Source organism: Tauraco erythrolophus, chromosome 8, assembly GCF_009769465.1.
Source record: "Tauraco erythrolophus isolate bTauEry1 chromosome 8, bTauEry1.pri, whole genome shotgun sequence".
NCBI classification, from domain to species: Eukaryota; Metazoa; Chordata; class Aves; order Musophagiformes; family Musophagidae; genus Tauraco; species Tauraco erythrolophus.
Genome location: NC_141472.1, coordinates 23630333 through 23702421, shown reverse-complemented (window position 1 = coordinate 23702421; position 72089 = coordinate 23630333). Strand labels below are relative to the sequence as shown.

The 72089-nt window shown below is 36.5% G+C and overlaps 1 protein-coding gene across 20 annotated transcripts; it reads right to left on the bottom strand.

The window, feature by feature from the left end:
- Positions 1-14269: 14269 nt before the first annotated feature.
- LOC104382913 (sodium channel protein type 2 subunit alpha) lies at positions 14270-69820 on the bottom strand. Of its 20 annotated transcripts, XM_086615949.1 has the most exons (27): positions 69560-69820; positions 63635-63753; positions 63170-63259; positions 62166-62294; positions 61655-61746; positions 60365-60601; positions 56544-56607; positions 55102-55243; positions 54027-54233; positions 53266-53271; positions 52868-53158; positions 51863-52210; positions 49438-49570; positions 48245-48483; positions 46242-46415; positions 44748-45104; positions 42381-42833; positions 33885-34002; positions 31825-31979; positions 30472-30645; positions 25042-25164; positions 24495-24776; positions 22064-22117; positions 20719-20856; positions 16474-16578; positions 15798-16068; positions 14270-15453 (listed from the first exon to the last, which is right to left on the bottom strand). In XM_086615949.1, exons 1-27 carry the CDS (start codon positions 69818-69820, stop codon positions 14270-14272), a joined length of 5946 nt encoding a protein of 1981 aa, XP_086472075.1. The 20 variants fall into 20 exon arrangements, with proteins under 20 accessions (XP_086472075.1, XP_086472066.1, XP_086472069.1 ...); XM_086615940.1 differs by lacking the exons at positions 53266-53271; positions 61655-61746 and adding an exon at positions 61464-61555 and having other exon boundaries at positions 51830-52210; positions 63170-63264; positions 63619-63753; XM_086615943.1 differs by lacking the exon at positions 53266-53271 and having other exon boundaries at positions 52856-53158; positions 60353-60601; positions 63170-63264; positions 63622-63753.
- Between the last annotated feature and the right edge of the window lie 2269 nt (positions 69821-72089).

The following is a 72089-nucleotide window of genomic DNA, read 5'->3' as shown; positions in this document are numbered from 1 at the left end:
GGAACTTCTTCATGATATGCAGAATAGAAGAAGAAAAAAAAAAGATTTAATCTGAAATTATTTCTCTGTGTCTACATCATTCCACAGAACAACAGGATCACCTTTGCATCAGTTGCTTTGTAATCAGTAAATTAGCAGTAAATCAGACTTATCTCTATTACAGTCATCAAAATCAAAACACTGTCTGTCTCATTATCCAAATAATGGAAAAAATGGGAGCCATAGGGTAGTATTCTGTAAAGGTACCCATCTGCTTTTGCATTGAGTGCAGGACAGGGCTGGTGTTGAGGCAGGGTAAATAACATCAACCTGACTGAAATGAACTCCTGCAGACCTACTCCCACATGTCTGTGCACTCCAAGTGTAATGGTTTCCAGGCACAGAATGGCATAAATGCATTTAGGTCTAACTATGTCACCAAACCTTGAAGGCACTTGGCTTGTCTAGACACTGGCTTTTGGGAAAAGACGTTGCACTGCTTGCAACCAATAGCTATCACTTCTAGAGAAGAAGCCCTTTTTTATAACATAGAAGTCTTTGGCTCTTAGGCTCTAAAAAACTCTCTTTTGGCTCTAAACTCTGCATGCCTCCCTCCCCATATGGAAGGTAGAAACGAACTGTCCTACAGTTGATTTGCTATGTTGTTTTTAATTATCAATAAAATAAGGGTCAAAATAAGGTTTAATTATGAAAATAATGTCTTTCTGCTTTGTTTACACACTGATAACTTCACACTTGGCTCAATAATCACGTAGTAACCACAGTAGTGAATAACTTCACCCACTACACGAGCCATCAGTCTGCAGTGTTTTTGCTACTGTTGGTTATTCCTCAAGTTACCATGCACTAGCATTTCATTTGACGGTACATGTAACCAGTCCTCTAATTTTGTCCTGAAAAAAAAATCATCAAAATGCAACTAATAGGTACATAATTTCATCTTGAAATAATGAATTCATAGGCAACTATTCTGTTTTTTTTGTGTTCCCCTTTACTCCCAAAAATATTGTGACAGTGAATATCAGGGCTTTTTTTTTTTTATTATTATTTTGACATTCATTATTCGATCAGTTTACATTCTGCACTTGGAACAAAACCCACAAAAGCTGAAGAGTCACTACCAATCTCTGTTCCTACAGATGTAGTCAATGCCACTAGCAGGATTTTTATTATTTGTTAAAATAACATAGACATTTTCCTGAATCTGTATAGTGAAGACGACATCGTTTTAGCTAGTTCATACCTCTGGACTTTATAGTGTTAATTTACACTCATAAGACTCTAAGGAACCAGGTGTTTACTGAATTTTCCAATATTCTTTTAAAAGGCATCAGCAAAATCAATGGATTTCTGAGACCACAAACTGCAAATGGCTGCTATGCTAACACCACCTGCAAACTGCTGCAGAGAGTGCTGCCTGCCTGCTTCAGAACTTACCCCCCTGCTCAGCAAGCATGCTGCAGAAGTAATCCAGTTTCTCTTCATTTTAGCCCCCAAAATCTATCTACAGTTACTGAGCCTGGTTTCCAAGTGAGTTATTTTTTCCATTTTATTAACATTTGTAGAGGGAGAGGTGAGATCTAATTTTAAAGCCTTCAGTCTAATTTTTTTTTGCCATACTCAGGTATCTTGGCAGAGAGCCCAAAGATGAGGGAGGATGATTCTATTCACTCATAGAGGAGTACAGCTTTGATTAAATCCTTCAAAGCTAACAAACTATATTTTCATTTTCTTACTAGTTTTAATTACTAGATATATGTATGAATCAGATTAATCAATTCTTTTCAGACGCATGTCTTAGATATTCATATCGGAAATAACGACTATTCAAAGAAGTGACTTTATGCATGTTCTTTATCAAAAGGTTTATTGCTGCTAAAAACTGAATTTCTTAAATTTAACAATTGATAAGGATTTTGAGGGTAGGAGAATTTCCTCACAGTTGCTCACAAATGTGAGATAACTCTATCAGTTTGACTTAAAAAATTGCCATCTGTAAATCCTTGCATTCATCAAAGGTACAACCTGCTTTCTGATGGCATGACTCAGGTTGGTAAGCTGAGGCGGCCAAAAGTGATAAAAAGCCATTAGAGGTGGGGTGGCAAGATGCTAAAAAGAAAAACACCTCATGGGATATTATGTCTTAATATTATTATCTGTCTTATCAGAAGTTAGTTATAAGAAGTGATTAAAAAAATCCCTAATTTTGACTCTAAACAACTTAAGGACAATTAGTGTAGAAATTTAAAAAAAATCAAAACAACTGCATGGTAATAAATGTGTACACATTTGTCTCTTTAATGGAGACACCTCTATACAAAAATGTCTCTCTAATGGAGACATTTTGCTTCATAAAAAGATCTCGGAATTCAGAGACTTACCTTTAATTGAATAAAAACTCCTTAAAAAAAAAAAATCTCTTATGATCCCTGGAAAACATGGCTATGGCAAAGATATTTATGCATGACACACTTCCAAGTTATGGAAATCTTGAAGAGGAAATCATATTAATCCCCAGAGTCTATGCGTTCTTCACTAATCATTTCTTATGCACGCTCAAAATCCAGAAAGAAACCCAACCTAAAATTTATTTTTTTATGAGTCTAAAATTTCACAGATCTTCATGGAATAAATAATACAGGGAGACGTGACCAAAAGATGAAAGTCAACTTGAAAGTGAAGGTAACTTCACTGACTAGCTGACATCTTATCCCTTACCTTGGATTTTATACAACTGCCACATACCAGAGGTAACACATCAGGTGTCTATGGTTGATTTTCCCAGACATTTTGTAGCTGAGCTGCAATGATGGGTTCTCCTCCTACCTCACTAGGTCACTGCCTCTGCCTTAACCTGCCCACCCTTCTGCCATCTCACTGTCCTCCTGCCAAGGTACCTTTACACGTCAGACAAAAATAGAGTTGTATACACTACAACTGAGTAATAGATGAAATTCCTCTGCTTGGAAGTGCAATTCCTCTTCTTCTACAATGGAAGTAGGCTATATTGGCGCTCTCTACCTCTACGCCCCTCTAAACAGTCACTGTCAAAACTCAGTGATTTTGGAAACTGGAAAAACAGAATGAGCACATCTTAAGAGGTGGACACATGCAGTAGTCTACTTCGGAGGTGGTGAATATAGAGACTATTGTGACGAAGATGCTGAAAGAAGAAAGCAGTTTTCTGGCTAGACAAAACTTTGAAAAAAATAATTCCTGTGCTGAAAGCAAAACGGTTGAAAGATACAATTAAGAAATTTTGCATCACATATTTGAGGCTATAATCCTAGCTGCAGCAGAAGGCATGGAAAATAAAGCTATGTAAGCAAAAGCTACTCCTGAGTATATTTTAATTATTGTGATTAAACTTAGAGAAGAACATAAGAGTTGCTATGAGGGGGCACATCTATGCTGCCGACATAGCTTATAGCAGTACAGTACCAGACAATGGTGTTTTTAAAACAATCTTCTTAAAAACTCAGAAATTTAAATAATAAACTGAAATTTGAAATATTGCGGGTCCACAGACAAGTTGTTTATGAGTCATAAAGCATGAAAGTTCTAATACAATGGTGTTGAGTTTCTGTAAATATCTTGGGGTTTTGTTTGGTTGTTTTTTGTGGTTTATTTTTGGTTTTGTTTTTGGGTTAGGTTTTAGAATATATTAGAATTTATGGTAGAGATAAATAATCCAGAAAAATATAACAACACACTATGTTGTTATTTAATCTACAAGTCAGCAAGCATTTGCATAAAGGCAAAGGTAGCATGGGGCTTGATTTTAAGCAGTATGCAGCAGTCATGCTCCTGGGGATCACAGGATCATCAGAGGATGGTGAGGCAGCTGAATTAGTGATACTTAGCGTCTGGCCTCTGCTGAGCTGTGGACTCAGTGGGAGCTCCTGCTTCACATCTTGGCAAAATCTTGCTGATGAGCAGCCCCTCATTGCTTTAAGAGGAATCACCTTCTAGAGCCCATGGAGTTTCTCGTAGTGTATTTAACTGGCAACTGGGTACCACTTTAAATAAAAGAGCTCCAAATAAACTAATTGTATACTAATTTCAAACCAAATAGCATTTTGAGAATTTTGATTAATATTATCTTTGTTGATATGAAAATCTTCTATTTTGGCAAAATGAATTTAATACACAAAGTGAATTTCAATGAAGATAAAAATAGATTTTTCATCCATATCAGAAAAGTGAAAAGCTACCAATTTTAGCTAACAAATTTCTTGCTTTTAAGAACAGATTATGCCAAGGGTATCGAGTATTGTAAACTGACGGTACACAGATTTAGGTTTGATTACATTGCCATTTCTGCATAGGATACCATGGGGTCTGAATCCTGATTTTTAATTCTCATGATATATTTGCTTTCTTGTTTACTTCATAATTTTCTTTCTCTTCTGGGAGGGAAGGACAACATCAAGGCTTTAGTTTGAAGAACCTCTGATAGACATCCAAAGCCATAGTTTCACAAATAACAAATTAGTACAAAAGGGCATTGATGGCTGCTGTCCACCTCCCTTCTGTCTACCACAGGCATTTCTGAGGCCGTATAGTGAATTGAATAGGAAAATTATCTAGGTTAAAGATAAACTTGTTTTGTTCTCACTGCGTTTTTAGTTCTCCAATCCAGTCTGTTGTAGGGCAACACAAACAGCTGTGCTAACATAGGGAAAAGGGAAGGGCACGGCTGTTTCTTTCACTTACATTGCCAGCTTATGGCAGTTAACTATGTTCGTGAAACTATGGCCTAATTTAGACCTTCTACTTGACAATTAGTAAGGACAAGACACTTTCAGATATGTCAGCTGTCACAAGTGCTACTGAAACAAAAATCACAGTGAGTCATCAGCACCAGATCTTACCCACCAAAGAGTCCTCAAGAATTTTGAGGAAAAGAGAAACCATAGATATATAAAATATACCCACTTAAATGCAATGATGATTGTATGCTAATCAGCTTTATAAAAGTTATGGCTGTCAGTATTACTTATACTATATTCACTCTGAATGAGGATATTCAAGATTAACACATATTTCAAGGAAGTAAACTGGAATACTGACTTGATGTAAGTCTATAGAATAAGAGAATGATTTTGCATTGATAATATGCAAGGAATGACATTTTCTTCCTAAACCACTCAACTTCAAGAAAATTCATGTCTTTGTAAGATTTGACTGTAACTTCTCTGTGTTCCATTCACTGTCTAGTAGCTGTGTTAACAAGTATCTTATATAAACCCTAAACATTAGAAGTACCTAACAGAATTATAACAAATTCTTTTCGAAAACAAGGCTTTCCCAGAATGCCTTTCACAACTGCACTGTGACAGAACTGCTACATCGACAACGTATCCTAGCAAGTTTCTCAAGCCACTTACAATATTCTTCAGTTATATTGGAATATAAGTGTCCCCATGTTTTTAATCTGCTTTGAAAGGCCAGAACGATTGTGGAGTTTGTAAAAGTATTAGAGGACAGTGCTGATAAAACCAACGAGGTGGCCCAACTCCTCTGCTAGCTAAGAACAACTCAGGTTAGGAAAGGACAGTGATATGGAATGCTAACTGAAATACACTGCACTAGTGTGTTAGTAATAATTATTATGATAGTGGATTGCCTAAAACACTAGTCATAAACCAGTTCAGCTAATTCAGTATTTGGCAGTCTGGAACAGAAGTTACTGTCCAGTTTCATTTTGTTCCTTTCTTTTGTGTTTATCCCTACTCTGACCACCTCCTTGTGAGCTTTCTGAACTGAGTCACTTCTCTTCCTTTCCATCTCTTCCCTTATTTCCCTCACCTCAGAAGCTGGTAAAGAGCAGAAAACTGTGATGGGCAAACAATGCCTCATCCACAACAGAGTTTGCCAGTTCTGCTCTCAAGGCTTTCACCACAGTGAGCAGGGTGGAGGAATGAGTTGCTAACTCATGTGCTTTCACAAACAGACATACTGAAGGATTAAAATGCTGTGCTCTTGTTTGTCATATGCTGAAAAGACAGAATTTTCTTCCTGCTCAGTAACTACCATGACTTGTATCCAGTGCATCTACAATGAACAGACTGAAAAATTAGAAAGCAATAGATTGGTCAGTTTCTCACCCAGGGAATCAGCTAAACCTTAGTTTAGCTTGGTAACGCATTTCGTAGCATTTTGGCATTAAAGGTGCTTCAAGGTTTCTCATTACCAGAATGGCCAGCAGCTGGTGATCTCCAAGGAAGGTTTTCCAGACAAATATCTCAGCTGTGCTCAGAAGACTAGAAATTTAGATCAGGCTCTGCCAGCTTCTACTTAATTTTTAAAATATACTTAGTGCTGTATAGATTAGCAAGACTTTAGAAAAGTCATTAGGCACCATGAGAAAACTTCTGAAGTGTTAGAGAAGTTTGTACCTGAAATTGCCCTAACATTTAACTATACTCTTGAAACTTTGAAGAAAATACAGTCAAACCTAAAGAAACTCTCACAAGTTTATGAATAAACCAGATATTTTTCCATAGTCCTTATCACTTTGATCAGAGGAGACATGTTTTAAAAGGACAGAACTACCTTATCTATACGAAAAAATAAGTACAAGCAAGAAGTACGCTGGTTATCAGTCTCTAAGTATGAACTATTAACTGCTTACAGTTAAAGAGGACATGTTATGAAGTTTTTTTAAAATCACTTCTAGAGTGTCTTCTGTTCCCATGAAGGAGGGTGGCATACTGTGTATCTGCTTTTCAAAGAATACATACACAAAGCTATAGTTTTATGTGGAGTACAATCACCTATAAAACCTAAAAGACTTCAATTTGTCTCTAATTTATGTTTCTAAGTAACAATGTCGTCTTTCTCAATTCTTTAACATTTATTCTAATCTCTGCTGAAGTCTATTTGCTAATGAGGTTACCCACCACCATTTGGTGGTGCTGCCACATGCAAAACAACCGCTACAGCTGATGCAATTACTCTTCAGCTTTACTGTTTGAACCATCTGCTGCAATAAGTTGATTTCTTGTCTTCCTGCTTGAAAGGCAACTCTTTTCTCTTACAGACTAAGAAGAGAGCAGGATGGAGAAGGAAAAGAGAGGGAGACTGCATTATACTCTACTAGAGCTTCCTTAAAGTCAGAAGGGAAAAGAACCTATGTCTAGAGGAACAGCTGTAGGCTCTCAGATGTGGCATTAAAGGTAAATGTATTGACCCCTTCATATCAAATGGCTGCTATATGAAATTGGAAACTGTTCAATTTTTCTTCAACTGTTAGACATGCATCTCAAAAATTCAGTACTTCTTTCCTTGTGGAGAGGAGTACTATCAGAATGAAGAAAGATTGAGAACTTACATTAAATTATTTAATATTTTGTTTAGTTCAGTTACAGTTGGCCTTCTAATATATCTTTTCACTGGATTTAATATCCTAAAACCAAAATGTGTGGACTAAAAGATTTTTACACCCTAGAATGATTAAATAAGTTTGTATAATAATAGACATAAATAAATAGGGTACATACACATAGATACATTTTGGATATTAACAGACGTGCAAAGTATTTTTTGATCCTAGGTTTTAGTGTGAAGTTTCCTCTCTGGTCACAAAAGCAAAATAGATTCACTTGTGCCAAGACAACCATTTCTAACAGTACTCTGCTGCAGATTTTTCGCACTGCCATGTTCTTTGGTGCAATCTTTTAGTTTTAGAGTGCATCAGCTTCCAATTAACTTCTGCAAAAGATTTTACATTAACCACCTTTCAGTAACATATGCACTGTAATTTCCTTTCCTGTCATCAGTTCTTTTATGTACCTTTTGAAATTTCCTTTGTTTGAAGCTCCTTATATGGCGTAGATTTTAATTGTGAAATAAAGGTTTTAATCCTAAAACACAAGTAGAAAAATCATGTTAACATTTGATTATGTTTTCTCCACATCTGCCATTGGTTACCATCCTCTCAACACAAACATTCTCACTTCCTTGTTCTTTTAATTTTCATACAAAAGCAACGTAATTCTAAAAGATTGTTGCAGCATGCCAGATAAACGAAATTTCAAGTAAATGCTTTTCAAATAAATGAGAAAGCAAGAGCAGTAAAACTGATGAGTTCACAGTGCTCTTGAGCATCACTCCCAAAATAGTTTTGTTTCTTGGATGTACATTCAGCTTCAGATAGAGGCTATCAGGGGCCTACATTTATCTGCTCACCTATTCATCATCACATAAATCACATCCAATTTCCACTCTTATGCAGTTAGAGCACGAACAGCTGCTTTCCGTCTACATAAATAAATACACTAGTATTTGCAGCAATGCTGCATGAACCTTTATATATCACATTTGACAGCCATCGAGGCCATCCAGAAGTTAAGACAAGAGAAAAGTTATAGGGATTCACAATACTTATTACTGGAGAGAGCATTTTAACTTTTTGCCAGCCTGAGAGCGTGAACATGATCATCCCTGGCATAGTCCAGTTTGCCTTACGTGGTACATGCACATGCAGTATTTACTAAACATTATATACAGATATTAATGCAAGTATCGCTGCAGAATATGGGCATAAAGCTACTGTATGTTTTGCAATCAAAAAGTACCACATGACAGAGGTTGCTATGGCATCTGCAAGCAGGAAATTTTTATAAAGCAATACTGCAAATAGCAATACAACATTTAATTCATAAGTGTTACAGATACTTAATACTTCGAAAAGGAAAACAGCTTATTACATTGCTTCAGATACACATTTTCTGAAAAACATTGTGCTTTTTTTTTTTAATCAGCTGTCAGATTCTACAAAGATTATTATCAAGATTGCTGTTAAAGAGACAATAGAAAATGCAAGTGCAGAGCACAGTCTGGCACTGCTGGTTTTGATTGTTATAAATTGTTTATGAAGTGTCATTCTTTATTTTCATCAAAAGCTTTTCTTGCAGCAGAGATCACGTCTACTTCAGCATGCAATTTTCCCTCTCCAAAGAGATGAGAATGTGCCGCAGTTTGCTTGGGTCACACTGCAGTATGATTTTTTTATTTACTTTTTTTTTAAGGCAAGTATTAGGACATGTCTGTTTCACTGTGCAACAGCTCCCACTGATCAGCAAGGAAAAATAAAATATGCTAAGTAATAGAGACTGCATGCTGTATCGCATAGAGAAAACCTTGCTGTGCTCAGAGAATGAGATCTGTACCATCCCCCACTGAAAACAATGTTCCTAATGCAGAGGTTTGTGAGCCATTAAATATTCCTACACTGCAGATATTTCAGATTATTTCTCCTAATCCATTACAAAGCTAGATAAGCCTTTCTGAATATATACTATAGAATGAGTACCGTAAGAATTTTCTATGTCAAAAAAAACACATTGTATTTTTTGAATAATACTTCATGTTATTTATGACTGTTTGCCATGAAAATGAGACAGATACTTTCATACGTGATTCTTTTAGTAGGTTGAGGCTGTCTCATAGATGCACTGTGGAATTAGATGAATAATGCCTATTAATAAAAGTAAAGCTAAAGCTAGCCATGGAATTCCTCAGCGCATCAGCACCCTTCAGCTATGTTTTAGTAAGCTCAGATCCGTGTGGCAGTTCTTAACCAATGTGGTGTCACCTCTGGATACAGGGCCACATGCCCTATAGGCTACGGAACTTAAGTCCAAAAACTGCTGGTCCAGTCACAAAAGCATTACCAACAAAGCTCTCTTTACACAACAAGCCGAATTACCATGTTGCAGCTTCATTAGTTCACTGGAACAGAACGCAAATACAAAATCTGTAAATTCTCTGGAAAGCTATAAACTCACCCCTATGACTGCACTTTGTCTTGATGCTTTCTGCAGCCGGGGACCACAGCTATCAGCAGGCGTTCCTGCCCTCTCCTGGATGCACTCAGGCTCAGCTACTCATTATAAATCCTCTGCTGCTAATGGCTGGAGGAGAGAGAGATCCTCTTTTACTGAATCTGATGTATTTAAGGTACTTTGCAACATACATTTCTGCTTGAAAAGAATACAAACAACCCCTGAACAGGACTCTTCCAAAAAAGCCAATGAGCAATACCCTTTTTCCCTACTGTATTTATCTTTTACATTCTTACAATACAAGTAATTTTGTATGCTGGATGCTGGAGAAGTCTTGTCCTTAGAAGAGAAACAGAGTTTTGTTACGAAGTTGAGTAAGGCCAAGATTGGAAAAAGCTAAATAAACTCTTGATGTTTCCCCTTTTCTGTCCTAGTATAGGATTTTTTTTGTGGTGTGGGTTTTGTTTGTTTGTTTGGATTTTTTTGTGGTGTGGGTTTTTTTTTGTTTGTTTGTTTTGTCAGGGGTGGGGGGGGTATGATGTAAGAAGAGTAAAGAAAGCTCATTTCTGAGAAAATTTTCAGGGAGCCTGTCTTATTAATTTTTCATTCTCTGTGAACTAGGACAGTAAGAGAGTGCACAGTCCTCCTGTTCTAGGAATTTTAACTTAATGCTTTGTATATTGATATAGGAATGACCCATTACGCTAAAACATCTATCTTATATCAACATTAAAACATGAATATATTTTATACCTTCAGTTTAAGGAGGAAGACTGCAAGTCAACTTTCCATAAAGACAAGTAACTTCCAGGTATACTGGAATAATTTCAAAGAAATATAAAAGGATACAAGTTTATTCAAATATATACACTTGAAATCTGCAAATATATTACCCTCTTTGCAAAGGAGCAAAAAGTTTAGAATTTGAGTCAACAAAAATGGAGAGTGACTTCAGCTGGATTATGGTTTCAATAAACCTAACTTTAACAATAATAAAAATGTTATAGGGTAAAATGACTTTACAAATTACCTCATCTACTTCTGCACATTATCAAATTCGTGGAAAAAATATTACATACACATTTCACGCTTATTCCACACAGAATTTTGAAGTTACCTACATACCTATCCAGCACTAATTTAAAACAATTTTGTTCATTAAACAGCAATACAATTTAAAGCATTTACACTACTGCTTTTTGTAACTATTGTTAGCAACTAAATTATTAAAATAATAACTATTCTGGATTAACAAAAAAAGTTTTAATTCAAATCAGATACAGTTACTAAAAACATACACTATTCTTCAAAGCACAGCATACTTGAGATTTTTTTCCTGTTAGCTACATTGGCCCAAGTATACAGCAGCTATTCTTCACAACAGAAATCAGAATGGAAAAAATATATTAATTTCTCCATGCACAGGTCCACCTGCCCACACCCTGCCCCATGTCCTGCCACCTGTGTGTAGTAACCTCTCGCCAGGGACTATGTCTGTTAGGTTCTGTAAAGGCATCAGTTGCCTGAAGCCAGCTGTGGGATGGCCATTAACACCTCTAACATCTTTTCTTCCTTCTCTTGGCAACACATTTCTCCCACTCAATGGGTTTCTTGAGTGGGAATGGGATTAAAGTGACTCTTATTGCCCTGTGGGGCTGTTTCAGTGACAGATCCCAGATCACCCACCCCAGAGTGAGCAGTGTCTGCTGGATCCACTGCTCAGCAAGAATGTGGAGACATCTCCCATTGGACTTGGCCACCAGAGGACACCACTGGAGCTTTTCCTGTGCAACTTCTAAAGATCTGACAGAAAACCACACAGTTGGAATGTGATTATTTTCTGAGTTCTAGAAAAATTTCTCTGGTCGGGACGACACAAGCATTTAATTTCATCTAGATGGTGACAGGCTGATATTGATCTACGTCATAAAGCAATACGTGATCTACCTGTCTAAACCACATTGCCTCATTGAGAAAGTGGTTCCCTCTGAATTTTATCAACCCATACTTGTTAATATGTATAAACTTCATACAATAAAAACACAAAGACTAAATCAAGTACATAAAAAGGTTATCTTTATTCTTTTGGGTTGTCAGCAATGTAGTTACTTTTGATAAAACAACTTCCTGCATGCAGTTCATCAGTAAACCGTGAGCGAACAGTTTCTATAAAAGCAGGAGCCCATCTATATCCTAGTTCTTTTGAAAGAAATGCAAGGTATTCCACTGCCCGTTGCACAAGCTCATTATTCATTCTCATGAAGAAAGATTTTCAATAAAAAATTATATTTAAACCACCACTACTGCAGTATGAATCAACAAGAAAAGTGGATAATGTGAGACTTAACACTGGGGAAGGGCAATGTTTCTATGACTAAGATTACTCCGAACATTGACAGACAGGATTATAACTTCGAAAGAAACCATTGTGTCTTGTTTCACATACAAGGACCTACCTACTGATCAGAAAAAGAACTGTACTGTCCATTTATTTTAAAATTATTCCTTATTAAAATATGTTTAATATAATTAGCGGAAACTTGCAATTACCAATTCACATTGTTTCCCATTCACTTAGGTTTCTCAACAATAAAGTGTCACAGATAGACAGCAATAAAAATTACTAACAACATGAAGATACGTGTAGTTTCTCATAATAAGTACAAAATGTTATAAAATAAAACCATTTTCAAAATAACAAGAATAGATCAATAGATATATATTATAAAAGTTTCTTTCTAGCCCAACATTTTAAGCAATATATTTGTCCTGTGTAGTCTGGTTATTTACTGCACATTTGCTGATTACAAAACTCAAACAAATAAAATCTATAATAGCAACAAACTATTTCTTACTGGTATGCAGAATGATGGGTCTTGCCAAACGTGTTTTTTTTCCTTTATACCACTCACATGTCCTCCCGTCTTAGACTTTAACAGCTGTAGGATAATAGCAGCAAGCATGCATCAGTTAAAGCTTCCCAATTGTTTGGAGTATTACAGAATATATTGTATTATCTATTGACACATTATAAGCTACACTTACCAGGGTACATATTTGATGCAATAAATATAGTACTTAGGTCATTGTCTCTTTGTTCAAACAGGTACCACTGCATAAAACAACTGATTAAATAACAGAGGATATTTCACTAATACATAGAGTGTCAGCCTTGATGATAAAAAGTCATCTAAACCACGATGCAGGACAAAGCTGATTTAAGTACGTCCAGAAGATTGCACTACATACAGTAGTGACTTAAGTGCCACTAGGGTTCAAAACCACCTCTGATGTACATATTTCGTGCCTCTGGCATGACCCATCCCTTCCCAAGCACGGAAATTTAAGCCTGAGGTATACGTTAAGGTAGTATCTGTCCTAAAAAGTACTTTGCTATCAATTTATACACGCTTTGATTATTTTCCTAAGTGGGATATATTAATGAGAAGTAAGAAGTGTAGAAACAGACTTTGGAATGACGTATTGAAGCAACTCAAGAAATCTCAGGGTCTACAGCTAAAAAAAGAAAACATATTACAGTTTTTGTATTTTCGTAATTCCCTGTAGGCACAATTTGGTGTTCGTAGCTTTTCTGCTAAAAGAACTATTTAAATCTCTCAGGAACTAAGAGATATCTTGGACTCTGAAAGTAACTATGTTTTTTTTCATAGTTTCACGTTTTTCAAAATGGGAGTTGTATGTCTAGGATCATTTACTTAAATCACTGTATCTGAAGTGGACTATATAATAAATTAAGAATCACTGAAAAGTATTGAACATAAGTATATTAAAACCAAGAAACTAAACTACTAATGTCTTTCTGTGAAAATTATTATTTTGTTTTCTGATAAATTCTCTATCTATACTCTGTTTTTTTTTATTATTTGCTGTTGATTTGAATTAGATCCTGAGGGTCAATAATCTGGAATCTTGGTTCTCTGCTTTTAAAAGTGGTTTGAAGAGAACTATGTTCACATTATGATGCCATAATTATGTATTCCTGACATTTGTGTTCCTCTGCAAGAGTATTTAGGTTTTTTTCTCAGCACAGCAGAATTACAAATAGCACTATGTGAATTAAAGCAAATTGAGATTGTGAAAAAAAAATTGACACACATATACATAGGAGATGAAATGTACACAGTGGATACACGTATTCCACAAAAACACAGACTAAGTAGGACTGGTAAATGTGCACTCCATTAAGGATTCCTACAGTCCAAGTAGAAATTTTGTGTCTCCTCTCCATGGTAGTACCATCTAATAACAAAAACTATTCTTCTGGCAAAGTTGTTTCCCTGTTACAGTCAGAGTTTGCTAGTGAAGAGTCATTGTCTTGGTACAGGCAGTGAGTGTATCAGTGGGTAAATATATAAAAACTTGTAATTTTGGCATAATCCTCCAATAAGAGTGCTGTTGAAAAAATGTCATCTTCTCAGGCTTGTGAACATTCATCACAGACAACTTCTTTATGTGTTTTACTTTTTATTTCCTTTTCTGTCTTTCCCCTTATCTTCTTTTTCTGATTTATCATCTTCATATTTTTCTTTTTCTGGTTTTGTTACACTTTCATAAGAAGGTGGAGATGTGGTGGCTGCAGACATATCCATTTTCTCTGGAGTTGAGTTTTCACTTAGCTTATCAATAACCGTATCTTTTTTGATAAGGAGATCAACTCCATCTTTGCGATACATAAATGAAAGTTTCTTTACTGACTGTCTTAAAAGATAACGTCTATACGCACGCTGAATGATAGTAGCAGACACTTCCTCCTGTTTTCGTTTTAATGTAGTTGTAATTGGTTCATAGGAGACTTTAGAAGGATTGGCTGCCATAAACCGATCTTCCATCTGTATTCTGAGGGTATCCATCTCATCACTTTCCCCCAAAACACGCTTTGTGAAAGCAAACAAGATGTCAAGGCAGTGAATTCTGTCACCACTTACCATGGGCAGATCCATTGCAATAAGGTGAATTGTGTTTGGTTTTGGTATATTAAGGGGAGGATCCAGAGAAGCTGCAAAGTCAGATAATTTGCTATATTCTATGAATTGTGTTGCATCGGGATCAAACTTCTCCCAGACTTCATAGAACATCTCAAAGTCATCCTCGCTCAAGGGTTCAGCGCTTTCTTCAGTGGCAACACTGAAGTTCTCCAGAATCACTGCAATGTACATGTTCACCACTACCAGAAATGATATGATAATGTAGCTGACAAAGAAGAAAATCCCAACGGAAGGGTTGCCACAGTCACCTTTCACAGAACTCCCTGGATGAGGTTTGTTAGGGTTACAGTCTGGCTCCCCACTGTTAAGAATTGGGGCGAGCAAACCATCCCAGCCAGCAGACGTGGTAATCTGAAACAGGCAGATCATGCTGTTGCCAAACGTTTCAAAGTTGAACATGTCATCTATACCAGCTTCCTTCTTAACATAGGCGAAGTTGGACATGCCAAATATCGCATAGATAAACATGACCAGGAACAGCAGCAGGCCGATGTTGAACAAAGCGGGAAGAGACATCATCAGAGCAAAAAGCAGAGTGCGGATTCCCTTAGCGCCTTTAATGAGGCGCAGGATTCGGCCGATTCTGGCAAGTCGTACAACTCTGAACAAAGTAGGGGACACAAAGTACTTTTCAATCACCTGTGCTAGAAATATACCTGTGAAACATAAAAATAAAATTAAAAGGGTAACATTTTATCACAGATTAAATTTTCCACAACGGAGTATGTATAAAGAACAATTCTATCTGTGGAATTAGTGAAAATTATTATTGGAGATAAATTTTATCTGCTATGGGTAATTTTAGCTTTTTTCCCAGAACTCTTAGGGGGAAAAAAAAGGAGTATTAAGATTGATGAAGAATTATTAAGAAAGTTACTACTCTAAAGTATGCTTTTCAGGAGAAATTAAAATTCTTTCCTCTAATCTGCAAAACTTGACAGAGTTAGAGCGCTTAATACATATCTTACTATACTTCATTTTGAATATAAGATTTTCTTACCTACTATTGAAAGAATAACAACCACGAAATCAAAAATATTCCAGCCAATGGTGAAGTAATAATAACGGAGTGAGAACAGTTTGAAGACACATTCCCCAGTGAAAAGGACGACAAAGACCAAGTTAATCCAGTACAAAATATTTTGCATCAGTTCACCCTGGTCATCAGTTTCTATCATCATGGTGACCATGTTAAGACAGATGAGAACCATAATGGTGATGTCAAATGCTTGCTTTGTTACAATATCAAACACCAGACCTTGCAATTTGTTCTGAGGGAAGAAAAAAGAAAAGATGATGCTATATTGCACATAATGAACACCCTGTTCCTCCATCTCATATCCTTCTTCCTTCCCCAAAATATAGAACCAAGCAAAAGGCTGAAGAAAAAAAAAAAAAATCTAAGGAAAGCACTTTTCAGTAACTTCTTTATTTGCCAGCTCTAAGTTTTCCCCTCAAAACCCAATAGGCTTCTATTCAGAATCTTTGATTATCTACTTCCTCAGGCACAACAAACATGAGAGATTTTTCCTGCAGAACAGAAATCAATTCATGTTTCAATTCAGATTGAAGGGCTAACTTGAATTAGGCCTAAGCCATTTTAGAGTTAAGGGAGAAATTTACTGCTATGATTTATTCCCAAACGTAGATGATACAAGAATAGCACGCATTCCTACCGCTGGCCTAGGTATAGGTTTTTGTGGTTTCTTGGATCCCAGCTTCTTCATTGCATTGTAGTATTTCTTTTGTTCTTCTGTCATGAAAATGTCTTGACCTCCAAGGTAAAAATAATAAAAAATAGAGCTGATTACAGTCACGTCTTTAAATTCATTAATTCATAGCATTGCAGAACATAGTTTTATGAACCATGTATTCATTCTTATAGATTGCTACCAAAACCAAAGTATAGTAATTATATCAAAGGTTGTTAAAATATCTGACAAGCCTTAATGGAAAAATAAAACAAATTAAGGAACAGAGAAAACCCCCAGAACTTCTATTTGCTATTAAAAAAAAAAAATCACATACCTGATTAGTTCAATTAAATTAAATGTAAAAATATACATTGCATAGATACTTATAAATCTAAATACCACACTGTAAATCAATCAACCAGAAATAAAAAAGTTTCAAAGGTAGAAAGATTCACTAAGAGATGATATGCCTTCAGGGAAACCATATGAGGAAAAAGAAATTACTGATGTTACTTTTCAGGACGCATGGTTTTATCATTTGAGTATAGGTATCTCAGTTCAGATGTTCTTTTTCCACAATAATACTTCTACTACGTATACGAGGTTTGATTGTCCCCCTACATTGTACAGAGATCATCACAAGCACGGGCTTACTCTGAGGTTTCTTGCCTGAATAAAAGGACAGCAGCCTGAGTAAAACGGTGTCTAGGCTGATATGTGTAATACACATATGGAAACGCCTGTCAGAAATACAATTTATGTTGACAAGTAACTTGTTTCTTTCAATTTTTCTTTCATGCATTTGTCTCTAAGTACATTTCAGGTACACATCATGCCAAAGCAGTGGCATTTGGAAACGAATTTCAGAGTCGCAGGTGATTCTGTGACTCTGTCACACTGACTTTGTCAAATGTAGTGTCAATCTTATTGAGAAAGTAATGATGAATCTGGATAAAGATGTGTTTGAGACTTTCAGCTGTAGCTACATACAGACATGAATATCTAGAAGTCAAAAGAGATCTTGTTTAGCATGCTCTCTTCATACGCCAAATACTCAAGTAAAATTTAGTTCTTTGAGAGTAAGGGGTTTGGAAGAAAAACAAGAAATTAATTTACTCATTATGGTGGAAATGTGATGTGACTCTCTCAGGAGATTTTACCCAGTTGGAAATTAAAAACCAAAACCATAAAGGAACTAGAATTGAACTTGCGATTTCTTCTGCTGCCTTATTGATGTAATGGCTATCAAGCGTGAACAAGTCATCACTGTCTCAGTGTGCTGTCCATAGCGGGAACAGCAGTCTCAAGATGAGATATATCTTATATGTCTTTGAGGACCCTAACTATTAGGAATCTGACAGCTAGTGGAACATTTTTTTTTTCTCCATGGGAACTAATGTAATAAAAGTAGGATGCACACAGGAACCAAAGAAATGCACACGGTTTAACTACGTGTCATGGTTTGATGTGGAGGGGGTGGGGGTTCTGGTGGCAGGAGAGGGGTTTTGCTCCCTGAGACCTCCCCGGTTTTGGAACCGGGTTAGGCTTGGTTCTGGCCACCAGATCAGACTGCCATCCCCCTCGGGGTTGAGCCAATAGGGCGCCTCTGCAAATTGCCCTATTTAAGTCGGGACAAAGGAACCGGAAAAGGTGCTTTGCCCAGGAGTGAGAAGGGAGGAGGGCACTGCCCCCACTCCCTGGCTCCCGGCCGGGCAGCTGCCTGCGTCGGGCTGGAGCCGCCCACGGAGAATGGCGGCGGCGGAGCCAGCTGGGGAACTCGGGGGCACCCCACTCCCGGGGTGCCCACTGGGCTGAGTTCACCTGGAGAGGACTGAGATCTGAGAGAAACAGCCGCATCGACACCAGGTCAGTGAGGATGGAGCGGGAGGAGGTGCCGGAGCTGAGTTTCCCCTGCGGCTGATGGTGAGATAGCAGGCGGCCCCCCTGCAACCAGGACGGCCTTGGTGGAGTAGAGACCCACTCGCAGCCCGTGGGGAGAAGATGCCTGAGCCTGAGGATGGTCATGTTGGGGTGCACGACAAGGCAGAGAGGCATCTGGAGTCTGCGTGACGACCCACGCCGGAGCGAGTGACTACAACTCCCTAAGTATCCAAGATTGTGGTAAAGTCCACACTGGAGCAATCTGTGGGGAAGGATTGTTTCCAGTGGGCTGGACTCACGCTGGAGAAGTTTGTGGATTTTTCCTCGTGGGTAGGGGATCCACTGGAGCAGGGGAAAAGGGTGTAAGGACTCCTTCTCCTTTAAGAAAGAAGCAGCAGTAACAGCACGGAATGAACTGACCTGCACTCCCCCAGTCCCTGCCCCCTGTGCTGCTGGGGGGAGGAGGTAGAGCCAGGAGGAAAAGGAAAAGGGGGGGGGAAGGTGTCGGTTTTAAGATCTGGTTTTGTTTCTTTCTGTCCTCTCGAGTAACCGGTTTTGTTTCCCTTTGTCCTTCTAAGTAACCATTAATAAACTGTTTTGCTTTGAGAAAGCCCTGCCTGTTTTGCCCAGGACCATGGTTGGTGGGTGCTCCCTCTGTTCTTGTCTCAACTCTCAGTCCCTTTATTTTTTTTTTCTCTCCTCTCTACTTTACTGGAGAAGGAGAGACTGTGTGAGTTTTAGTTGCTGGATCCGCCTAAAAGCACGACACTACGCAGGGACAGTATAATGCAACATGAGGTGTTTCCCATTCGTATCCCAACAACATTGCCCAAAATGGAGAGATCTCAGTGATGGGAAGGCAGAACAAAGACAAGAAAAATACTGCTGGGTAGCCACGCACTGCGTGATCTGCGTATTTCTATGAGCACAGGTTCATCTATAAATTCAAAAGACAGGTGACTAATGTTTGCTAATTTGCTACATGAAACTGAAAAATAGCATGTAGATAGATTTTTTCCCAGCCTAATTGTTGTCCTTTGTGATACCTGAAGTATTTTACTTTCTTGGTGACACTTACAACAGCTGCAAAGATACAAGGGGTGTATACCATTCTGCCAGAAACAAACCTTTAGCAGGAACCCTTCTCTGCCTTCTGAGTCATAATGATTACAGTAGACAGGGTCTGCCAAGTGAACTTAATAGAATTTACGATCACCTCATTACTGAGTAAGGTCACCTTGTTACATACAGACTGTCAAACATGCCAATAGCATCTATACAACCTTAGTCTTCTTCTCCAAGGATAAGAAACTGAACCACCTTCCTCTTAAGTACTGGAAGCCCCTGATGTTTATTCCAAGGGAATTGCATACACCTTGAAGCATGAATTCATTGGGTTTGGAACCACAAACTCAGGCTTTCTATTATGTGGGTCTGCAGATAAGAGACTCAAAGGATCTGAAGAAGCAACATATGAAGCTGCATACTCCAATTGCAAGCAGATTTACTGGAAGTTTCTATTGCAGTAACTCTAGCCATATCTTTTTTCAGTACAATGAATCAAACTTGACTAGCCATCCAGAAACTCAAATGAAGAAATTATGTACTGCCTTTCTACTACTTAGCTCACTTGAAAAAAAAAAAAAAAATTCAGTATGCTTCTGCTCGGAACGTGCACAGAAAAATAAGACTACTGTAGATCTTAGAGAGAATTTATAGTTTAAATAGCAAGCAGAATGTAATTCGCCATCATTTGCCATTTAATCTGTTTTAATGCTCCTGGAGTTCTTGACGCAATCCTGTGTTCATTTGAACAATAGAAACAATTTCAGTTGAAAATAAAAACTACAATTTTCTTTTTCTCACAAATTGACTAACTCATGAGACAGTTTCTTAACTCTTCTGATCTTACAACACAGAGCAGTAGTTCCAGCATTTAGCTTGTCTGTACTAGTTTCTTTGTAACGGAGAAGGCCTCTACAGTACTCCTATACATTCTCTGTTTATCAATTTTGGTATTTGCAGTTTTTTCATATTCTCGTCTTCCCTGTCATTTATTTGCTTCAATTAAGCCATCTGCATTTTCCATATAGCTTTGTCACAGCACTGTAAGGGTAAGTGCATAACTTTCTGATGTACAACGTATCATTGGGCTGTACAGGGATGTGGAGAACACTCAGACACTCAATGTAAGTTTACACTACTTTAAATGCCCTAAAAAGCAAAGAATATTATTTCATTATTTTGAATAGAATAAAAGGAAATCATAGTAGCTGATTTTTTTTTTCTTACTATGAGAAATTTCAGACACTGAAGCATTGTGAAAATGAAACATGTGATACTTATCTTCTTTTTTTGTTGGTTGAAGTTATCTATGATGACACCGATGAATAAGTTTAGGGTGAAAAATGACCCAAAGATGATAAAGGCAACAAAGTAAATATACATGTATAGGTTCTCCTCATACTTGGGCTGTTTCTCTACCTATGTAACATGGAAAAATAGCATCACAAATAACAGTTAAGACAAACTACAGAATACCGAGTAGAAATACAAGTTCCATCCAGCTTGACAGCAACTCCTTGACAAGGGGGGAAAACCAGCTGTTTTGGAGAATACCATAAACTTGCCTTATCTTTGAACTTGAAAAATATATTTAATACAGGTGTCTGTAGTTGCACACGCAGATTTGCCATTCCTCCCCCTTCTGTCTGCCAGTTCCTCTCTAATGACATTTGGTATTTCATGTAATTCATAGATTTCTAGGTTGGAAAAGACCTTAGAGATCATCGAGTCCAACCATCCCTAATCCCCATTAAACCATATCCTCAAGTAGCTCATCCACCCTATTCTTAAACACATCCAGGGATGGGGACTCAACCACCCCCCTGGGCAGCTTATTCCAGTGGCTGACAACCCTTTCAGAGAAGAAATACTTCCTAACATCCAACCTGAATCTCCCCTGACTAAGCTTATGCCCATTTCCTCTTGTTCTATCACCCATCACTAATGTAAAGAGCCCTTCCCCTAACTCCCCACCATCTTTTCTCAAGTATTTATAGGCCGTAACTTTTTTTAAAAAGTGCTACTTTTTAATGAAAGAAATTCGAGATGCACAGTCAGGCTCAAGTTGTGCAGTTCACAAGCATGGGGGAAAGAAACTAAAATTCCTACTAAATTTGACAGAAGTGTGTAAATCTCAAAAGCAGTTCAGTTCCTATGGACTTTATGTAAATCAGAAGCTGGATAGAGGACCATTGCAAACAAATAACAGTATTAACAGAAAAACAGGTAATATTCAGCCATTTTATCTTTTGAGATCATCAGAATTTGCAGCTCTGGATTAGCTATTGCAGGTAATGTCATTTGATTATTTGGGTTATTTTTGGAGACATAGGAAAAAAATGTTTCCTCATCTGTATGATCTCAGTGACACAAATTAACATTAGTTTTCTTATTTACAGATGACTTATTAAATTAGTAATACTTTGTGGAGATCTACTGCTATAATTTTTTTACCTATTAAAAGTATATGCACTTAACTACTTTATAGTGCATAGATTTATACAGAAAATTTATCAAGGTTTTACATTTTTATTCTTTATACTTTACTTTATTTCAACTGCCATTCAAGAAGCATTACATCAATCTTATATTTATTTTCACTCAGCAAACTTTATATTGTACTCACTTCTGTAGAATCAACTGCAGCGTACATGATCTCCATCCATCCTTTAAATGTTGCCTAAAACCAAAGTTTATTAATATTTTCTAAAAGCTTGAATTTTGTAAACATTCTAAATAAAACACTTTCTTCTGCAATATATTTGCACCCACAAAAATAAAACAGAATATTAAAAGTCTGGTAAGACACGAGTGAAGCATTCACAGGAACTAATTTACTGTGGAATACTTCTCCCTTATTCTTAAACACCAAATAAATTCTAATCTTCATGAAAATTAATATAAATTCTATGTGGGATCAGTTGCAATCAATGTCTGAGCATAACAGAAAGACTGCAATTTATAACAAGGCTCTCAGCTCTAACTCTCTGACTACAAAAAAACTGGAAGAGCACTCCAAAAAATGAGCCACCATGGGTTGGCATTTTTCAGAGAGAATATGCAAACAGTCCTAGAAGAAACTCCAAAAGATAAGCAGTCCCAAGAAATATTAAGAAAATAATAGAATCATAGAACGGTTTGGCTTGGAAGAGACCTTTAGAGATTATCTAGTCCAACCTCTCTGCCATGGGCAGGGACACTTTTCACTACCTCGTGCACTTCCAATCATGGGGCATCCACAACTTCTCTGGGCAACCTGTTTCAGTGTCTCACCACCTTACCATTAAAAAAAATTCTTCCTTATATCCAATCTAAATCTACTCTCTTTCAGTTTAAAACTGTTGCCCTGGGAAAAATTTTCTCTCCATCTTTCTTATCACCTCCCTTTATATATTAAGGAGCCTTCTCTTCTTCAGGCTGAACAACCCCTACTCTCAGTCGTTCTTCATAGCAGAAGTATTTCTCTGACCTTTTTCTTAGTCCTCCTCTGGACCTGCTCTAAGAGGTCCATGTCTGTCTTGTACTGGTGGGGTCTCACGAGTGGAGTGGATGTGGAGCATCATGTCCATTGATCTGTTGGCCACACTTCTTTTATGCAGCCCAGGAAATGACTGGCTTTCTGGGCTGCAAGCAAACATTTCTGGCTCATGTCCAACATTTTGTTCACCAGTATCCCCAAGTCCTTCTCTGCGGGACTGCTCTCAATCTATTCATCCACCAGTCTGTACTGATAGAGAAGATTGCCCTGACCCAGGTGCAGGACCTTGCACATGCCCTTGTTGAACTTCATGAGGTGCACATAAGCCCATTCCTCAAGCTTGCCAAGGCCCCTCAGGACAGCATCCCATCTCTATAAGTGTATCAGCTGCACAACTCAGCTTGATGTCATCCACAAACTGCCGAGGGTGCACTCAATCCCACTATCTATGTAATTGGTGAAGCTACTAAATATTGGTTCCAGTGTAGACCCTTGAGAGACCCCACTTATTACTGGCTTCCACTTGGACATTAAGCTGCTGACTTTAAGTCTTTGGACATAGTCATCCATTCAATTCCTTATTCATCTAGTGGGCCTTCCATTAAACTTACTCCTGTGAGCTATGATATTAAATAAAAACAAGATATGACTGATATGTTTACTGGAAACATTACATAGCTGAACCATTCAATACAAAGTATGTTACAAAGCTAAAAGTCCTGCAGTCATCTATACTAATTTATGCAATTGCCTAGTGCTATTTAGCAATAACTACTGTTACTCCCTGGAGTAATCGGATGGTAGCCTACTAGCACAATATTAACTATTAAATACCACCAGTTGGAAATTTTTAAAGAGAGAATAATTACAATTGCTTATGAGCAGAAATATTTTCCCAGCAGCAGTTTGTCAAGTTAACCTGATCAGGAATACATGTTTCTGTCCTATTGGCTTCAATTTACAAATGCTGCCTCTAAAAAAGGCTTGTGCTTAGAAATCTAGCATTAGTAAATTCTGCAACTGCTTATCTAGAGTTTAAAAACAAGCTAAAAATCTATCTCCAAAAAACCCACATGAAATAATAGACAATGAGTGGAAGGGGACTAGTAAAAATAATAAACAGGGAAAGAAGAGAAAAGAAAAAGTCAATTTAAAAACTTTTTCTAGATCAGTAGTTGGCACTCTTGTTGTTTGAAGATCAGATGAGCCCTAGAACATGTCTGATTTGAGTACCATGGTCAAAATCTAAGATAGCATGCCTTAACAGGTCAAGCAAATAAAGAAAACTAATCCTAGCTTCCTAGCTGCATTTTTTTTTTTTTTTTGGCCAGATATTGTATTTCTGTAGAACTTGAAAAAGTACTAGCAGTTGGGTGCAAAGGAACTTGGTATATATTGCCATAGAATGTATCAGATCTTTACCATAAACAACAGTAATTAGCTTCATAGAACACAATTATAAAATCAAATCCCATATCCATTCATATATTGTAAAATAACACTGAAAATTATGGAATTAAATGTTACTGCTACCAAACTTAAAGCTGGAAAATCAATTTATCAAAATTTATACACTTACTACTTGAAGCAGAGAAAGATAACCAGCTCCAACATTATCAAAGTTTACTTTCACATTTTTCCACCGAACATTCGTAGCAGTGAATGTAAGGTTTTTACACTCAGTTGCATTACTGACTTCCTCTGGTAAGAATGTGTCACCACTGGTGGTGTTAACGCAGTGATAGAACTTGCCAGCAAACAAATTTACTCCCATGATGCTGAAAATTAGCCAGAATGTAAGACAAACCAGAAGTACATTCATAATCGAGGGGATTGCTCCAGTAAGAGCATTCACAACCACCTAGTAAATAAGCACAGAAAAAAAACCACTTTTTAAAAACTATATGTAGAGCAGTAAAAATATTTTTTTTAACGTAGCACAAGATTCAATGCAAAACATTAAAATATATTGAAGTAATGCCAATAGAAAAAGAACAACATATGTAATACAAACATGCTACTGTTGGCCTTGAAAGCAGATATGCACTTCCGTGTTCCTCCATGATTTTATAATTAGGCATATCTTTATGGATTTGTTTTACAGATTATTTCTTTTTTTTTCTTACCCTCATGCCTTCAAAGCGTGACAAAGCTCTTAGAGGTCTCAAAGCTCTTAATGTTCGGAGAGATTTAATTGCACTGAGTTCTGAGAAACCAAGGGCATGAGCTACTAAGCTAACCAAGGAGACCTAGAGGAAAGAAAACAAAAGAAAACAACGCAACTTTTTCTTTTTTTCTTTTCTTTTCTTTTTTTTTTTTTTTAATAGCCTCACAACACAAATTCAATACCTAGAGGAAGAAAACTTTGATGTGGATATCAGAAAAAAGTTTATAAGGACGCTAAGCTCCTACCAATAACAAACAGAAAAGAACAAAAAATTTTAAAAATTAATAGAACTTTAAGTGTAAATTTCAGAACAGTTTAAACAAAAAGAGACCTCAATCTCTGGATTTTTCATCACAGAGCGCTAGTTAGAAGAACACACATCACACCTGTGCAAAATGAAGGGCAATTTGGTTAAAAAGAATTTGAATAAAAGCTCATCTTCGCAATAAACTCAGCCAAAGCCTAAAACACACTGAAAACCTAATCCCATTCTACATGGTATGTTACAATACAGATGCATTATTATAGTCACGATAAAATGTGAGCCAGCAACATTTGCTTCTGCTAATTTGCATTTAGAATAATCCACATAACAGGAGATATATGAATAACTAGTAATTGATATTGCCTGAAGATGATTACAGGCTTGAAATTGGTATATATTCCGTCAGACAGGACTCTGACATGTGTGACTTTTAACTGTATGACTGACACAAAGAAATACCAATGTCAATAAAATTATGTAAAAGTGATGCTCTCAAATACATAGAACAGGAGACAGCACTCTCCTCGGAAGTGGAGTTATGACAGTAAATAATTTACTTGCACGCTATGGCTTGTTGTCTATCAAACTACTGCAATCTGGATGTCTAAAAATCGTAATATCAAGTACCAGAAGAAAACTTATGTTTACCTCCACTTGGCGAAGAGCACTGTTTCAGGTGTTTCAGGTCTTTGAACTTCAGTTCAAAACTGAATTAAAATTCTAAGCCCAAGAATGATCAAGAAGCTGATAGATGTGTTTTAGAGTTATCTGCCTTAAAAACGGGTTAAACAATGGCACATTATAAAATACATAGACAATGAGGAGAAACTGGCTAATTTTTCATGTCTTTTAAACATAGCATGCATTGTTTTAATAAAGTCAGGGGTGATTTTAAAAAATCAAGATGCAATGTTTTTTGTAAATCACACAAACCAGATAGAACTGAAGTGCCTCAAGGAACTCAACAACTGTGCAATGTATGAAATACAAGTCAGTGATCACTACAATGCCTTATCATGGATGACTATATACCTGTAATTTATGAAATAACCCATCTAAAACTTTCGATAATTCAGCTGCTGAAGTAATTATAATTGGGTCACATAGTTTAAGAGAAGAAAATTTCATTTAAAAAAGGAAAACAGAAACCAGGAAAAGATCCAGAAAAAGAACACATTCAGAGTGGAATGACCTTAATTTATGCCACCAATCTGATTTTCTATACAAACCCAACTATAATTCTCATAAAATCATAGAATGGTTTGGGTTGGAAAGGACCTTAAAGATCATCTAGTTCCAACTCCTCTGCCATGGGCAGGGACGCCTTCCACTAGATTAAGTTGTTCAAAGCCCCATCCAGCCTGGCCTTGAACTCAGTTTCGGAAGACTGTTCGTTCTTTAAATTCAAATGCTAGACAAACATTTAACATAGAAAGCATTAATCTATATGAATCCATCAAGACCTGAAGATCATTATGCCTTATTTTTACAATTCTAGAGAAGATATAGAGAAAATCTGTTTCAAGTAATCCTGTCAGATAACCATATCTACTTAGATAATGCAGTTATATTTGCATATTTGCATTGCAAGAAATCTTCTTCCTTCAAAATTAGCACATCTCTACATAATTTTATCTTTCTTTGGAAACTAAAATACAATTTAATATATTGCTTTTTTTGCCTTTCTTTTTTTGGAGGGGAGAAAGGAGAGGGAAGATAGTTCATCTCATCACATGGTGCTGATAGCAATTAAAGCTTCATTTTTCTGGTGCCGTCGGTGGATGTGTGTGCATGCATAAGCATTTTTTGGTTTTGTTTTTTGTTTTTTTTTTTAATAATTACTTCCTCTTCCTTATGTATGATCATGATTTGGAAAACTCCTGATACCAGCTCTGAACTTTCCTCCACATATAAATTGCTGTTACATTTCTGTGATGTAAAATTTTAAAATAATATTATATACTTTCACCAATACGGTAAATTTAAAAGGTACATTGTCACCAGAAAAAAGGGGAAATGTAAAAAACACTGTAATGGTGTTTCTCGGATAGAATCCATCCTCGGCTTCATTTAAACTTTCCGTTCTTGTAACTACTAAATAGGGCATTTAGAGAAAAGCATATTGTTAACGTAAGGTAGAAAGATCTTACTTTGGATTTGTTAAACTGCTCATGTTTTGGACAATTAATGTGCCTTGACGTTTATTTCCTCTTTTAACATTATTACTCTTGTGGAAGAGAGGGTCTAATCCAGAAGAACTACTGAAACCTTCAGTACAGCTGGACTGACAGCTCAAACGCTGATTGTCCTGCTGTTTTCTGGTGAGAGACAAAGACTTCTGTTCTCATCGAGTCTTCCACTGCAGACGGCTGTCTCTGTTGCATTTACACGAGGAGGCCTTATGCAGATTTCTTTCTTCTAAGGGTAGCTCAGGCAAGTTGTCAAACACTACACAATGCCAGGTTTGTTCTCTTTCATTATACTCTCTGAACTTCCATATGGAAGGCTGAGCAAAACCAACATTTGTACTTGTTTGGGGGCTAATTATCCTTTTCTGGAAACACTGTGAACATTATGATGGGTAGGAATTTCTGTTTGTATGCTCTGAGTTCTTTCCCAAATAGGACAGTTGGAGAGTTTAGACTGATAGGTACAGAACAGTTTGCCTAAAAAGATCCCATAAAATGCTGACTTACTGTGAAACATTTAATTATTCTGGTACTGGTATGGCTAATTTGTTCAATGTTTATCTAGATAAAGGCATAGGACAGGAAGATAAAGCAAAGATCGATTCAAACAGTTGGGGGCAGCACGCTGCCTGTTACCTAAATCAACAGGTAAAATGCCAGCAGTAAGAGAAAGACTTACAGTTGCTTGCTAGTAGCTGAAAACAATAACAAGTAAATCTGGAAATAAAGTCAGGAAAAGCTAAGCAGATCACCACTGACTTTTTTGGGAGTATGGGGTTGAGGGAGGCGGGGAATAGGTTTACAATACAGGTGGTCAAGCACTGGAAACAGACTGTCAAGTAAGGTGGCTGAATCTCCATTCAAAACTTGTATCACTGAGCTGTCTAGTCTAACCTTGACGTTAGAGCTAATTTCTAAGCTTTCAAGGCAAGGAGCTAGACCAGAAAAACTCCAAAGGTGCCTTCCAAACTAAATTATACTATCTGCTGGTATAGGGTCCTAAGATGTAGGCACCCCAAGCAAGAAATGATGATAGCTACATGAAAGCCCTGAAATCACTGAAAAAAAGGAATAGCCCATACCTATCCATATGGAGATACGGTACGCTTTACTAAGAAGAATTTATCTTAAACACAATTCAAGATCAACTTTCCTAACACAGCCTTGTACAAAGATACTAATTCTGAATACTTCTTAAATGGTAATACGTGTATTTATTATTTTCTTTCATTTTCACAAATGACAACTATAAGGCCAAATAGAACAAACAGACAAATTTAAGTATCACAAGGTTCTGGAAACATACTGTCTTGGAATCCTAACAGGAAATGAAACTAAAGCATGGCATAAAGAATTTTATGCAAAGACGACAAAATCTATCTGCATGATTGCTGCTGATTTCTAATTATAAAATTGTCATACTATGTCAGTTAACATTTGAGTTACAATAACAAAAAAAAAAACAGAAGTCTATGGCATCCATAAAGAACGTCAATAAAAAATTATATATTCAGCCTGACTCAAAGACAGTCTTAACTTTAACTTAACTCTAATATAACTTAAGTATCTTAACAGATACCTTTGCTTGTTGAGGGTATCTCATTTTGCAGAATTTAATCTCAAGGAAAGAGAACTTCTTATACTTACCAAGTTTCTTAGAGATCAATAGATCTGTTTTGGAAATACATATTGATTTTATACTTTGTGTAAGTATATATTGGGTGTTCACAACAAACGGAATGCAGAAGACATGAAAGGAGAAAGATAAAAATTGCATTTCCCATAGAAAACATATTATATCTCATTGCACTGAATTAGCCCAATTTTCAGAATGAGGATTTTGTGTCCCCACACCATAACTGATACTAAAAAGAGAAGCACAGTTAAATGAGGAAGACAGATAACAAACACTACTTGTGCCTTTCTCTCCAAAAAAGGATTTAAAGAAGAGGGTTAGGTAGGTTTCAATTCTATTGGTAGGGGACAAAATTTCTGTCCCAGATTCCATCTGATTAGCGGAGAATTCCCCAGTCCATTTGTTGAATCTCTTGTTCTTATAAAGAACTCCTTTATACGAACATATCATGCAATGCCACTAATTTGCTTAATTTCTTTGGAGCACAATTTCAACACTACTTTTTATCGTAATTGTTGAAAAATGTTAATTCTGTCACCTAAAACCTGATTGGTTTTTTTCTGCTAGAAGAATTCAGAGAGGCAACAAGAGGCATTCTTTATAATCAGAGACAAACAAAACCAAAATAATTTCAGCTTCCAAAAAAGAATCTTTAGAAAGTCATGTGCCAATTAAAAGTGGAAGAGTTGCACTGAAATTAGCCCTGCAGCCTAGTAGAAAGTGAGCGCCATAACAGTCAAAATGAGGACTGTGAATGAATGATTCCCACCTTTCTATATTGATCCATAGGCCATCACTTTTTGTTTTCCTCAATCTTTCTCCTTACTCCAATTGCTGCCTCCTTGCTCCCACCCCCTCTTTTTTTCTTTCTTGATTTCCTGACACCATTCGTCCCTGCAGTTCTTTGCCAGTGGTTCATTAAGCCTGGGATGAACTCTCCTACCCCAACCCCATGGGCTCACTTAAATATCCCTTTCCTTTCTGTTTCTGCTTCCTCCTTGTTCTCTGTCATCAAATCGAGAAGACTGAAGTCCAAACAGCTGATAGTCCTCACTCACTGGTTGGGACCCAGTACAGTAAAACACAGACAGAAAACATGCAGTCAATGATAGCATAAATAGAAAGGCAGATTTAGTTACTCACTGAATAATTACAATGGAATCTTAATCGCTGGTATGTCACTTTCTGCTCTTTTAAACCCAATTTATATTCTTCACTGTATATGTACGTATCAGTCTAGAGTTACATAAAAGGACCTGCCTAAACAGAAATAAGCTGCATAGAAAGTATAGTACCTACATCAACAATCAGGAAGTCCAGCCAGCACCAAGCATTAGTGAAGTAAGTTTGAAAACCATAGGCCACCCATTTTAGCACCATTTCCAGAATAAAGATGTAAGTGAAGATTTTATCAGCATATTCCAGTATGATTTTTATAGTCTTGTGCTGTTCAATATATATATCTTCAAAAGCCTGTGAAAAATGGGTTGCATATAAGTCAGATATTGATAGGTCTTGGCAAACTATAAACTAAGCCAAAAAAATAAATTAAAAATTGCAAAGTAAAATCACTTTCAACTTTAGATGTTTTACCATGAAAAGCCAACATGGGCAGAGATTACAGCTGCCTTCTTCCTGAGTTTTAGATTTTATCATTCCCTGATAAGGGAATTACATTGTAATGACTAGAAGTTGCCAAAAACATTTTTCAGAATTTCAGTCTCCTGATTATATTAAATTCAACGAACTAAAGTGAATAATGAGATACAGTGACGAAATATTACATTGCTGCTGATCTTTGCTGAATTCCAACATTGGGTGTTGGTAGTAAGGTTTTGGTAGCGCAAGGCTGCATGGGTTGCAACTGTGATAAGAGGCCAGGGGCTGCCTTGTGCTGGCTCCACAATGGACCTACCACAGGAAGCAGCTGAGCCCATCAGTGAAGCTGATGGTGCTTTTGGGAAAACATATTTAAGAAAGAGCAAAATACCGGATGGCAGTATGAGGACTGAAGAAAAAGTGAGAGAAACTACCCTGCAAGCACCAAGGTCAAAGAAGAAGGAAGAGGTGTGGTGTTTCAGGTGCCAGAGCAGAGATAATGACAGTACATATCAAATCCTATGTCAATAAACAATCAAAAAGAACCCAATATTTAGTAGCTGTGTGAAGGGCTAAATGTCACTAAGAATAATATAAAGACATTCAAGGATGCCTATGTAACAGTCTAGAAACACTGAAACTAAAACTAAAGCAAAAAATTAACTGAGAACATGATGAATTCAGTATCTGCACAGCTTTTAGGACAAATTTAATTTAACGTAGAATAACTGTTCCAATTATTGCATACAATTCATTTTGTATGATTTTTATAATTTCTTAAACAAGATTTTTAGTGTAATCTTTTTGTAAGCACCCTCACACACGCTTATCACCTTGTATTCATCAAAAAATTCATCTGCAGAAGGCTATATGACAGCAGAATTTTAATGGTTTATTTTATATGCACCACTCAAAATATTCTGGGAATTTAGTTCCAAGCTCTTTTTCAAGCCAACTTTTTTTTTTTTCTTAATGAACACAGATGTGTTGTAATATTATCTTTGATAAAACATTTTTATAGGTACTGTTTCTATGGGTGTATGCTCTACCTACCAGAGCACCACTACTAAGAAGAATCATGAAGACAATGAATGTTTCAAACCAGTTGTGTTCTACTATCTTGTAGCAGGTTTTTCGAAGGTTCCACCAGATTCTTCCTTTTGTGCTCTCCATACTGCCTTTACAGCATTTAAACTTCCGTATACAGCCTAATAATACAAACAATGACAAATTGTTGTATGGGAGAATTTTCATTATCCTGAAAAATCAAAATCACTCTTAACTAGCTCCTGTTTCATGAAATAGTCAGCGCTTCACATTACTGTATGCTACTTCAAGCATCCTTACCATCTTGATTTGATACTTTGGATTCAGGAAAACTTGCATTTTTTTCTATTATCCTGATACTATATCAAGCTTAGAATCAAAAGGAGTCATCTAATTGACCTAATTTTCATTCATAAACACATTTAAAAAAATTATTTTTCATTTATATATAGATAATAAGAGAGCATATGAGAATTGTCAGGGAGTAGAAACAAAGAGTATAAACATGTAGCAAATTTCACATAAACTAGTTCAAGAGTACAGCAGTTTCTTTTTAAAGTGCTTTTGTCTCTAAGCTAAGGTTCAAATAAATCTCACAAATGTAAACACTCTTTATTTTATTAGACTGAGGAATGGCCTCTGCTTCAAGGGCTGACTAAGGATAGCTCTTTCACGACATAAACGACTGATTTAACTGGAGATTGTGAGAGCTCTTCCACGTGGTACAGGTTTGTGGCAACCATCCATAGAATTCTGCCTCACCTTGGAGAGCTCCCTACCTCATCACTGGGCCTCAAGGCATAGTTTTCAATGAACCTCAGTATCTGCCTGGCTAATACTAGTCTTCTTGTTTCTTTAGAAATGATTCATCACATAGAAACATAACCAAGCCTAAATGGTTTTAATGAGTCTCAAAGGCAGGATTCTAGTTTTCCTGTGAGCGTCATTAAGTTCATATGTTACAAGTAAGTTAAGCTATATTTCATCAGTTCAGATAAAAGAGCTACCACTGTGAAGAGCATGATTTACGTTACCTTCAACTACTTAAAATGCCTACATTATAGAAAAATTAATCTTATGCTTAAGGATTGATAGACATCACATAATATAAGGAAGAACTGAAATATAAAATGAAATTATTTGAGAAGTGTACTCTTTTTATTCAAGAGCTTGATTTATTCAATATAGCCCCACATTCCAAAACAATTTTTTGTGTTTTTTAAAGATGAGTGACATGTTATTTCAAAGGACAAGAGTCCTAGCCTAAGTCAAATGTGTCTTTATAATGGTAAATTAAAAAGCATGGACAGGTTAGGAGAGTTAATCCCGGAACGTATTTTGTTTTGAATTATTTTAATCGTGACTTAAAGTAAAATTAAAGTAAATTATTATTATTAGTTAAAGTAAAATCTTTAATATCACTAAAATGGGAAATACATTCCTATACATTAAATTGCAGTAGTCCCCTAAAGGAAGCAGCTATACAGAATTAAAATAAATGGAAATTTCTAAGGATGTGCAAGTATGCTGTTAAGACTTCTTTCCTTGAATAGAAACATAGGATCTCATTCACTTGTTGCATCCCACATTACATTTATGCACCCTCTCCTCTCATTAATGGTGTAATGTCAAGATCACAACTCCATTGTTGGAGCCAAACTTTCCAAGATCTGAATCATCCACTGGATTGCTTCCTCGCACTATGAAGGGACCATGGGAAATCACATAATTCTGGCTTAAATTTCTCAGTGGAGTGAACCTGGGTTTGGTCTCACAAATTTTACTACTGAGCACGTAATTTAAATCAACAGGATTACTGATTGCTGAGAATTAGTTTATAGAATTGTGCCTAATATTTTTTTAAAAAATATTATAAATTATCACCTGCACACATATTTAACTTTGCATGACACAAATGGTTCCATGGACTTCAGTACAACTATCTACAACAGGCAACATTAATAGCTAAGACTTGACTAACTGTAGCAAAAAAGCTTCCTTCAGCTGTCAATGCTTGTTGTAAACAACCAAAATGCAATTGCTAACCCCAAATTTTATTTCCATACCTTCTGTAAAGCATGCCTGCAGCTCTGATGCTTTTTCTGGTTCAGTTTCAGCTTTTTCTTCTCCAAAGAGAGCTAAATTAACTGTACTTCCTTCAGATGAACTGGAAAAATTTAGCTTCTGAAAATAAAATTTGTTAACAATTATACTTTACTAATATTTACTCTTTCAGAACTGGAATTAACTTTAAGCATGCAACACTGTGTGCAAGTTATAATAAGAACAGTATTTGTCACCAGAAACACACACAAAACATTCATCCACATATAGCAGTCAATGCTGTTGAAATGTGCATAAATCATCTACTTTCTACCTAGAGATTGCAAGGCGTATCATGTAATCTTTCACGGAATTTCAGAATTTCTGGTCTAAATATAGCACAGTGTTATCATTCATCAAAGTTCAACTACTACTAAGTAGATCTTCTGATACACATTCTATGTCTTTCGTTTTCTACTATTATTTTCTTACTATAATTTCTCTTGCTACATTTTAAACCAATACCAGTTACACTGTATGCTTTTAGAAGATGTATGTTGGTAGCTACTTTCATTAAAGCAGTCTCTTCAACCCGAAGACAGTAAATCCTGATAGCAAAAAACTTTAAATGGTGAACTGTCAGGGTAAACTGTCCAATGGAGAAAATGTAGCAGATTTTTAAGGAGTCATTTTATTTCAGTGCCCATTATTAATAATATAAAAATAAAGAGAATGAATTATCAGGTTTTTTTCACTGGCATCTTAAACATCAGTATGATGCAAGCTAACTACATCTGGCATATATGACAATCTATAATAAAATTTCGTTACCTTTGACCACAGATAATTTAGTTATATTTCATTTTAAGATCATTCTTATCATCTAGATTGGAAAATGCTAACATAAAATCAGGATTAATATGAAATCTTGTTTCAGATGTGAATTTGAACATTACCCTAAACATATTCATAAAACAAATTAAGCCTGTCCTATCTTACCTCATAATTATCACTAACATAGGAACACCTTTTATGTTTTTCATACATACTGGTAAGTTTCAAAAAGGAAAAAGTATGATAAATACATTTCAACTGGCATTAATTTGCATTCTTTTGCCAATGCACATATGTATTACATTGTGCATTCTGAAACTACCCATTACTCTGGTACGCATACCTGTACAGCTAACACCTAGAAATAAAAGACTTTTTTTGTTTTGTTTTAATAATTAAAATTACATAAGTCACATTAGTATGAAAAAAATACTAATTAAAGAGTAAGTCTTAATTTATTTTTTATTTTCAAAGCTGCATGTGTATTGCAAAAATCCATGCCTGAAGATTTTAAAAGAAGATGCGGTGTTCTGTACAGTTAATCTGAGTATGAGTACCAAACTAAGTCAAAGTAGTTTTGGTCACAGCATTCTCTGCCATCTTACAATGTTATTATCAAGAAGTATATAACATCAGTAATGAATTCACACAACTAAATGTCGGTAGGGAATGATGTAAGCACACTTCATAAAACAGCCTCTGTTTTGTATGATTAACACCATTTTCATTAATTTAGCTAGACTTGCATGATTAAGAGACATTTAAGATATAAAAGCAGACAAGTTACAGGCACTATCCAATCAAGCTATATTTACACCTCAATTGTGAAATGAGAAAGGACAAAATTATTTTAGGTGTTAAACAATTTAATTTTTGCTATGTTTGTGAAAGAAGACAGAGTTAATTTAGTAAGCAAAAGTAATCCAGTGTTCTGCATTGTTATTAAAAATTGTTCAATAATATTGCGTATTGTGCTGTTACTTAAGAAACTGATTATCTGAAATAGAACTCCCAAATTACTCATATTTAATGTAAAAACCTATTTCATTTTTAGTAGCATTAATTTTAAAATATCAATATTCACAGCAAACATTTTTTCCTATCACTAATTCTATTGAATCTGAGAATAGTACTATAGACCTCCATCATTTTATTAATATGCTGCTTTCATCATTCCATGACATAGCATATATATATATATTGCAAAATGTTGCAGCAGTGGTGGGTAAACTGAAATAATGAATTGAATTATGCATCAAATTACTAATTTTAAATATATCTATTTTTTAAGAGTAAGGAAGTTTTGTGTCATATTGCTAACAAAAATTAAAACCAACACGAAGTACTCTGGGTCATTTGAACTGTAAGCTACTTAGTACACCATTTGAACAGATGACATGAATTCAACTGAAAGAATACAGATTTTTATGAATTAACAACATTAAAAGATGAACAACCATAAAAGGAAAAGAAAATGAAAAGAATCAATGTGTTTAGAACATGAAGTTGTATATCTCATTTAATATCTGGTAGAGGAATCAGAGATTAGAGAAATTTTTTATCTTTAGTTAAGAAAGGCAATTTTCTTGACTTTAGAAATCAAGTTAGAAGCTCAATGACCTATTTTGCTATTAAGAACAGGTAGCCTGGTTCCCTCTTTCTTCTAAGGACAGTGTAGGATATAATCCTGTGCCTAAAGAGTTAGAGATTTCACTGAACATAGGTCTCTTTTTCATATGAGGTGCCTATATTTTTCACTAAGATGAAGGTATAAAACAACAACAACAAAAAAACTACTGTAAAAAGCAATATGCACAGAAGAATTTCCTGTTCTAATTAAAAATTCAGTTAGTTTCTTTGCTATGTACAAAGCTCACACAGATCTAACTGATTTTGTGAATCACTCCAGGAATAGAACTTTTAGGAGAGACAGAAATGTTCATCCTTCACCTTCTAGGGCACTTAGCTGCTGTTCAAAGTTTGCAAAACTAAAGTAAGAAGGCCTCACTGTATATACACTAAATTCCTGGATTCAGCTGGGACAGAGTTAGCTCTTCTTTTTAACAGCTAGAAGAGCTCTGGATTGAATAAGTCAACTCACGTACTCAAAATTTGATTAGCTGCCTTGACATTTGCAAATCAGCAGCTAAAACATTTTTGTTAGAGAAAGTTCCCTCAATATAATACCTTTTTTCTTTTTCACTGTTGGAAGTGAAAAGCTATTCAGATTTTGAAAACATTAATTTTTTCAATACAAATATCTATTGTACTGTTATAAGGTCAAAATTTGGAGCTCATGCTTCTCCTTTTTTCCTGAAGGAGTCAAGGTATGATAGCACAAATACCTGCAAGAATAATGTTATGACTACAAATTGTCCCACTGAAGCCACTTATGATTGCTTGAGGTAATTGGTTAAGAGTCAATCTTTAGTCAGCATCCTCTTAAAAATAATAAATGAAAGTGTACACAAAATTGCAGCTAATGTCTTTAAAGAAAACAGTAATAAGAGCTAATAACAAGTAGGCTACTGACAGTAAAGGAAAATCTGATACGTTTCCCAGCCTCCAAAGCAAAGAACAAACATACCAGCAATACACCTGTTAACATAAGGAATAAAAGGGAAACACTGTCTTGTGTAATTAAAAAAAAACCAAACAAACAAAAAAACCAAACCACATAACAAAACCACAGGAAGACTGTGCTGCATATGCTCATCTTCTCATTTATTAAGGATCTCTCTTTCTCTCTCTCCCTCTCCTTTTTAATTGAAGTAGACTAAGTCACTTTTTGCTAGAGAAGGAGGTAAAGAACTGCAGTAAAACATGAAAGATGATCGTTGATATCAGTGCTTTGGAAGCTATGTTCAGGAACCTCTTAGAAAAGAGGATCCAAAAATATTACTACATAGAAATGCAACAGAAAACCTTAGCACATCTGTGTTTCACCGCTTATATTCCATCAATGAAATATTTTCCTGCTTCATCAGATCTATTTCCAGCAGGAAATACTTCTTCAATAAAAACAATTTCATTATTCCATTTAGTGTCAACTATCAATTAAACAACAGAAAGGACATAAAGCACGTTTTTTGTAATCATCATCTTTACTACATCGGCTTGACTTATCACTGAGTATGGTACTCTTCAGTGTAAGTACAGTTGATAAAGTCACTTTTATTGTGATCTTTTTACTTGTCTTTTTCTGAAATAAAAGTATGTCTGTAAATAAGGCTTGCAAATTAGTTACTTTTGAAGAGACCAAAAGTATTGTCCATAGAAAAAACAAAACCTATCTCTCCCACTCTATGTAACCTAGGAAAAAAAAAATAACATGCTTATGCGTATCTATTAAAACAAGAAGCAGCATGACCATATATTGCAAGAAAGGTTATAGTAAGACAATGTGACATCTAAATGAAAAAGATTCAAGTATTTTTCATTCAAATGATTACTAGCCCTTGGTTTACTAATTTGCATGCTGTTCTACACCTGTTCAGATTCATGACAATAGAAGCTTGAAGCAGAAGCAGTGTCACATGAACAATATCCATCAAATCAGAATCATCGCCCCACACTTAGCATCAGTAGGATGGGATACTACCACATTCTACTCTCCCCTACTTAAGCGTCTTTTGTAAAATGGTTTGGAAAAATCCTTAGAAAGACATTTTTCCATTCTATCTTTCTGAATAGCTTACAGGCCCCTTGGGCATGGAAGTGAGACATGAAATATTTCTAATATATAATATAGTGCCAAAGAATATATGAAAGATAATGCAGGATTCCACAACAAAGCCATACAAAATTTGTATTTGGAAAATGAATATCTCAATGACGCCTAAATGGCAAGGAGTGGAACTGTCCAACTATTCAGAAGAGATTATCAGGAATAAGAAATACATAGCTTGGTACAATTCAGGTTTGTTTTACACTTCTGGAGTTCCTACGTTTAGAGGTTTTGGAGGGTAGTAGTTCCTATTTTGTCTTTTTAACAATTGTCTTAATTTTAGCCTTATCCTGGATTTTTCAATTTTTTAATATTTCTTTCTTGCTTGAACTTCCTTATTTATATCGCTTTAAAATACCCAGATTAATTTAGACACCTACACAGAAGTTTTGCTTGAAATGATGTTTTATGTCTGTCTAAAAATAAAGCAATTGGATTAAGTTCACAAGGAATTATTGATGATGAAGAGTAAACTGATACATATGATTGCCTAACTTCCAAACATACTGACATACACAAACTTCATGAGTAGAATATAACTAAATTATTACATTCATATTCAAAAGGACTATGCATATGTATAAAAAAAATGTTTAATTGTTCCCAGGAGTGTATCTTTCATCCTATAGCTTCTCCTATATGAGAAAACTGGAATGTAAACTATAAAAACATTGCGAACAAACATGAAACAATTTATATCAAAAGATATAAACACTTTAGCACACAAGTAATTGTATATATGTAATATTACGAAGGCATTGGTCAAATGAACATGATCAGAAAATGTTCAGAATTACATGACAGCTAAAAACATGGTTCAACAGATGAATAGAAAAAGTCAAGTGAAGATTACCTTTCTTTTTTCATAAAATCATAGGCTGTTAACCTCTTTTAAACTTGAATGTTTAATAGTTCAGTTAACAATAATAAAAACCTACAAAGCATGCAGGTTGTGCCACGGGAATAGTACAGAAAATACCAAAGATGTAACAAGGAGAAGGGAACATGTTGGGGTTGCCCTCAACCATGCTGTGACGTGAGTCATGGGACTCAGCTTACAGAGCGGCTGTGCATGTTTCCACTACATTGCAATGGATGGGGAAAAATACATTGTAGCTGAGTAGCATGCAGGCCAATCAATCTCAGAAGTGATCATATAGTTATGATTTGCTTAGGTAACCTGTTTAAACGTGCTGACATGTTGCTCTGCCTGGTTAAAAAGCACCAGATCTGCATTCTTGACTGATCCAGCTTGCTTTTACTCCTGTGAGAAGTAAGAATGGTACGCAACGAAGTTAAAACACGGTACCCTTTAGATTGTTTGAGTTCTGGAAACAGCAGTAGTATTAATTCCTACTTCTTTAAAAATGTGTTTTCTAGGTATGTCAGATGTGCAAAACATAACATTTAGAGCTTTAAGCATATCCAAAGATGTACTGAAAGAGGTAAAAGCAGAATATCCGAAGCTCATAGATGTATATTGGACTTGGGACTGAACTTAAAAAAAAAACCCCAACCAAACAACCCAAAAACTTCAAAAAAAACCCTCCACCCCTAACCTCCAACCACAAAAAAAAAAAAAACCACACCCAAAAAACCCACAGATACACACATCCATGCTGTGTATATTAAAGCTTTAGAGCATCCTCTAAATGATAGTAATTAGACCTTTAAAATAACAGAACTATATTTTTCCTTGCATTTCATTATCAAGGTTGTTCCTGGTCTTCACTAGATGTCAAATATGTTTCTAGGATACACTTTCAGAAAGAAGCTGCAGGCAAAACAAAACAAGCAAACAAACAAAATCAATTATACCAGGTCAAACACGAAAACTTCTGGGTAAGCAATTTTTCTCAGTATAGTTACCTTTTTTAACTGCATGACTTAAAAAAGAAAAGTTTCAAACAGTTTAAGGTGCATTATGGATTGTAACAGATCTATAGCAATGTAGAAATGAAAACCCATGTCTAGCAATAAACCTGTGAATTCCTTAAGTACCTCTCACCTATCTTTTGTTAATCTTCTGGAATCAATCTAATCTCACTTCTCACCAATGACTTCTCAAAGGCTCACCAAATAACGTAACTCTAACAACTCCAATATAAACTGACCCCATTTAAAGGGAAAGTCTGAACGAAAGAGCTGAAATAATCTACAACATGAAAGACAGTTTCCTTACTGACTATGAACTAGTGTACAGGACGTATTTTTTTTGTTATTAATTTATGTATGTCCTATGGTTGTCTTTCAACTATGCCAATCCTTGGCTGCTTTTCTAAATTTGAGTGGGTTAAAATTAATACTAGATAATAGTATCTTATAAACAGCTCATGCTGATGTTTAATCTTGAACATCAGAGATGAGAAGGCACAGATTATGTTACCCAATTGTTAAATATAAATTAATGAAGAATCATGTGTCTAAAATTGCTGGATCATTTCCAGGTAAGGGTTAGATTTAACAGTTATCAGAGCAAGAATAAATTACCTGGATTCATCAGATATTCCTTCCACAAAACCAAGTTTTATTAAAACACATTAAGAAGGCCAGTATCCTTTATTGAGATTTATAATACATAAAAGATGTAGCAGCTGTTCAGTAGACATTATAGCTTCCTTAAAAAGCACTGTTAATACCCTAAAACAAGTTATGAATACTGTTTGCTTTGCTTTTAAGAGGCCTCTTAGTAATCTAATGTCTTCTCAACTGAGGTCAACACATGTTACATGGAGTAACAGAACCTCCAAAAAGTGGATGGAACAAATCAAGTGTCAGGAAATAAGCTGCTGAAATAATGGACAAGTGTAACTATTGAACACTGCACTCTACAGTAAAAGAAAAACCTGAAGAGTCACCTTATTAGAAATTTCATATTGAAGTTTAATTTAACCACACTTTCTAGAACAAACTTATTTTCTAAAATTTAGAAAGAATATGTGCAAATTCAAAACCAAACAATGAAAAATGTAAAAAGCCCACAATCAATCAAATAAAAAAAACCAAAACCAAACACCAAAAGCACCCAAATAAAACAAAATATTCCGGGCAAAGCAATCCAGGCTGGAGTATGGCTGTCTGCACAAGCAGTGACTCTTCATTAATGTCCTTGTGTCTTCAGGTGCCACAGGACTTGGTACCAGACACAGTCTGCACTGGAGCCATAGCACAGAAATCTGACTTTTCAAAGTGTCTCTCAGGATTCTGATGAAATCCATGATTTTGCTTGCCCCCTGAATCTGCAGCTGCTGACAAATGACCACTTTCCTAAAGCTGACCCAGTTTAAGGTCAGGAAGTTCCCTAGTTCAAAACTCTCCCAAACAAGACATTAATATTTTTTCATTCAATTAGTAGAATAGTAATTCTTTTTTTCTCATTGTTTTTACTTGACATATTCATCTTATAATACTGACATTGTTCCCTAGCCTTTCCCCCATCATTTTAACTTCAGAACTCAAAAACTGTTGATATTGGTCTCATTAGCCTGAGTTAGCACCTCTGTTAGATTATCCAGTACAAATAATGCTGATTTCTGTAGAACTCATTGAGCTTTAAAAATTGAATGGAAAGGGTATTAATATTTTTTAATAGCATATCTCATCTAATATTTTCAAATAGCAGTTTACTTTCATCCTCACTTCATGGAAATATTATAGCTATACACAAAAAAAAACATGTCTTTTGTATCTGTTTATTCTGTACATATAACTAGTTTGTCTATTCAACTAAAAAGATGGAAAAGTTTTGTTTTCAAAACCTTTTTATAAATGAGTTCATCTATGTTTATAGAGTTCTGCCTGGATTTCCTACTTTCCCACCTCAGTTTATTCACTCTCAATACAGTCCAACAATCTCAAATCACAATCACTTTCTATTTCTAAGCAGGAAGAGCCATACTATGAAATAATACAATTGGTACAATTCATTCATACAAAATATAAAATATTTAAATTTTACCTCATTGCTTTCCTCCAAATCTGAGTCACTGCTAAACTCTTCTGTATTTAGATGTTCAAAATCAGATTCTCCAACAGCTATTGGTACTGTAACAGTAAGGCTTGGGTTGTTTATGAATGATGTATAGTCACTGCCACCTTTAACCATGGCCATTCCATTCTCATTTTTGTGATAATTCCTATCTATCCTCATTTCAGCGATGGTACAGTTGGAAATGCAATGGTCTCTCTCATCATTCAACTGATCTGTTGCTGATCTTTGATTTACAACAGCTTGTTTCCCCCAACAAGACTTCTGGAGGCATTCACCTGCTTTTTTCTTCACATAATCTATTCCCTTCTGAATTCTTGCAACAGCATTCTGCAAGTTGTTCATTTCATTATCATCCTCTGTAGGAGAAAGGCTGTCTGAACTAAATGAACTCAGCAGCAAGGCCAGAAAAAGGTTCAATACCTAAAAAAAAAAAAAAAAAAAAAAAAAAGGACAAAGACAATACAGCTGAATTTTCTCACTTAAGTTTTCATTCCCATGCTTCTTCTATCATCCACTATGAAAGACTCAGGCTTCATGTCTTCCTTTGCTATATACGATTCTGGAAACTACACAGGAAATAAAATGTAAATGCAGTTTAAGCACAATGCCTGCCCTGTATCCTAATGCAGTATTTTTGTGGTTTTCACATTGTTGTATGACTATGAAGACACTTGTAAACTCTGTTTCTACTCGTGTTTGTAGAAGGTCAGAAATGAATGACTCTCTGGTACTGACTGAACAGATCCAAAATGCTCACATCTCTGGCATAAGGAAGCACTCCGCAACAGAAGCCATAGCTGATGTGTGCAGAGAACAGCTTGCTTAAACACTGGTCCAAACTCACACAAATATTTTGCTGTATGCAACTTTAGAAATGTGAAGCACACCCCGTCTTCTAATCCTCAAGTCATTCTCTTCCCACGGGACAAGATAAAATATAGGATACCAGTTATACAAGTCCCAGGGTTTAACAGGAGCTCAAATGGTATTTGGATAGACAAAGAAACAGAGTAGCATAGCAGCCCTGAAAGCTTTCTATGCAGCTTCGAAAACAACAGGGTAAAACTACGTGTTGGAAACACAGAAAGATAACTGGATAACAGAGCCCTAAACATACAGCAGGGACTGTCTACTCATGTAAGAAATTCTACTAGAACTATGGTATAAAATCAGAATACAGTAAACACTGTAGAAAAATTCAGAGATGGGTACTTTATTCCACAAAGTTCTATCTTCTGGTTTAGAAAACTCTTTCAGGAGGATGTTTTCTTTGGTCAACCTATTGCACAGCTCTCTTCATTATAGGACATTAAATTTGTAGAAAAAATGGGAGCGAGTGTTTGTGCTACTAGTAGCAATGTATGACTAGCATATTCCTGTTGTTAGAAATTTTATTCCAAAGAATGCCTCCAGGATAGCTAATTTAAAAACTCTTCTACTGCTGACATTTGCCTAAAGAAAAGATGTAGAATAATACAGGAAGACTCAGTAGGCAATGAGAACAGTAGAGCAAAAAGGCAGAGCAATGAAGGCCTCAAATACTGGCGAGTTAATAAATATAAAACATATTAAAAAAAGACAAATTTATACATGGTAATGTACAAACTGGTACAGATCTAATGTTTTCCTCTGAAAGAGAAAAAGAAGACAATATAATACAAACTGCTTTACAAGTGCCTGTCAAAAGCTCTTAAGAAACAGGAAGCAAAAAGTGAAGAGGTGGGAGAAAATGTGAAGTATTTGAATCTTTTTATCAACTGCTGCCTTCCAATTCAAGCTTCCCCATTTGCGTAAAAAGTTGGCTGTGCAGCAAGCAGGGCTCACAATGGCTTAAATTGCAGCATCTAAGAACGTTAAACCAGTCTTTTAGACAGGAGAGAGCAGAAAAAAATGAAAAAAAAAAACCTCACTATGTATGTTTGGAAGTGATGCCTCAATCAGTAGGGAGAAAAGGCCCTGCTATGTCCTCTTCTGCAAAATGTAAACTCCTATCCCAGAAGCGTAACACTTGGGGCACCTTTGCTCTTCTGTCTCTCTAGAAAACCAGGATTAGTCCATGAAAATCTGAACACACGATGCTTCTCTCTCTCACTCGTATCCTCTGAATTGCACTCCAGACCCCTGAGGGGGCCCATCCTCCTAGCTGAGGATTCTACACAGGATCAGAAATCTAACAAACAGGAAACTCTCTTTCAGAACCCATACTTGTAGTAAATTCAAAATCATAAAAAAAACATATTTAAATAACACATTTAGTAATGCTTAAAAACTTAATTACTGTTTCTGTCACCATTTTTTCTCTAAATGAATTCCCAAATTATTTTAGCTACATACCACTAGGTTTCCAATCACCATGACCATCATGAAGACCGTAAGGCACATGGGTTGGCCTGCAACCTCCATGCAGTCCCACATTGTTTCTATCCATTCTCCACACAACACTCGGAAAACAATCAAGAAGGAGTGGAAAAAATCATGCATGTGCCAGCGTGGAAGTTTACATTTGTCAGAGATCTTGCAGACACATTCCTTGTAGCTTTTCCCAAACAGCTGCATCCCAACCACAGCGAAAATGAACACAATGATGGCCAGCACCAGGGTCAAATTCCCCAGAGCCCCCACTGAGTTGCCAATAATTTTTATCAGCATATTTAGAGTTGGCCAAGATTTTGCCAATTTGAAAACTCGCAACTGAAAAACAAAAATACAGAGATATTATTTGCAGTAGTTACAAAAATGCTACAGAAATAAACAACAGATTATGAGCTAGTGACTCAGCAAAAACAAAAAGAAGAAACTTCAACATGATTTCAACAACCGTAACTGTCAGGAAACAGGAGTTTCATAAAGTCCAAACTTTTAAAGCTTAATAAATTTTAGGTTTTGCTCTTTTTTTTTGTGTAGCACATATTTATTCTTTTCTGTATGTAAAAACAGCACACTGGTTGAATTTCTTCAGACAGTGAATTCTGAACATGACATACACCTCAACCATTATATGCAGAGACAAATTTAAAAAAAACAATAAAGCTCAACAGGTTTCTACTGAAGGAAACCATAGGATTCTGAAATCCTCGAATAATGGGGTATTCCAAAAGAACATTGCCTCCAACAAATTTATAAAGGATCAGACAGACCCACAGTCTGGAAATAAAAGCCAAACACAAGTCCTAAGTCAACCATTTCAACTTATGAAGGGGAAAAATTATAATTCATACTCTTTCTTCCCCATAACCCAGCCAAAATAAAAATGGTATTAAATAGTTTTTGCTTTCTGAAAGAAGCAAAATGGAAAGAGAACACAGAGAAAGAATGTCTCATCATTCATTTCTCAATTTTTAAATAAAAATATATTTTAATAATATAAAAGATTTTTTTTTGCCAAGGGGAAAGGAAAAATCAATCTTTTTTTAAATAAAAAAAAATAAATTATAATTCCTACATTTTAAAAGAACACTTGTAGTCTTTTTGCATTTTCCAGATATGCAAGTAGAAGACTACAAATGTTTTATTTATTTATATCTCTCAATATGTACTAAATAAATTGTACACTTCACTGTGCTTTACTCATCCATGTTGAAACAATTACAATAAAATCACAGCTCTTTCCCTTGAAAAAAATACTTATAGTTGCTTCTGAACAATAAAATGGCATACACTATTCAGTGATAACAAATAATTTTGTAAAACATGCTTGCAGAGATACCCTGTGACACTTACCAAAAAATTTACATAACATTACTAAAAAGTGTTTTATTTACATAAGTATGGTTAAAATACAAAAACAATGCGTTAATGCAGATATATTAGGATCACTATTTTATTTACCAATCTGAATGACCGGAGAACGGACAATCCTTCCACATTTGACAGAAAAAGCTCCACCAAACTAAGGGTAACTATAAAACTATCGAAAATATTCCAGCCAACTTGGAAATAATAAAAAGGATGCATCGCAATTATCTTGAGAACCATTTCTGCTGCAAAAATTCCAGTAAAAACCTGAAGGAAGAATGTTTATTGTTACTTTATAGATGAGTATGAACAAGTTGAAACAGCAGACAAAGAACAACTTAAGTAAGAAGCAACAACACTCTTACAGCAGGATGTCAGATAGGAAAATTACCACAAGCTGAACCTCACAAAGAAGATACAAGGCAAAATCAAAATAAGCTGTAGCACAACTTAACTTTAGTTAAACCTGAGACACATTTAGTGTGACTAGTGAAGAATAAACTATTCCTAACGGGTCTCCTGTTTCCGTTCCATGTCTGCCATCCATCTAATTAAAATAACTTTCCTCAGTAAGATAATAACAGTTGTTCTTGCCATAACAGCAGCTGCTTTAACAAAGGTGTGTGGATAAATATGAATTGCTCATAAATTGGAGAGTGAAGTGCTATTAAATGAAGTCTTCACGAGAACTCACAGATACAGTAAGCGTATCTTCTCTTTCCAGCTGCCAAAAAAAGGCCAAATATGCCAAGGCTTGTGTTTAAAGTAAGACTCCTTTCTGCCTCTGAATGCCTCTGATGCCTGAAGCAGAAGGCAAACAATGCCTCTGAAAAGGCAGTAAATTCATTGTATTTACTGTAGATGTATGACCACCAGTATCTATAAAACTGCAAAAATTATCTTTTACTAGAAAGATAAACAAATTTTAAAAAAATCAGAAGCATTTGACAGTCTTTAAAAGACAGTGCTACGCAGTTCAAAAAGCAAGAAATCAACTGCTGAAACTACACCTGTATTACAGTGGCATTTTAACTGACTAAGAGTAAACACAAATTCTTACCAGCACGAAGGAACGCATACTCAACACAGCCCAAAATTAGATTAATATTCAGCTACTTCGTTACATATGAAATGAAAAAATGGTTGTGTTTCCTGGGTAAAATAGGCAGGCATGATCACAAGACAACTCTCTGCAATAGCTATTGATTTTCACCTATTCATCTTCCCTGTCTTTCTCCTTAAATACATTCTGAATCTATTTTAAACAGCAACATGACATGATTATCTTCCACAGATAATGACCTCTGACTCCAGGTTAAGGTGAAAACATTGAACTATGTCTGAATTGGCTAAAAATATCAGCATACTATTTAAATGTTGACACATTAACGACTTTGGACTTCAACTTGATTATGTTCCCAACATGTACTAGAATTTCATATACTTTAATAACCAAATTGTTTTATTATTTTGCTACATCATAATCACCAGAATTACCACTTACAATAAGTATAGGTTAAGAAGTATAGCAGATAACACTATCTGTACTATTACCATTATAAAAGAAACAAACCAACCACCCTAAACCTCACCTACAGATTGTGTCCACTAGGGAACAAAATCCAACTGTATCAACACTCTAGGAATAAATCACTCATTCTTTGCCTTCCAAATTGTTATGGACCAATCAAAGAAACATTCTTCATGGAAACATAAAAATATCACAAAAAATAGCAGTTCAAAATAATAATCCAAAATAACATCTAACTCTTCTTGTGTTACCAATGATACGTACAGTAGAAACAATCTAATTTGGCTCCTACTTTTTTGTAATACTAAACAAAAACAAGTAAGATTTCTTTTGGTTTCATATCATTCAAACTCTGGTTATTGAAAACTCTATTTGCAGAAAGTTTAATATAGAAATCGAACTCTTATATACAACGTATCTCAAATGGTATTTTTAGACTATTTTTAGTACAGTTAAATCTTTAACATTTATTTTATGGAATGATAATAAAATAAATAAAAGTAATTCTATTTCAAAGAGAAACCAGGTTCCAACAGTATCAAATTATATAGTTTGATGGACTTACCTGATTTCCTATTTTAAGTACATTATTGAAATGCTCAGTCATTGGATAATGTTCCATGGCCATAAACAGCGTGTTTAAAATTATGCAAACAGTAATAGCCAGATCAACAAGTGGATCCATTACAATAAATTCAACTAAATTCTTTACTTTCAACCAGGGCTCCCAACAATTCCAAATTAAGAAAGTGTGGGCAAACTTATACCAGCAAGGTGGACATTTTTGTCTGGATTCTTCAAGTTCTGGGAGAAAAAGAAATGTATAGTGAATAAATTTCGGAGAAAGCATAGATAAATTTTTGTTTATCTGCTTTTCAGGTTTTATCTTTATCCCTCGAACCATTAAAGATATTTGGAGGAAACTGCTCAGATTTCCAGAAACTTAACTTATTGTTGCTAACTGAAAAGGCTTTAGAAGACTAGAAGAAAAATCTTGTTACGTAATTGAAAAAGTTGTCCTTTTTTAATATCACATGGTCATTTTTTTTAAAAAAAACCAACAAGCTTATGCTTACATTTAGGGATCGTTTTCTCAGTAAAACTTCCAACTTCACACTCCTCTCAAATGTCTAATTATTTATTGTCAGGAAAAGAAAGATTAGTTTCACCTAACGTTCACAAGGTTTTTGAAAACTAGTCCACCTTTTACAAGAATTTCACTAGTAATAATTTTACTGGTCCAAATAATCCTACTACAAATTTCCTCCTTCTTAACTAAGGCCTGGCCTTTAATCTTCTGTAATATCTTTGCACTATAGTTACTGGAATATTTATCACATGGCATTTCTTCCAATAACTGTATTAGTAAACATGAATAACTACTATAAAACACATACACGTTATCTATTTTAACTAGAATGTGTTTCTCAGTTTAGCCTGCTTGTTAGATTCCTTAATTTCTCTTTTCACTAGGTACATGCACTTTCCTCCTAGTATTCAGTTTATGTATTTCCAACTGCTACCTATCATCTGTATTTAATCATAGAATCATAGAATGGTTAGGGTTGGAAGTGACCTCAAAGATCATCTAGTTCCAACCCCCCTGCCATGGGCAGGGAAATCCTCCACTACACCAGGTTGCCCAAAGCCTCATCCAACCTGGCCTTGAACACCTCCAGAGATTTGCACTGATATAATAGCTTCAAGCAAGTCTAAGACTATGTCAAGAAAGTTCATGCATCTGCAGTTACAACACACCTTCCATTGTATTTGTGATAATGCCAGCTATACTCATTGCTCTTTGCCTTAAATTTGGATCCTCCAGCAACTCCATCGGTATTTGATATGAACTTGTACGCCTCTTTTTCATTCCTATTTCTGCAGTACTACTCTATAACAAAACAAAAAAAAAAAAAAAAAGAGGAGCGTAAATTAAATTCAACTTTAGAAATACTGCAAAACAGGTATCAGAAAGACTCTTCAGTTTTAATGAATTCATAATATACAAACCTTTGTATTTAAGTGCTGTTATATTTTTTCCCATTATATATATAAGCCTAGTATTTTTTTTAAATGGCTATTTCTATGTTATACTTCTGAATACTGTTAATACCTATAAAATATCATTGCATTATAGTTAACTACTATTAACTCCACATTAGACACAAAGAAATTTTGGAGGAGGCCATAGCCAAGGAAACAAACCAAGACTGTTGCAGCACTGGAATCGAAAAAATTCCAGTTAACAGTTCCATGCTTTCTGTACCAATATTTCACTTCTAAACTATTTCAATCACAAGATACTTATGAGTTTATTCTAAGAAGTTTTCTTCAACAACAATTATTCTCTAAAAGTAATTTTTTATAGATCACTCGATCTCTACACCCATTCAAAACTAATTTAAAGGATATCTCTTACATTGAATAGCTATCATATCTGGCTTATTTTATGAATTTCAACTGAAGAAACAAAAGCAATCTGACTTAATTGACCTAAAAAATGAATAATTTAAAAACAAATATTTTATTAAAAAAATTGAAAGCTGTGTTATGGTTGTATCATTCAACACACCTCAATTACAAAGAAGTTTTGAATGTATGAGCATGGGCAGATCTTTTTTTAGTAAATTAAATAAATGCACAAAAAGAAAGTACAGTAAAACACAAGAATATTATACCTGTAAGGAATCTAGCTGATATAATTTCAGATGCTGTGAGTAGTGTAAAACTTTTTGTTTCAATAAAAGAAGGTTTCTAGAAAAACACATGCAATGGATCCCTCTCTGCACCTATTCTAAAGCAGACTGAAGGATAAGGGAAAACTGACCAGAGGGAGAAACAGATGAATTTGCATGTACTTTTTTTTTTAATTATACCCTTACCCTAGGCAGTGAGAAACTCAGATCATCTCTGAGAAAAGCTTTCAGAGTGTCTAAACTGTCAACATAATATTAAAGGCTATGCTACATTTGCACAATACCAAATACATGGATGGGGGAAAAAAAGTAGAACCAGCATATTACTGATAGAGAATTAGGAAACATATTTAAAGAGAGGCTAAAAAGATGAAGCAAGAAAAAAATCAGAACATAATAATACGCAGAATGTCTAGAAAGCTGAGCACACTATTTTGGGATCTAAAACAGATTTAGCAATGGAATATTACTAATTTGATTTACTATGCAGGTGCGTGCATATCCTTGGTCTGCAGGTATAAAAAAATGTGCTACTTTGTTCTCTTTCATTTTCATGCTTTAGCCTCTCACTTTAGAGTGAATCATTGTAAACTCATTTCATTACAGTAAGACATGCAAAAACATTCACAACTTCTCAACCATTTTCAAAGCATTTCATTCCATTAAAACATTGTCTGATGCAATAAAGAAAGGTCACTGTGGTGGGTTAGGCTGCTCCGGCAACTATACCCTACACAGTCCCCTCTCACCCTCCCCCACCCCAGGGATGAGGTAGAGAATCAAAGAGGAAAAAGAAAAGAGACCGAGGGTTGAGATAAGAACAATTTACTACTACCGCTACCAATATATATACGTACACATACGTACAAGGATAAACATATGCAAACGAGTGATGTACAGTGCAATTGCTCACCACCCCTTGACCGAGGCCCGTCTCGTTACGAAGCTGCAATCCCGAAACAGATAAAACTTGATACCGCGATCCCGGACGAACGGGAGGCCCCAAGACAGAGAGCGAGAGAGAGAGAAAGCACTCTGAGAGCCCGAAAGTGAGAGTCCCAGAAGGGCAAAAGCCCTTCTTTCCGGCTGACCCTCACTTTTATACTGGGCATGACGCTGCATGATATGGAATACTAATTGGCCAGTTTGGCCCTCGATCTTAAGTTCAGGTACAAATTGTAAGGAGAGTCGTGGCCCCCTTGTGTCAGCTATACTCCCCCCTTATCCTGTTGTGCTCCGGCACACTGGCAAGAACACGGCAGCTGAAAAAGTCCTTGAGACCTCAGTGCCAACTATAAACATCAGTGCGCTGTCAGCATTCTTCTCAGAGCGAGCCTCTGAGTAAAACCAAAACACGGAGCTCTTCTAGCTCCTAAAAAGAGGAGCTAACTCTGTCCCAGCTAAAACCAGGACAGTCATGAAACTTTTAAAATTTAAATTTAAAACTTTCTTACATTGTCATCCGTTGTCGGTTTATCTACTATCACCTCCGGCAGAAGCTGTCCAGTAGGTGACAATAGACCTGAAGGTCCATCCACTAAGGAAACCACGCCATTGCAATCCACAGTGCTGTGCATCTTCCCATTCACTGGAAACACTGTCAGTCTTCTTGATGATCTACTGGTCTGACTAATGTTACTACTACGCCGTTCACCATGTCTACGTGGCAAAAAGAGAGAACCTCTTCTGCTCCCATTATCCTCAAATGTGCTGTGCTCATCATCAGCAAAGTCATTTTCAGATCCTCTCTCTCTTCCATATTCTCTAAAACTGAAAAGACTTGTTCTGCTACTACGTCTGGGAGAAAACAGGGAGCCACGAACACTCAGTAAAGACTGCAAAGGAAATATAAACAAAATGACCGGCCGAAGATTTTAAATATGCAAAATGCATGTCTATGTATTAAAAAAATGATTATTTATATCCCCTAGGAATCTATCAGTATTATTTTTAATACAGTCCCTTAGGTAGATTTCAGACACGTGCACTAGGAATGAGAGTCATCTGAATGAGTAAATTTACAGTACACCTAAAACAATTACTGGAGAGAAAAAAAATGAACATGCATAAGGTCATAGTAGTTTCTATCCCTGTTTTAAAGGGAAAAATCAAGACTTTTAGAAATTCTAATGATCCATGCACATTATGCATTATGTTAAAATATATCGATAGCCTTAGTCTTCTACATTGATATATTATACGTAAATTTTCCTTTTATGAATTAAAAAGGGATTTCTATTTCAAATCAACTAGAAAAATGCAATGCTGCTGTGCATGTTAACACCCACCAGAATCTAAACAATAAAATGTAAGAGATCAAACCACTTGTTCAGGTGCACTCTAGAAAATAATACCAACCGTAGGATCAGTATTTAAAAGAGTACAATGTTATTTTTCCTCAGATGTACTATTTTGAAAAGTTTCAGTGAAGTTTGTTGGCTATTATGGTTATCTCACAAATCCCAAAATGACAACTGCACTATTCGTATTACCTGGTGGGGTGATATGAATGGCTTCCCATAAGCAAGTCTGTTCCCATCGAAAGAAAAACGGAAACCTTTCCTTCTGATACTGCCATCTGATTCAGATTTCGGAAGCTTTTCATCCTTCGTGTCATCTTCTTCTTCAGAGAGCTCTCTCTGTCTTCTTTTCTTCCTTCTATTTCTCCTTTCTTTAGCACTTTTTGAGCTAAGCTTCGATGCTTCTGAAGAACTATCTGAGGGTCCACCAATCCCACTTTCACCACTGTACTCAGTCATCTCTGTTACAGCTGCTGCTATTGCCTGCCACAGCAATCATTTAATGTGATGCTTTACAAGTCACACCATTTTTTAAAGAAAGCTATAGTTCTAGCTTAAGATTTATATAAAATTACTTTTAGATATGAGACAGAAGCCTAGATGGATTTGTGCAAAACTTGAAATGGAATGCTGAAATATGAGCTAAAATAAAAGCGCAGTTCTGAAAGCTGCCATTCAAACAGAGTTCTACTTTGCATCCGTATTATGGAGTCAGCTGCACTATGTACAGCATTCTGTCACAAAGCTCATTAGACAATACTTGAAAATTAATAAATTTATTAATTAGGGTGAATGCAATTGCAAACAAAACAGCTAAACGGAGTCATGCTTCAGCCTGTGTTAATTTACTAAACTAATTTTAACTGTTACTTTAAGAGCTTCCTTAAGCTGCTCTTAGGAAAAAAATTTGGAGTATTACTTCCAGTCTTTGATTCATTGATGGTAAAATAAGTAGCAAAAATCAGTCAGAAATTTATGGATAAAAATATTTTAAACTCTAATCAAAGCTTGACAAGTATTTCACGAGTACTACAATTATTTCTAAGCTGAGAATTTGGAAAATCATCATGATAGGTTACTAGATACTACTCCTAGATAAGAAATACTTATTTAAAACCAATTATTCTCATTTGGCGAGTACTTTTTGTTCTCAGTTCAGAGATTCATTAACACTTTGGGCATTATAGATTTTTAAAGCAATAAAAAGCCATAAAGAAAGTAGTCTAAAGTACCGGACAGATGTAAAAAAAAGGCTTTATTTTTTTAATATGTGAATTTATTTACTGGTTTAGTTTTGAATGAATAACATGCAAAGGAACATACTAAAGCTCAAACTCTTGTTAGAAAATACCTCAGCTTCTTCTTGCTGCTTCCTCAGCTGTTCAAGCATCTGCTGCAAGTCTGCCTCCCTCTGTTCTGCTTCAACCATAGTTGCTTGATTTTGTTCTTCATAGGCCATGGCAACAACAGCCAAAATCAAGTTAATCAAATAGAAGGAACCCAAAAAGATGACCAGAACAAAAAATATCATGTATGTTTTGCCAACAGCTCGTAGTGTCTATAGGAGAAGAGGAGAAATGACCCATCTGGTGAATACGAGCACCAGTTCTGCAGTTCATAAGCATTTACTGAATGTGAAAAGTGCAAATCTATTATTGAGTTGTTCTTTCTTCTGTAATAAGATCATACAAGCTTTCCAAATTACATAGTCGTCAAATTAAAAGTGAGCATTCATGTACGTGAAAAATACGGTTAAGGATCATGCTGCTTTGAGACAAACCTCTTTTAATGTAATAATCTTGAAAAGGATGCGGAATCAGAGTGATTAGTCACAATTTTAGTTCACAATAAAAAAAAAAAAAATCACACTTCACAGGTTGGATGTTTAGTATGCTTACCATGTATTAGCATGCTTTCCCCTTGAAATAGCCAAAAGAATTAAAGATTGCATAATTAAATAAATAATTAAAATATAATATTTATTATAATTAACAGACTTTCAGACACCATATACTGAAAAGTTATGGTAAGAAAAGTAATTTCTATCAAGACTTAGTTATGAAAAATAGGATTCAAAGTACAGAAGATTCAGATTTTGCTGTCACATAGTATTTTTATAATTTAAACTCAATATTAAAGTTTTTGAAAATAAGATCTTATCATGAGGCACAAAATGATATACAAACTGTAAAAATTACATAAAGGATCAAAAAAAACCTCATATGTGCCTCTTCAGAAACCATGTGAGTTTCTGTGGTAAGTGTCCATGTCTGCTTAATTCTGCAACTGAATTTGCTTCCTTTCATAAATACTGTTCATTTTCAATTGCTAGCAATATCAAAGGTATGTAATATAAATATGAATGGCCTTTCACGTTTCATCTGGGGCCAGTAAGACACTAATCACAATTTTTACTATACACTCACCAGCTGATAAAGATTTTCCCAGTAGTCCTGTGTCATCAGTCGAAACAGTGACAAGAATGCCCAACTGAACGTATCAAAGCTAGTATATCCATAGTTGGGGTTTTTACCAGCTTTCACACAGATAAACCCTTCTGGACATTTACTAGGAGGGAAAAAAAGAAAAATAATAATTTAAAAAAAGGTAAAGTAATGCATATAAACTAAAATAACATACAACACTAAAATTGTTTTTAAATTATTGCACCCTGAGCTTCTAATGAAGGTTCATTAGATCTAATCTGTGAAGGGGGCTGCTATTTGTGCCTTACATTTTAAAAATTAGTGTTTTCTTTAAAAAAAAATAACAGAAAAGAGCACACAAGTAAACTAAAATCTTTCTTCCTATCTTCTTTCACCATTATGCACAAAATACAATTTATTCCCAACAGTTTGGTATTACCTCTGCAAATACCAAATTACCTCTGAAATTGTATTTCCTCTTCAATGGAAAGAATATATTTGCTTAACACAAAGATTCCATAAGGTGAATACTTCCTTGCAAAAAAAAAAAAGCCCGTATACGTACTTTATGTTGAATTTTGTCTGTCAGCAGAGCTGGCGACCCAACTTCTTGGTTCCTTCAAGTTTGTGAATTAGTGAAGTCAAATTAACTACTAATTCCTCAACAGTAAATAACTGTCATAGTGATACTTTTATCTCCTGAAACTGTACACATCAGTTTAGATAGCAGGTGATCCAATATTGATACCAACTGTAGGCACAGTTTCAGCTATGATTCCATTCTGGAAGGGTAGAAGAGGTTCTTGCCTCCAAAACCTCTATGGAAAACACTACAAAGATTTATTTTCATATATATGTATTTGATGCATATTTACACACACACATAAAGTTATCTTATAGTTACTAAAAAATATACAAAAAATGTTTACAAAAAAAGATTTAAGTATATCCATTTTAAAGATATAACCAATCAAAACCAAGGGATGGACTGATATATCATTAGAATATAGAATTATGTGATTTTGTTTCAAAGAATGGTCACAAAAAGAGAGCAAGACAGTGCCATGCATATAGTCCACAGACAGAAGAATCCTAAAGATGTCTTCCCAAAAGTTGGCCACAAGTCCCAGGGCCCCATGCCTATTTTAGAGATGAGAAATGGCATGAAACCCATGATAAAAGATGTTCTCAAGTCGTTGATAATGCCGTATTTACCATTGAAATGGAACTTTCTAGTTACCTAAGAGTTTAAAAGAAATTCATAGCAAAGTAACATTTAACAGTATCATTTAACATTTTTACTCATTCAAGTGTTTACTTGCTATGAACCATGACCACATATTGATTGTCAAGTTTGGTAGCTAAATTAGCTTTTTAAGTTTAGAGTGATATTTTTTACATTTTGTTTAGACAGGTAGTATGTAATTTTCAGTGTTTCTTACCCTGCATCTGAGCTATTGCCACAAAGTAGATAATCCTTTTGTCCTTCTATGCGATAGAAATTATCTAAAGAAAAATAGAAAGCCACACAATTATAGATGGAAGGAAGTTTTGTTGTGGTTTGGTTTTTTTTTTTTTTGAGAATGTTCGAGTTATCAGGGTTTGAATGTTCATAATCTCCCATTCATGTTTTTCCAAGAATGGGCTGAAATACTAGTACATTCATACTGGCAAGTAAAGTTGCAAAATTAAACAATAAAATAAAAACATAATGTAAAAATAAAATCCTAGAACAACATAAATTGTGTATTCTCTTCTTGAGTCATAGCAAACTGAAAATCTTTTCAAAAATCTGATGTTCAATAAATGAGAGAAAGAAATCAAAGTTTAAAACTCCTTCTCTTATTCAGTAGGTAGATTGTAATCGGACAATTAAAGCCTGTCTTACCTAAAATGGAACTATTTACAATGGCTAACAGTTTTGAAGTCAGTGCAACATTAACCAGCACATCGTGTGACTGAAAATACGAAGGGAGCATTTAAAAAGATGGATGTTCCAATGACAATAACAGCTGCTATACTATAAACAACTTCACCGAATTTTTCTTTTAATTATAAGGCGGTAGCCTTCAGAAATAAAGGAAAGCGTTTGTTATTAACGATTAACAACCGTACTGTCCTTTTTATTAAAAAAAAAAAAAGGAAAAAAATACAGATAGAAAGATGATAACAAATAGAGGAAGAAGTTGATACAAGTGAAGGCAGACCCCATTCAGAGGGACTTAGGCAGGCTGGAGGAATGAGCTGACAGGAAATATGTAAAATTCAGGGAAGACCAATGCAGACTTGTGTACCTGGGAAGAAAGAGATCCTTGCAGTGACACAGGCTGGCAGCTCACTGGCTAGGGAGTAGCTCTGCAGAAAAGGCACCAGCGCCTTGGCGGAGAAGCAGCAAGGTGAAGGTGAGCCAGCAGCGTACCCTGGCAGCCATGAAGGGCAACAGTCTCCTGGGCTTCTTGAACAGAAGCACAGCTAGCAAAGTGAGGGACGCGACTATCCCCCTCAGCTCAGCACTCATTAGACTGTACCTAGAATACTGTGTCCAAGTTTGGCCTCCCCAGTACAAGGAAGACATTGGTAAAGTGGATCAAGTTCAGCAGAGAGCAACCATGGTCAAGAGGGGGCTGGAGCATTTGCCCTGTGAGGAGAAATTGAGGGACCCGATCTTGTTCAGCCTGGAGAAGGGAAGACTGTGGGAGCAGTTGGTAGAAAGCATCCAGCAACTACAAGGAAGTTATCAAGGGGACAGAGCCAGGTTCTTCTCACTGGTGTGCGGCAGGAGAATCATAGAATGGCATAGGCTGGAAGGGACCTTAGAGATCATCTAATCCAACCTCCCTGTCATCGGCAGGGACGCCTCTAAACTAGATCAGGCTACTCAAGGCTCCGTCCAACTTGGCCTTGAACACCTCCAGGGAGGGGGCATCCACAACTTCTCTGGGCAATTTATTCCAAAGTCTGACTACCCTCGTACTGAAGAATTTCTTCCTAAGATCTAATCTAAATGAGAATGACAGACAATGGGCATAATTTGAAACAAGAGAGGTTCTGAGTGGATATAGGGAGAAACTTTTCACCATGAGGATAGTCAGAAACTGAGATCTGGAAAGAGACAGATTCTGAAAAAACCCTTATCCCAACTGAACTAGTCTTCTGTCATCCTCAATTAATATCCTCAATGTACCTTTCAAGCTGACAAAAGGCTTTGGTTTTCACAGGGTAAAACACTATTGTAGTATTTAAATAGTCAGAAACCATCCATGGGATGAAGAATATATGAACATAGGAGGATTCTAAACCAAACACTTAAATCAAATCCAGCGATGCCAAAATCCTAGCATTCAAGAACAGTACTTATACAATGACAGAAAAATTATAACTGTATGTTCATACACTGATCTAAATGCCAAGTGCCAATACTTTTACATGTGGATCTAAGACCTGTGCATACCTTTTCAAAAAGTGAATCTAGCCTTGTTCCTTAATAAATGAAAATACATAGATGCTAAGAAAAGTCACTAGAGGGTATTACACTCAGTGACAGCTGACCAGCATATGATATGCTGAAAGAAACATTAGGAGGACTCACAACTGAGCCCAGTAAAATTAAAATGCAACTGACACGTACGAACAATTATGAACAGGTTATACAAGAACGGAGGAATACAAACACAACTAGACAGAACTGCCTTGCCTGCATCAGCACTCTACAGACTCCCAGACAATTCAACGGTTATAGCATAGGAAGCAACTGACATTCTGGATTATTTAAGTTGTCTTTTAGTTTTAGATTGCTGGTTAGTGGGAAATGGAAATAGAGACTCTATATATTGTATTTGAAGAGCGAATTCACAGTGTTCTACAGCATATAAACTAGCAGCCAAAATTGCCCACAAAGCACTATCACCACTCCATTTTCACATCCTTTCTTAGGTAAATAAACTAGCTAAAAATGATAGATTGCACAGAAAATGTAAACACGGTCACAGAATTTCTAGAACTTTAACAATTCCAAAGTACAGAAAGAAAATCTGAATATAAAGTAAACAGCAGAGAACTTTAATGTCCACTTTTAAATAAGGAAGGAAATACGACTCATCAAAACTCAGCCTATAACAACTGTATTTTCTTTTACTTTTGGGTCAGTGAGTAGGAAAGCTAAAATCCATTATTCTATCAATTTCTTTTTACTTAAATAAACCACTTTTACAATTAATTACTGAGCAATATCCTGTAAATCCACTTCCAGCACAAACCCACACGTAAAAATAAAACACATTTTTGGCAATTAAAAGTTGTCATACTACATCTCATGGTTCATTGTATACTACAACTTTACTTAAAACAATACAAATCAAAAAATAAATATATGTGTGTTTCTGAACCAGTCTGAATGTTACCACTTCAGTCTACAGAGATTAACGTTGCTGAAAAATATCTGGATAAAGATGTCTTTGTCAGCCCCCTTAGTAACAACAACCATAGGTACTACAGATGAATACCATCTTCTTCCCTATCAGAATCTCCACTCGCCTAGTGAGTTCTTTATTTCACAGAGAGCAATTGGTTTCTTAACTCTATCTAACAATAAAAGTACATCTTATCTAGGAAATCTTTGATATTTATCTAGTGCTTCTCTGTCTTATTTATAATCTAAAGATACAAGAAGAGGCGAAGAGAATTGTTTTTGTTCAGCCTTGAGAAGGCCAAGGGGTCTGTGTGTGGGAGAACCTTCATGCTACCTACAAATATAACATGAAAGACTAATGAACACAGAGCCTGACTCTTCTCAGAGGTGCACACTGAAAGGATAAAAGGTGAATAGCAGAAGTCTGAGCATGGCAAATTCTGAATTGATATTTAAAAAAGTTACCATGAGACGAGTCAAACACTGGAACAGGCTGCCCAGAGAGGCTGTGGTATCTCAGTCCTTGGGGATATTAAAAACTTGACAAGGCATTGAGCAGTCTGCTCTAACTAGACCTGCAGCTGAGCAGCAATTGATCTGGACAACTGTGGAGATCCCATCCAATTTGTGTGATTCTGTGATTCTAAACCCAATCTTATCCTATAAATACTTTTCTAAGTGCACTTAACAGAAAGAATAATCATGTTAGCATGCTTTGCAATGGAATACATACAAATTCCTACTCTTTGTCATCTTATCTAACTGATTTTTATCTTTAGCCTATAGTATAAAACAGCAATCTTGTGTGTGTGTTTATACACAAAAATTTTAGCAAGTTACAACAGTATTTCTTACTTTCATTCTCAATGTATGCCGTCCAATCAAACACCGTACCATTAAAGTACGGAGCTAGGTATTTTTCAAAAGACGTTGAATTTTCTGATGGCCATAATAAGCATTTATTCTTCAAATTGCCCATGAACAGCTGCAGTCCTATTAGTGCAAATACACTCAGGCAAAAGACAGTCAAAATCATTACATCTGAGAGCTTCTTTACAGACTGAATTAAGGCTCCAACAATAGTCTTCAAGCCTGGAAACAGAGGCAGATTTTTATTAGAATATTAAATATTTACCTAAGCTAAAATGCAATGTGAACTACTCCAACACAATACTAAATACCATGCACACCTTCACAAAAATAGTCTTAAAATATATTCCAAAGGAAAAAGATACCAGTAAGTCTAACAGTCCCTGACAAATTAATTTGAAAATATGAATGGGAATGAATGGCACACAATCTAAACCACCCGCTCTTCAAATGAAGAAGTAACATTTATTCATGCTCTCTATACATGTAAATTACATGTAAAGAAAATTCTTCATTTTATTTTCTTCTTGATGCCTCTTGCTCCAAACCTTTGCCAGTGTTCTATTGCAATACACAATATGCTGGTTCTATAAGAGCAGACGGAAACAGAACACAGTTGCATTGTAGCATAAATTTTATCGATTGCATTCTATTGCATCCTGTTCAACTAGCGGTGGGGTTTGGTGAAGATCGGCATCTTAAAGTAATAAATACATCATGCAATTCTCATGCTACTCTTCATTATCTTATTCCTTTGCCAGGGATTCAACTTTTACTGAAGTTTTAAATCCCCAAAGTCTTCAATAAATAGTAACATTCGCATTAGTAAGAGAAAAATTAAAATAATTAATTTTGATCCTTAATGTGGGAGAGAAAATGTGACATCATGAAATGGAAATATACACAGGCTATGTAATTCGATTTCTCATGCAAGAATGCATTAAACGCTGAGGCTGAATGTTTTAGAGAATTAGAAAAAGCGATCAAATTTAAGTTAAGACTAAAACCAGAACGCTTCTGTTAAAAAAATGAGTTCAGCTTCTGTGAAATTTCAGTCAGCCCCAGTGTTTAACCTAGCTCTCACCTGGAATGACTGATATTGTTTTCAAAGCTCGGAGAACTCTGAATGTTCTCAACGCTGAGACATTGCCCAGGTCCACAAACTCTGTCACATATCTGTAGTGAGGGATTCCACACACAAACACAATGACAGCACACACAAAATTAAACAGAGGTGATGTAGAGGGTCTAGCATTTTACACAGTTACTTCTTACCTGGAATTACAGAAATAGTTTTCAAAGCTCTCAATACTCTGAAAGTTCGAAGAGCTGAAACATTGCCTAGGTTTACAAATTCTGTTATATACCTGCAGGATTAAACCACAGTTATTCAGAATTAAGGTAGAGGGTATACTACTTACCTGGACCTGTAATTCGGACTATTTTTTTTTTGAATGGAGAGCTTTAAATGAAAGACTTGCATTCGTATTTTCCTGTTTCAATGAAGTTTTCCCTAAGAAACACACTCAAGTATTTCCATTGAATGCAAATTAAAAGTAAAAGGGATTGCCCTGATTTTACTGTTTAAATACTATTTAAAATTGATCAATGGTAATGTCCCTTTCGTACTGTGGCATAGTCCACCAATTCTGCTGTGTGCTGCATTAGTGTAAAATATTAAAAAGTTGAAACACAATTCAACTATAATTCATTTTAAATGAGCTCAGATAACCCAAACAAGTTCTAACTGATATTTTACTTAAAATATATATATATATACACTTACGCAAAGGAAATGACAACAAAATCAAGCCAGTTCCAGGGGTCACGAAGGCAAGTAAAATCATATATACAGAAGCCTCTCGCAAGGATTTTTACCAGAAATTCAAAAGTATAAATTCCAGTGAAAGTGTATCTATGAAAAAACAGCCAAGTAAAAGTTAAAGATCGTTATTCAGTGATACATCATCACAGGCACAAAGGAAAATCACTCAAAACCAGTGATTAGTACATGCACTGTAACAGCAGCTACAAACTCACATAAACTATGACTGTTTTGCCACCATTCTTCTGCAACATAATTTGACCTATTTATTTTCTCTGAAACATATTTTTGCAGTTTCTGGCACATAAGATTTTGAAATTTCAGCACAAATAACAACATTCATGACTAACACGAAGAAAATATTTTTTTCTCAAATAAAAACATCAGCCATGTTTGCCATGTCAGAAATAAAATCCATGGGTAAGTGAAACGTAGTGTTTACTGAAGTTACTTGATGGCTGACCAGGTAGACTTGAGAATATCAAACAATAAACCTCAGCAGAGGTATTTTCTTTAAAGACAGTGTGTGTCCCATTTTCAGATATTGTTACACAAAATGAAGGTGCTTCATAGGGGCTATAGAAAGCATCTTCCACACTGAAAACCAGTAGTTTCAGGTATTTTCTTCCTTATTTTTTTTTTAATAAATATTTTTAATAAAAATGCTAAAGGAAGAGCTCAAGAGGGAGAATGCATAAGAGTATTACTTGTAGAAACATTCTGAACAAGAGCATGAATCAGAGTTTTGTTTAGAGAAAAAGGTTAACAACATCACAGCTTCTTTCCTCCCTAGAGCTTGAAGGTCTATGCTGCTTTGAGTTACAGCTAGGATCAAATTCCAGGCTAGAAAAAGCAGAATGCTGATATTACACACAGGATTAAGTAAAACTACATGGTCTAGCTCTTAATTTAGCTTTTCATTTTTAAACCACTTAAAAAATTATTAGCAAGTTAAGCATACTTACTCTACATTCTTTGTCCAGTCTGGAAGTTTAGTCCATGTCATAAATACACAGTTTGTCAAAATAGTGAGCATAATGAGCATGCTGAACAATGTTGACTGTAGTTAAGGAACATACTCTTCTTTAATGCTGAATTTGTGTCACACAAAACATGAGGAATTGACCAGGCTATAGAATACTGACAACATATATGATACAAACCAGCTTACTATCACTAGCATTGTCATAAATAATGCAAAGATTTTTCGCAGTAATGATGGCTATACCACTAACTCTGTAATCTAGGCATACGTGCTTTGCATCTCGGCCTCTGAATTTAATCAGAGGGTTAAAGTGCCAAATCTTAGCTCTGATTCATTTTGATAGAAAGAATTAAAGGTGGGGACACGTTTAAACACTAAGCAAAAAATCCCAGTGTTATTAAAAAAGACCAGTAATAATTTTTAACAAACCACTTGAAAAGGATATGAATGAACCAAAATCTTAATAGCTGTTCTTCTAATAATATTGAAAGGAGATAAAAGGTACAAGGCAGGTGTGGCACTGAACCTGAAGATTGTCTTCCCTTTATTCAATACTATAAATGTCTTCAAAAAAAGGGGGGAAGGGAGAATAGGAAATAGGAAATTAAGGATACACATTAGCAACCCAACCTTGCCGTAAGTACAGGCTGTGCTTACACAGATGTAAGTAGCCAAATTTATTTTCAGTAGAATTATACAAGCAAATACCAGATTGTAAATTTTCACATAAGCAATGTAAACTGAACACCGTAAATTATTTGTCTCTGTGCTCTTAAACAAAATCTGTATTTCAGTGTTTTCCAGGATTATGCAATTACATGGAAAATAACATTTAAAAATCATCATTTTTAACATTAAAAATTAATCCAGTTATATTATTTGCACTTCAGACCAAAGTTGGCAATGCAAAACAAAGCACCTAATTGACCATTTCTGGATGCTTACAAGCAACTATTTAACCATTTCAACACTTTAAAACTGCTTCTGAGGTGAGACAGTCTTGGCTTTTAAAGACTTTTTTGCCTTTATTGCCTGCTCAGTCATCACTAGTACCATTTATGCAACCATTTTTGATTATGCCGAGGTGATACTATGAAACTGTCATCTAATGAAATCTTAATTCAATCTACGTCTTATGACTATTCTCCCAAAAGGCTAATATCCAGAAATAAGCAGGTTTTAACAATAAATCTTTCTGTTTTCTAATGATATTCTATTGTAAAAGAAATAGATTATCTGACAGTAGAGTTTGTGAATTTCAAACAACAAAACCTAAAATAAATAACTACACCTGATTTAGTCTTCAACATTCCGTACTAGAAAAAACACTGCTTTAACTGAGTTGCTTCTGAGGGAGAAAATACAGCTCTTTGTTCACTTACTTACATGAAAGATACTAATCTGTTGATTATCCAGGACTTCATTTCAAGAATCTGTTCTATGTTTTTAATTCAAAAATCATTTTATTGATTTTAATGTAAACTCAATTTTTCTTTCATTATGAACATCATTCCACTTCTCATGCCTACATAAAAACATATTTTCTTCATCTGTACTTGCCAAAGATATCACCCTGGCTCTTTTCTCCTTTTGTTATCATTATATCTATAAAAGAAACTGAGTCACATTAGAGTACATATACATAAATGTAAATTTTGTCTTCAGCTCTATATTGGGCATGCAACATAGACCCAATATTGAAACACAAAGTATACGCTTTTAGTCTTTACATCCAGTCCCATGTGAGAAGTTGGTGTGGTCTAATCCCAGCCGGCAACTAAGCAGCTCCCCTGCCTCTGTGGGATGGGGGACAGAATCAGAAGGGTAAAAGTGACAAAACTCAGGAGTTGAGATAAAAACAGTTTAATAATTTAATTACATACATAAACAAATAAACAATAATCTCTAAGGAAAACAGGAGGGGAAAAAAATAACAAAGGGGAGAAAAATAAAACCCAAGACAGACAAGTGATTCAAACAGAAACAATTGCTCGCCATCAACTGACGGATGCCCAGCCAGTCCCCAGGCAGCGGCCCCCTCGCCAGTCTCCCCCTAGTTTTACTGCTGACCATGATGTCATACGGTATGGAATATCCCTTTTGGTCACTTGAGATCAGCTGTCCCTTGCCAACTTTTTGTGCGTCTCCAACCTACTCACTGGCAGGGCAGTGTGAGAAGCAGAAAAGGCCTTGACTCTGTGTAAGCACTGCTCAGCAATACCTAAAACATCCCTGTATTACCAACACTGTTTTCAGTACAAACCCAAAACACAGCCCCATACTAGCTACTAGGAAGAAAATTAACTCTCTCCCAGCCAAAACCAGCACAGACATGAACATGGGATGACTCACATGAATGTTATTTTTATACTGTTTTGCTGAACTGATACTCAGCAACAAATCCTCTTTTATATTAAACAAAACCACAGCATTTATATAAAATTTCTGGGAAAACTTTGCATCCATGAAGATGTAAAGTGATTCGAAGAGGAATGATGCAGAGACTTTAAAGAACTTCCTTGTTCTGTAACATACTGTCATTGAGGGCATATGATCTCAAATTGTCCTACCAGTGTACTGTTTTGATGTTCCTCACAAGACAGGGAGAGAAGGGATTATTTGCTGGAGAATTGGTATTAAAATCATCAGGAAAAATATAACTGGCCAGGAAATCAAATCCTCCCCATGAGACTCAGAAGAGGTGCAGTAGTCCTGAAGCAAACTCTAGTTATAACGAACTCACATCTGTAAGTGACACAAACTGTTACCAATCCATAGAAATTATAGAATTGTTTAGGTTGGAACAGACCTTAAAAGTAATCGATTCCAACCATTAACCTAACACTGTGTCATGTTTAGCCCAGCCAGCAGCTAAGCTACCACGCAGCTGCTTGCTCGCTCCTCCCCATCTGGTGGGGTGGAGAAAAAAGTGTAAAAAAAGGTTTGAGGGTCAAGATAGGAACAGAGAGGAATTGCCCACCAACCACGGGCCTGGGAAAAAGAAACCTCAGCTTGGAGACAAATCAATCTAATTTGCTCTCGGTTACTTCTAAGAGGATAATGAGAAACAAAGTCAGATCTTAAAAAACACCTTCCCCACCCTTCCCTTCTTCCTGGCTCTACCTCCTGCCCTCAGCGATACAGGAGGACAGAAAATGGGGGTTGCAGGTCAGTTCATCATACGCTGTTTCTGCCACTCCATCCTCAAGGGAGAGGACTCCTTACGCTCTTCACCTGCTCCAACATGGCACTCCTTCTCACAGGAGATAGTTTTCCATGACCTTCTGCAATGTGAGTCCTTTCTACAGGCTGCAATCCTTACCAATCAGATCGCTTCAGCGTGGGCTTTCCCAACAGAGTCACAGCTTCTTCAGGCACAGCCACCTGCTCTGGCAAGGGGTCCCTTACCACGGACTGCAGATAAATCTCTGCTCCACTGTGATCTCCAGCAGCGTGGCCTCCTTTCCCACAGGAGACAGTCCTCTACAAACTCCTTTGGGCACAGGAATCTCTGCTCCGGTGCGGGGTCCGCTTCCATGCGCTGCAGGTGGATCTGTGTTCCACTGTCAATCTCCATGGATGGCAGGGGGGCCGCCTGCCATCTCACCATGGGCTGCAGGGAATCTCAGCTCCGGCACACCTCCCGCTCCATCTTCACTGACCTTGGTGCCTGCGTAGCCGTTTCTCTCAGATCTCAGCCCTCTCTCTGCTGCAGCCATGCCAGGTCCAACAGGCCCAAAGAACCTTGGTAGTCCCCGCAGAACTAACTCCACGCAGTGGGTGCCTCGGAAGGACACTTCAGAACGCTCCAAGCCATGCAGCCGCCACCAGCTGAGTGGCAGCAGCCCAGCGTGGGCAGCTGCCCACACAAGAGGCCAGGGGCCAAGCCCCCGCACCTCCCCTGTCTCTTCACTGCAGGTCCCGCATGGTGCAGGTTTCTTTGTCCTCCTCTTAAATATATCATTCACAGAGGCACTGATTGGCTCAGCCCTGGCCACAGGTGGTGAATTTCTGCTGAACAGCTTTCCCGTCACTCTTCCCCAGGCCCGTAGTGTTGCATGGAGTTGTAACCCAAGTGCAGGACCTGACACTTGGCCTTGTTGAACCTCACATCATTGGCCTTGGCCCATTGATCCAGCCTGTCCAGATCCCTCTGTAGAGCCTTCCTACCCTCAAGCAGATCAACACTCCCACCCAGCTTGGTGTTGTCTGCAAACTTACTGAGGGTGCACTCGGTCTCCTCATCTAGATCACTGATAAAGATACTAAACAGAACTGGCCCCAATACCGAGCCCTGGGAAACACCACTTGTGACTGGCCACCAAATGGATTTAACTCCATTTACCACAACTCTTTCTGCCTGGCCATCCAGCCTGCTTTTTACCCAGTGAAGCACACAGTTTCGCCAGGAGAATGCTGTGGGAAATGGTGTCAAAGGCTTTACTAAAGTCTAGGTAGACAGCATCCACAGCCTTTCCCTCATCCACTAAGCAGGTCTTCTCATCACAGAAGGAGATCAGGTTATTCAAGCAGGATCTGCGTTTCCTAAACCCGTGCTGATTGGGCCTGATCACCTGGTTGTCCTGTACATGCCACATGATGGCACTCTAGATGATCTGCTCCATAACCTTCCCTGGCACCAAGGTCAGACTGACAGGCCTGTAGTTCCTTGGATCCTCCTTCCGGCCCCTCTTGTAGATTAGTGTCACATTCGCTAACCTCCAGTCAACTGGGACCTCCTCAGTTATCCAAGGCTGCTGATAAATGGAATTGCTGATTGGAAGTGGCTTGGTGAGCACTTCTGACGTGTCCCTCAGGACCCTTGGGTGGATCCCATCCAGATCCATAGACTTATGTATGTTTAAGTGGTGTAGCAGGTCGCTAACCATTTCCCCTTGGATCATAGGTTTTCATTCTGCTCCCTGTCCCTGTCTTCCAGCTCAACAGGCTGGGCACCCAGAGAAGAACCGATCTTTGTATTAAAGACTGAGGCAAAGAAGGCATTGAGTGCCTCACCTTTTTCCTCATCCTTTGTCACTATTTTTCCCCCCACATCCAATAAAGGATGGAGATTCTCCTCAGCCCTCCTTTCGTTGCTTATATATTTACAGAAACACTTTTTATTGTCTTTTACAGCAGTAGCCAGATTAAGTTCTAAATTGGGCTTTAGCCCTTCTAATTTTCCCTCTGCACAACCTCACGACATCCTTGTAAGACCTCCTGAGTGGCCTGCCCCTTCTTCCAGAATTCAAAAACTCGCTTCCCCCCCCGCCCCCCCCGAGTTCCAGTCACTGCTCTCTGTTCAGCCAGGCCGGTCTTCTCCCTGCTGGCTTGTCTTTCGGCACATGGGGACAGCCTGCTGCTGCGCCTTTAGGACTTCCTACTTGAAGAATGTCCAGCTTTCCTGGACTCCTTTGTCCTTTGGGACTGCCTCCCAAGGGACTCTGTCAACCAGGCTCCTCAACAGGCCATAGTCTGCCCTCCAGAAGTCCAAGGTAGCAGTTCTGCTGATCCCCCTCTTTACTTCTCCAAGAATTGAAAACTATCATTTTGTGATCACTATGCCCAAGATGACCTCCAACCATCACATCACCCACAAGTCCTTCTCTGTTCACAAATAGGTACAGCACAGCGCCTTTGCTAGTTGGCTCACTCACCAGCTGTGTCAGGAAGTTATCTTTCACACCCTCCAGGAACCTCCTAGACTGTTTCCTCTCTGCTGTATTGTATTTCCAGCAGACACCTGGTAAGCTGAAGTCCCCCACAAGAACAAGGGCTAGCAATTGTGAGACTTTTCCAGCTGCTTGTAAAATACCACATCGCGTGAAGCTGGGAATATGTAATAATAATCATAGTTTTTTTTACTTATGTCTCTCCCTAGTCAAATACAGTTTAACATTTAATTTTTTTGTAAACAAATATTCCTATGAGATTTCAAGGCATGTTTGACGGTTGATCATTTTAGCAAATGACTGAATGAGCACTTTGTCCACAGACTACCCTACTGAACTAGATCTCAGTTACTGTCTATGTTGTCTAGAAATGCCAGAACAGAGTAGCCAGACAGAGTTTTCAAATGCTTCAGCATTCAATCCGATTTAAAGAGATTAAAGGACATCTAATGCAAAATCCACTAACTCAAAATATCATCATAAGCAAACCTTAGACATTAAAACAAAAGCTTTTTTAAAAAAAGCAACTTAAGCAGAAGAGTTACAGTCATATTTATAATGTATTCAAAATAATTAACATGATATCACATGTATCATAATGCTTTCAATCAGGGCTTCTGACTCTCCACTCCAGAGCATTTCCCACTTTATAGTTCAACAGGAGTGTTCTAATTACACTCTTAATATAAAACACTTACTTTTTTATTGATGTAATATGGATCCAGGTCTTCCAGGGGCTCAGATACCATTTCTGGAGGAATATCACCATAAATAAATGGCAGTGTCTTTCCAGCCTCCAAGTCATTACTTGGCTTTGGGTAATTTTCTTCATCTTTATGTTCGTCTTTGTCACAATGAGACGCTTCATCAGCAATACGTTTTTCAATAGCTGCAAGAGATTCTTTGGTGAAATAGAAGAAGCAGTCAGGTCCTGGTGGTACCAGCATTGCCTGTGCCATCTTTTCATTCTGCAAACTTTAAATGCTTTTAGGCTCTTGTGCAAGAAGATCCTAGGAGAAAAAAAAAAAAAAATTGAAACAGAAAATAGAGGGCAACAGCAACAAAAATCCCCAAATAAAAGCTTCTGGCATAGTCACTATCTGTCTCTTTTCTAATTCTAAAGCACGCACTGTGGCACAAAATATTTGAATTAATTGTCAAATACTTAATAGAAAATGAGCTACTTTAGCTTTCCTAAAGTAATGACATAGCAAACATACAAGTTATGAGGTAAATAAAAAAAAAAAGAAAGAAAAAATAAGGTACATTTTGTCAACTCAAGTTAACACAGATGTCACAACTACAGAAAAGTAAAAACATTCTCGCCTTCCCTAGCCTAAATATGAAGTTAAAACATAGCTTATTATGAAAAAGAAACAAACATGTTAACTCAGGTATGTGCTGCAGCCAATGGTTACAAGTTCCAACATGTGGATTTATACGGCAAGTTGGGACAGTACCTTCAAAAAACTTGCAACTTATAGCACAAAAGTAGAAATAAAAAATATGTCCTTTCGATCACTCTTTTCATTTCTGATGGCAACACTCTCCATCTAGTGGCTTACACTATGTTTGCTAAATTTATGTTATACTATTAGACAGGTACTACGTAAACATATTCTATATTTAAAGCCATATGCACAAGCAGAAAGCAACTGGGCTGAATTTTAGTCTTTGTCTTTTTGAGTTTCCTGACTTGCATCTTCCTGATTTTTAATTATAACTTCAGTGGTGCTATGCTCTATAATTAAGGAAGTTATGATGGATGAAGGGTTTTAGATTTATACAAAAAAAATTACATACTCTTCCCAAAGTCACAGTACTCTCTCTGAGGCCAGATATATTTTCAAAAGAACTACAAATAATAAATTGATTAAATTACAATAAAACAATATGTTTTTAATAGATCACTTCTTTCTAGGTTTCTACTTCCTACAGTGAGAGCACAGTTAACACCCATGGGCGCAATTTCTTCAGAATAAACCCATTTTATAAAGAGAGACAAAAAGGAATCCAGTCCTGGTTGCTGACACTGGTAAGTGTTGTAGCCTTCATCTATGTATGGACATATCTCTATATATCTGTATCTATACCTATTATCACCACAACATTGTGGTGAGTTGACCTTGGCAGCTGCCAGATTCCCAGCCAGCTGCTCTCTCACTCACCCTCCTCAAAAAGAAGTTGAGTGGGCTAGAACCAAGTGAAAACGCACATGCATTGAGACAAAGACAGGGAAATCACTTACCAATTACTGTAATGAGCAAAACAGACTCAACTTGGGGAAAAATAATCTATTGCCATTTAAAACACATTTGGATGGTGAGCAACAAAGAAAAAACCTAAACCAACTAACCCCTTTTGGCCCTTTTTTCCAGGCTCAGCTTCACTCCAATCACAACTCCTATATCTCCTCCAACCCCAGGCGCATGGGGACGATGGGAAATGGGGGGCTGGGGTCAGAACATTGCATTTCCTCTCTGCCACTCCTTCATCCTCATGTTTTATCCCTGCTCCGGCACAAGCCCTTCCCACGGGCTGCAAGGCTGAAGGATAAGACTGCTCCAACATTGGCTTTCCAACTGCCACAGTTCCTTCAAGGAATATCCACCTGCTCCAGCATGGTGCCCTCCATATGCTGCAGAGTGGATATCTGCTCTGGCATGCTCCTCCATGGGCTGCAGGGAAACATTTGCTTCACTATGGTCTGCTCCACAGGCTCCCAGAGAACCTCTGCTCCAGCGCCTGGAGCCACTCCCACCCCTCCTTCTTCACTGACCCTGGTGTTCGCAGGGCTGGTTCTCGCTCTTTTTCCCTTGACATCAGTTCATGGCATTTCGCCCTTTCCTGGATATGTTTTCCCCACAGGCGGCACCAGCACAGCTGAGGGGCTCAGCTGTGTCCTGCGGTCGGTCCACTGGAGCGGCTGCCCTGGCAGCCCCCCCACCCAAACGGGTGGTGCCAAAGACAACAGACACCCAGTGCAGAAACATTGTGAATACTGGTCAGGGTGCTGTGAGCTCCCATACCCAAGAGGAAAAAACTTGAAGTGGATTTAGACGAGTTGCTCCATTTGCTACAGGCTTCTGTCACCAAAAATGTCCAACCGAGTCTACTCTACCCAGGAGGTGAGAGCTGGCTAAAGACCTAACTTTTTTTCTGATCACAGTGTGAGCTCAATAGTAGGGGTGTGCTGGGAAGGAAAAAAAAAAAAAAAAAGTCGATGAC

Coding starts and splice junctions, on each gene's coding strand:
- LOC104382913 (XM_086615940.1), bottom strand. CDS start 69,820: ATGGCACAGGCAATGCTGGTACCACCAGGACCTGACTGCTTCTTCTAT. Junction 56,608..60,364: donor GGCATACATTGAGAATGAAA/GTAAGAAATACT, acceptor ATTTTTCTTTAG/ATAATTTCTATCGCATAGAA. Junction 20,857..22,063: donor CTGCAGTTGATTCTACAGAA/GTGAGTACAATA, acceptor CATGTTACATAG/GTAGAGAAACAGCCCAAGTA.